Source organism: Lolium perenne, chromosome 4, assembly GCF_019359855.2.
Source record: "Lolium perenne isolate Kyuss_39 chromosome 4, Kyuss_2.0, whole genome shotgun sequence".
NCBI classification, from domain to species: domain Eukaryota; kingdom Viridiplantae; phylum Streptophyta; class Magnoliopsida; order Poales; family Poaceae; genus Lolium; species Lolium perenne.
The window spans coordinates 232,657,658-232,729,512 of record NC_067247.2 but is presented as its reverse complement, the minus strand read 5'-3'; the positions used below and the strand labels follow the sequence as shown (position 1 = coordinate 232,729,512).

Genomic DNA, 71,855 nt, shown 5'->3' with positions numbered 1-71,855 from the left:
GCAATTAAGGTAACGGTTGAGACAAATAGTAGAATCCAATATATATGTGCTAAGTATCACGATATAAACCTATCTTATGTGGTGTATATACTACACATCAGAGCCTGATGTTTAGAGATGTCTTACTCAACTATTATATTCAGGCTTATGATAGTGTGTATTATAAGCACAAAGCTGAATTTTTTTGGATTTTATTGGATTTTCATGGTTTGACTAGATCCATACATGAAGTTTGACTTTGATATGCAAATGCATGTTGCAATATCAAGTCCTTACTTGATGCTATAGATCTAGAGGGTAATGGTATTCGTGTGAGGAAGTGACGAGTTCTAAAGATTCTAAAGACAACATGAAGGTGCATCAGAAAAAGGAAGTAAAGTTGTGGGAAGTAACCACAATACTCCGAAGAAAATATCAACCAAAACTCATGCTTTGCCTCAACAGAGGAGTACTTTAGTACATAAGAAGCATGAAAGTGAGAAATCTTGTGATTATGGTGAAGATTGAAGCAGATCCATAGTGAACATAGAAGAGGGAATGCATGGGAAATCACTTAAGATACTATATTCATAGTGTCAGCTAGTGGTTTTCTTGCAACAATAAACCCTCGGAGAAAGGAAGATGACCTATGAAACCATAGCAGATATAAGAAGACCATAGTTGATATCAGAAGACCACAATTGGTATAGTATAAATGCTGCGAGATAAAGTAGAAGATGTCTCGTCCAGTTGATCAGAACCTATAATAGAATCCATTTTTAGATATCAAATAGCCACAGTTGGTATATTAACCACAGCTGGTATCAGTTAGTATTACAAATAGTCCACGATTTAATTATTTGTACCAAGAAGTTGGGAACAAAATAAAATTTTGTTAGCCAAATAACAATGACCTATAATCATTTACTTGAAGGATTCACATTGGATGTCCACAACTGAGTGGATATACCACGAACATTCTTCATGAGACCTTAGAAGAAGTACAAACAAAAGCTATACTTAGACCAATATTCCAACCATAAGTCCAATGGTTGGAAGAAAAGGAGTTGAAGAACATAAGTAAACTCTAAGGGGTAGAGTAAACATTGAGTTGGAAGTACAAAAAACTCAGTATTTTGAGCAAGATAGATGATGAAGGTCTGAACTGAGAGGAAGTTCAATCTTACTTTCATAAGATTGTTGAACATTACTTTCGGAAGGATGTCAGACCAGAAGCCGAGGATCATACCTCGAGGAAGCAAGAAGTGGACTATAACTTGAGAAAGTGAGTAGTAATTACTCAGAAGTACGAAAGCTCAAGTAAGTCAAGCATAAAGAAGTTGGACGAAGAAATTACCGTAGACCAAATACAGCTCAAGAAGGCCAAAGACTGAAGTAGATCGACCATACCAAAACTAAAGTCTAATTGAAAGATTCCTTTCATGGAACCTAAATAACCAAAAAATAGTTATAGGTATCAATTATAAACCATGATTGGATGGACTAAATGAGTCTAATCCATTCTTAGAGGAATAAACCACCATGATCAATTCCATAGTAAGTACCTTACCAAGTACCATTATTGCAGTTTTGGTAGTAAGGGAAAACAAAGACCTATTTTATCAAATAGGAGAATTTTATCCAATTAGTCCTCAATTAAGACTGTCAGGACAAGAAGAAGTCCCATCATTGATTTTCAATGAGAAAGAAAACAAGACTATAGGGTTGAAAGAAATCAAATAATTAAAGTTAGAAGCCATGGCTCAGAGACAGGTATTATTAGATTCCAGGAAGAAAATCATAGAACTGGTGTAAGAAACTAATGTTCAGAGACAAACCCAAATGGATTCCAGGAAGAATCTGGACAAGGGATGTATTCAATTATATCCAGTAAGATCACCATGGAGTTCGAGAAAAGATTTAGTCTGCATAAGTCAGATCCACACTCCGGAAACGTGAGAGAGATTAAACTTCGAGGACGAAGTTTAGTTTAAGGGGTAGAGACTGTAATATCCCAGGTAATGGGGTTACAAAAATAGAGGAAACAGATGTGTGCATTGCATTCATGCATAGAAAATCTGGGGAATTTTCGCGCTTTAAAGTAAAACAGTCACGAAGAATCGAAGTTTCACTTGACCTTGGTGGAATTGAAGTAGCTCATCAAGTCAAGCGCTATAAACCTCAATGTGACTTTGCTAAAACCTTGTTTTGGGCAGAGATGATTTGATTTAAGGGGTTAGATCAAATGGAACTAATAATCAACACAACAACACTTTACTCAATGATCAACTACTTGATCTTATAACAGATCATAATATGGTAATCATTGCCACAACACATGAACACCAATTCAATTGTAAATCCAGTAACAATAATTGAAGAAACTATTCTTTACTCATCTTCTCCATGTCTTAAACTAATACTTGATCCTACCATGAACCTCATGGTATTCATTCTACTTTAATCTTGGAAACAAGACAAAGAGATCCAACTAAGAAATATATATCCTTCTCTATTCCAAATAGTTAAGAATCAAACCTAGAGAGGTGAGAGTTCTATTATAATTATTAGAGAAGCATTAACAAACCTTGAGTTGAACCTTGGATATACATCCAAGTATTCAAATCATCATCTTTAAGAGAAACCTAGGATATTATTCCAGACCATCCCTAGAGAGAGAACCCAATTATATTAAACCATAGATATTGGTGACCACATCATTCTCTATGGAGCCTAACCTTAGGTTAGTATTAAAGACCTTCCCAAATGAGAGAGACCAATCATACTAATTCCAGCTTGACCTATTTAAGAATCAAGGACAACCTTTGAACTAAAGTATTAGGTCGAAAACCATTTTCCTTGGAGTGGTGAGATAACCTAAAGTCACATGAAATAATACCATATCAATGAATTGATAAAGTAAGGAGGAGATTAATCCAACCAAGTTAGACAAATGGAATCTTAGCCTAGATACCTAAGGAGATATTAGGAGTACATCATAAACCCTAGAATAAACCATTCCTTTATAAGAGAGCCCAAGCTAAGGTGTTACCCTCAAGAATGTTAAAGCCAACACTTGAATGTGAGGGAGAGAACTATCTATATAACCAGATGATAATATCAACATTGTTTAAGTAGAACCCTAACAGTATATCTCAGGCATTCTCCTGAGATATAACTTATTGAGATAACCATAGCCATGTCCATCCTAGAAAGTAAAATAGAAGTACTATACCTTAATTGATCAAGACAACACTTGATCATAGAAGTGAAGACCATTCCATTAGGAATACTTTAGGAATCCAAACCTTAAACATTATAAATTGAGTGATGATCATAAACCCTAAGAACTTGAGGTAAAGATATTAAGAACAAGATGATCATGCCTAATCCATGATCATGCTCTTGAGGTATGTGAGGATAAGTTAAATCTTAATAGGATAAGAGGATACCATTCACCACATGAAATCATAGAGAGGTAACTAGTAAGTAACCCTAGACTTATATCTCAACCTTTACTTGTGAATCACTTGGTGATCATAAGTAGAACTCTAGCACATTTATATTCCATATATTCCTCAATTAAAGGACCTAAGAAAACTTTAGAGTAGAACTCCATACTTTATATGGTGAGAAATCATTGATCCATATATCCAAAGTTAACTATAAAAAGAACCATAATCACTCTAGTTACTTTAATAATAAAATGAGGATAGTAATAAAAGTCAAGTGGTAGTAAATAAAACCAATTCTCAAGTCCTTAGTAACTAAAGGAGCACATGATAGATTAAGCAAATAACCAATTTATCATGCATTGGGGAGAGTAAACCTAACCAATGCAAAATGGTGTCATCTCATATCTACAACCTAGAAATATACCTCAACTATAGTTTGAGTATCATTATGGTGATCACAATATAAATCTAGACCATAATTGAGAATCAAATCAACTGCCATTAGGTAAATATCACTAGAACCCTAGTATGGCAAATTAATAAAATCTTATGCTTCATTTATAACACCTGAGAAAAACCCTAATAAACTGTTGCTCACATAAAATAATGTGCAAGTGAAACAAACTCTCAAATAAGAAACCAAGCCCTCATAATAACCCTTAAAATGCTTTGGGAAGCAATTATACACTTTAAACAATTCAAAAGAGAATTGTATTACAAGGAGGAACAGGGATTCCAAAGAAAACATAAACTCATGACTAAATTGAGATTTAAAAAGGACCCACAAGGATACAAATAAAATCATGCATCACACATTAGTTTTGGGCAATGAAATAAAGCAATGATCATTATTGCTAAGACCTAAATTAAAAATAAGTAGAAACATCTGAAAGCATAATTGAATTAAAATATGAATTCAAAACAGAATTCAAAAATAGGAAATCCAAAACAGAAAATAAATAAAGGAAAGGAAGAGGAAATGGGCTCACCTGACTTACCTAGTCAGTCACCGAGCCCAGTAGGAGTCCAGCACACGGCCTGGCAGCAGCCCAAAACCAGCCCACCTAGCAGCCCGAGATACCCCTTCGATTAAAACAGAGGAGAGGAGCTCGTCCTCATCCTCTCCAACGTGCATGGACGACAGCACGACGGCGTGCCCGTCCTTCTCGCTCGCTGGCGACCTCCCTGAGCTCGGCGTCGTGACGAGGCACTCCCTGGCGCCATATAAAAGCTCGACGACGAACCCTAGCTCGAGTTCTTCCCCCTCTGTCCAATTTTCCCCAAAATCCGAAACCCTAACCGCCCGGCCATTTCCCAATCGCCGCCGTTCGGAGCACCCCCGGACCTCGCCGTGACCACCATCATCTCCGCCGTCCTCGACTTGCTCTACCTGCAAGCGGAATCGGGTTGGGGCGAGCCGTAGCTTCGCCGTCAACCTCATCTTCCCCAACGCCGGCACCGATGATTCCCGGCGAACCAGACCTCCCCTTGCTACGCCGTCAAGCTCTGCGTGCTCCTGGTGAGCCACTGATCTTCCTCGCATGCGTTGCTCGCTCGATTACACCCCGTAGCATACCTCGCACCTTTGGCCCGTGAGTTCTGCCGCTCCGTCTCGCCGCCGGCCAAGCTCCGGCGACCATATGGAGGCGGCGACACCACCAGTAGGTTCCTCTCGTTACTCTCGTTCCAACGCGCCCACACACGGTCTCGCGGGGAGCCGGAATCGCCGGTGACCACCACCACTGCCCGCCGGTCACCGTGCTTCTTGCCACGTCGGCGCTTCGTGGCAGCTGACTCAGCCAGACCCCACCTGTCTGTGTCTGTGAATAGCACAGGCACGGGTGTAGTTATCATTTCCTGTTTTAATTCAAATCCTATTAAATTGCTGCAACTTCAAACAAATTTAGAAAATTCAATTTAAGTCAGGAAAATGTAAATAAGATATTAAAATTCTTAAAAAAGAAAACTCTATCCAATAAAAATATAAAATGAAATTTTTATTTTTAATAAAAATTTAAATATTAAATATTTGTTATTTAAGCCTTTAATTCTAATTCTAAATACAATTAAAATTCAGAAATTAAGAAAAACATTAATAAAATAAATAAAACCAGTAAGCAAATAAAGAAAACATGAAAACTAATTTTCTTTATTTGCTATCTTATTTAATCTTTATTAGAGAGATTTAAACCCTGATTAATAATTACCCTTATTATTAATGGTTTAAAAAGAATAAAATGCCAAATCCAATATTATTTTATTTAAAAGTTACTAATAACTTCAACTTTAAATTGAAGTTATTAACCATAAGACTATATGGTAAATAGCAAACCCTAATTCCATAGTGAATGGTATTACAACCCATCATTTCATGTGTAACCCTAAAACCCTAATACCATTAGGAACCTAGCTCCATTACTTCATATGAACCCTAAATGGTTTCCTAACCTAAACCCAAATTAACATGTGATCATGTTACTTCATTGGTAGTCATAGATTCATATTTAACAACTCAGTGCTTGTTCAAATCCACATAAAATATGGGAACCCTCTCACTACTAAATTAACATTCCATGTGTTCATCTCATCAAACCTAGATGATCAAACAGGAACACTTAAGTCTAAAACCTAGTTCCTATCATCTAAAATATCAACCTTACTCATACCTATATAGCATCACACCAATGTGATGGACTCCAATAGCAACCATGCTAATATTGACATCATATCCCATACACACTAAACCCTATTAGTGTGAGATAATTATTAAACATACCATTTAGGAAACCACCATTCCTTACTTAGTGAATCCAATAGCAAACCCTAGACAACCTCAACCCTAATTGCAATACTTCTTATTACTTAAGAAGTATGTTCTTCAAAAGTTATTCTTTTGAAGAAAATAAGGTATCATCATCAATCCTGTCTAATAGGACCTATAAACCCTAACTATCTATCACTAGTAAGATATAACCAACCTTGGTAGCACCCATGAGTAATTAATGGCTTAAGATGCTTAGGCTTAGTTCAACCCTTACAAGTTCTAGCTGTTGATGAATCCAACTATGTTGTGATCCATCTAATACTTACTCCAGAAACTAGTTGTAACCATAGTAAACCATAAAACTCCACGACCCTAATTATCATACTTGTTCTCTATTAAAGAACATGTTCTTCAAAAGTTATTCTTTTAAAGTATATGATAATTAATCATTAACCATGCCATATAGTACTAAAACTGACCACTGTTCTTTACTTGTTAACATTATGCCAATTATCATTCTTTGTGTGCTCAATTGATTATTATGCTCTATTAATTACCTGTTTATGATACCAAGCAACCAATCCTGAATCAGAACCTTGTTTGTGAACCACTCTAAAAGTGCAACACACTCTAAACAAATCATTACAACTCACTGATCCTAAATCATCAGGGTTAGGTCACGCTTAGAGCGATTGCATCTCATACTTATGCATTATTGCATCCTTGCCAATCTTTTAAATATCGTCCTTACCGGACGATGATACTATTTCAGAATTTGGAGTTATCGCGTATCGAAGACCTTGCCTGCATAATCTTGCAGTCAAGAAAGGCAAGTTCATCACTTGCTCATGTCATTTGTGTATTTCTATCAAATTACTTGCAAAGTATTATGGTTATCACTATTGCATAAAAATCAAAACCACTACTTTCATAACTATGAATATGACTATGTGGTGGGCAATGGAACCATGGATTGTGTTGATATGGTGGAGGTTCCATTGCACGGGTTTATATCCATCTAGGATTAAACAACAAATGTCGCCAGTGATTCTTGTGCCGTAATACCCGTGTTAACCATAAGATCCGGAGTGGGACGGAGTAGTCAAAAGTGTTTCCACCTCTCGTTCATCAACGGATGCGCTTTACCGTAGACACTTGTATCTGTCAGGGCAAGCGGTTGGCTGGGGAAGCCTTAAGTCCCCACGGCATAGTCCGTAGACACTTGTCGCTCGAAGTGCAAGCGGTTGGCTGGGGAAGCCTTAAGTCCCCACGGTATTGCGGTCTATGATGGGTTGCAGCTACCGGCGAAGGAGTTTGGTTCGATCCCAAACTGTCGTCGTGGTCGGGGTCCACCCGTGAGTGGGAATAATGGGACCGGCGAGGACCCAGGGTCGGGGCATGCAACAAAGGGTGGGTGTTCGAGGTAGCGGAGGAACATGATTGGCTAGACCTTATACCGGGCCTCACACCATAGGAAGTGTGGACGAGCTCGCGGCTCGGTTGGCACCAAGGTTAAGATCTCTTATGGGTAAAGCAACACACCTCTGCAGAGTGTAAAGAACCGTGACCTGTCACTCCCTGTTCCGGGATATGGAACTGCGAACGCGGCCGGAAAGGAGCTCCATGAAGTTCTAGTAAACCGGTGAAGGCTGACGGACATAGTTCTTCTGAATAAAAGCAATCTTTTGAAGAAATGATTATGAAAACCTGCATTGGTATTAGACTTTCTGGTCTAATGCCGTAGCTAGTGCATTAAACACCTCTTTCCTATAATGAACTTGTTGAGTACGCTCGTACTCATCCCACTCTTAAATCCCCTGCTTAGATATGGAGGCATCGAAGGAGGATCTACAGTGCAACTCGAAGGCCGAGGAGTCAACAACTACTTCAAGAGACAAGACCATGTCAGAGGAGTCAGATACCACCTCCAACAAGGAGAAAACATAGATTAGCCATAGAAGGGAACTAGCTTCCTAAACCTAGCTCCTATTTAGCTAGAATCTATTCTTAGCCTCTGTAGCTAGTTAAATACTCTACAAATAGAGTTCGTGTTATGTTTAGACTATGAGTCGTTCTTCTGGAGTTATCTGCAGTTTTACCTCATTGTAAAGTAGGAGGCTGTGATGATCTTATGTAACAGAGTCAATGTTGTAATTCTATAGACATGCCGTGGACCCGCATATGTTTCTGTTGTACCACTCTGAGCGATATAATACTAGTGGAACGGTGTTTCATTGGTGTTGTATCAGACTTGCATACTACACCATGCAGTGGTATGCCGGGTCACCACACATGTATATCTCATGGATAGTTGTCAACATAAAGTGATATAACAAGTGTAATATGCAAGTATGTAGGAATCAATGCACAGTTCACACAAGTGTTTGCTTCTTGAGATGGAGAGAAATAGGTGAACTGACTCAACATAAAAATTAGAAGAAAGGCCCTTCGCAGAGGGAAGCATTGATTGCTATATTTGTGCTAGAGCTTTGGTTTTGAAAACATATAGAGAGCATAAAAGTAAAATTTTGAGAGGTGTTTGTTGTTGTCAACGAATGGTAGTGGGTACTCTAACCCCCTTGCCAGACAAACCTTCAAAGAGCGGCTCCCATTTTATTTTTATTTTTGTGTGGCACTCCTTCCAACCTTTCTTTCACAAACCATGGCTAACCGAATCCTCGGGTGCCTGCCAACAATCTCATACCATGAAGGAGTGCCTTTTTATTTTAGTTTTATTATGGTGACACTCCTCCCCACCTTTGCTTTCTCAAGCCATGGCTAACCGAATCCTTCGGGTGCCGTCCAACAATCACATACCATGGAGGAGTGTCTATTTTTGTTAATTAATTTGGGACTGGGAATCCCTTTGCCAGCTCTTTTTGCAAAATTATTGGATAAGCGGATGAAGCCACTAGTCCATTGGTGAAAGTTGCCCAACAAGATTGAAAGATAAACACCACATACTTCCTCACGAGCTATAAAACATTGACACAAATCAGAGGTAATAAATTTTGAATTGTTTAAAGGTAGCACTCAAGCAATTTACTTTGGAATGGCGGAGAAATACCATGTAGTAGGTAGGTATGGTGGACACAAATGGCATAGTGGTTGGCTCAAGGATTTTGGATGCATGAGAAGTATTCCCTCTCAATACAAGGCTTAGGCTAGCAAGGTTGTTTGAAGCAAACACAAGTATGAACCAGTACAGCAAAACTCACATAAGAACATATTGCAAGCATTATAAGACTATACATTGTCTTCCTTATTGTTCAAACACCTTACCAGAAAATATCTAGACTCTAGAGAGACCAATCATGCAAACCAAATTTTAGCAAGCTCTATGTATTTCTTCACTAATAGGTGCAAAGTATATGATGCAAGAGCTTAATCATGAACACAACAATTGCCAAGTATCAAGTTATTCAAGACATCATACCAATTACTACATGTAGCATTTCCCGTTTCCAACCATATAACAATTAACAAAGCAGTTTCAACCTTCGCCATGAAAATTAAAAGCTAAGAACACATGTGTTCATATGAACCAGCGGAGCGTGTCTCTCTCCCACACAAACATTTATTCAAACAAAACAAAAACAAGAAACATACAGACGCTCCAAGTAAAGTACATAAGATGTGACCGAATAAAAATATAGTTTCAAGAGAAGGAACCTGATAATTTGTCGATGAAGAAGGGGATGCCTTGGGCATCCCCAAGCTTAGATGCTTGAGTCTTCTTGAAATATGCAGGGATGAACCACCGGGGCATCCCCAAGCTTAGAGCTTTCAATCTCCTTGATCATATTGTATCATCCTCCTCTCTTGACCCTTGAAAACTTCCTCCACACCAAACTCGAAACAAACTCATTAGAGGATTAGTGCATAATCAAAAATTCACATGTTCAAAGGTGACACAGTCATTCTTAACACTTCTGGACATTGCTCAAAGCTACTGGAAGTTAATGGAACAAAGAAATCCATTCAACATAGCAAAAGAGGCAATGCGAAATAAAAGGCAGAATCTGTCAAAACAGAACAGTCCGTAAAGACGAATTTCTAAGAGGCACCAGACTTGCTCAAATGAAAATGCTCAAATTGAATGAAAATTGCGTACATATCTGAGGATCACTCATGTAAATTGGCATAAGTTTCTGAGTTACCTACAGAGAATTAGGCCCAGATTCGTGACAGCAAGAAATCTGTTTCTGCGCAGTAATCCAAATCTAGTATGAACCTTACTATCAAAGACTTTACTTGGCACAATAATGCAACAAAACTAAGATAAGGAGAGGTTTCTACAGTAGTAACAACTTCCAAGACACAAATTTAAAACAAAATTACTGTAGTAAAATAAACACATGGGTTATCTCCCAAGAAGTTCTTTCTTTATAGCCATTAAGATGGGCTCAGCAGTTTTAATGATGCACTCGCAAGAAATAGTATTTGAAGCAAAAGAGAGCATCAAGAGGCAAATTCAAAACACATTTAAGCCTAACATGCTTCCTATGTATAGGAATCTTGTAAATAAACAAGTTATGTAGGCATAATGCAACAAGCATAGGAAAACTAGACAAGCTCAACTTCAAAATTTTAAGCATATAGAGAGGTGTTTTTGTAACATGAAAATTTATACCACCATATTTTCCTCTCTCATAATAATGTCCAGTAGCATCATGAGCAAACTCAACAATATAACTATCACACAAAGCATTCTTATCATGAGTCTCATGCGTAAAATTATTACTCTCCACATAAGCATAATCAATTTTATTAGTTGTAGTGGGAGCAAATTCAAAAAAGTAGCTATCATTATTATTCTCATCATCAAATAAAGGAGGCATATTGTATTCATAATCAAATTTATCCTCCATAACAGGCGGCACTGATACGCCTCCGACGTATCGATAATTTCTTATGTTCCATGCCACATTATTGATATTATCTACATGTTTTATGCACACTTTATGTCATATTCGTGCATTTTCTGGAACTAACCTATTAACAAGATGCCGAAGTGCCAGTTGTTGTTTTCTGCTGTTTTTGGTTTCAGAAATCCTAGTAAGGAAATATTCTCAGAATTGGACGAAATCAAAGCCCAGGGGCCTATTTTTCCACGAAGCTTCCAGAAGTCCGAAGACGAAACGAAGAGGGGCCACGGGGTGGCCAAACCCTAGGGCGGCGCGGCCCCACCCCTGGCCGCGCCGGCCTGTGGTTTGGGCCCCCCGTGCCGCCTCTTGACTTGCCCTTCCGCCTACTTAAAGCCTCCGTGACGAAACCCCCAGTACCGAGAGCCACGATACGGAAAATCTTCCAGAGACGCCGCCAACGCCGATCCCATCTCGGGGGATCCAGGAGATCGCCTCCGGCACCCTGCCGGAGAGGGGAATCATCTCCCGGAGGACTCTACGCCGCCATGGTCGCCTCCGGTGTGATGTGTGAGTAGTCTACCCCTGTACTATGGGTCCATAGCAGTAGCTAGATGGTTGTCTTCTCCCCATTGTGCTATCATTGTCGGATCTTGTGAGCTGCCTAACATGATCAAGATCATCTATCTGTAATTCTATATGTTGCGTTTGTTGGGATCCGATGAATAGAGAATACTTGTTATGTTGATTATCAAAGTTATATCTATGTGTTGTTTATGATCTTGCATGCTCTCCGTTATTAGTAGATGCTCTGGCCAAGTTGATGCTAGTAACTCCAAGAGGGAGTATTTATGCTCGATAGTGGGTTCATGTCTCCGTGAAAATGGAGGGGTGACAAGAACCTCTAAGGTTATGGATGTGCTGATGCCACTCGGGATAAAACACATGTGCTATGTTCAAGGATGTAGTCACTAGTTACATTACGTAATACTTAATGCAATTGTCTGTTGTTAGCAACTTAATACGGAGGGGTTCGGATGATAACCTGAAGGTGGACTTTTTAGGCATAGATGCATGCTGGATGGCGGTCTATGTACTTTGTCGTAATGCCCAATTAAATCTCACTATACTCATCATGATATGTATGTGCATGGTCATGCTCTCTTTATTTGTCAATTGCCCAACTGTAATTTGTTCACCCAACATGCTGTTTGTCTTATGGGAGAGACACCTCTAGTGAACTGTGGACCCCGGTCCAATTCTCTTTACTGAAATACAATCTACTTCAATACTTGTTCTACTGTTTTCTGCAAACAATCATCTTCCACACAATACGGTTAATCCTTTGTTACAGCAAGCCGGTGAGATTGACAACCTCACTGTTTCGTTGGGGCAAAGTACTTTGGTTGTGTTGTGCAGGTTCCACGTTGGCGCCGGAATCCACGGTGTTGCGCCGCACTACATCCCGCCGCCATCAACCTTCAACGTGCTTCTTGACTCCTGCGGTTCGATAAACCTTGGTTTCTTACTGAGGGAAACTTGCTGTTGTACGCATCACACCTTCCACTTGGGGTTCCCAACGAGCGTGTGCTTTACGCGTCATCAAGCTAAATTTCTGGCGCCGTTGCCGGGGAGATCAAGACACGCTGCAAGGGGAGTCTCCACTTCTCAATCTCTTTACTTTGTTTTTGTCTTGCTTAGTTTTATTTACTACTTTGTTTGCTGCACTAAATCAAAATACAAAAAAATTAGTTGCTAGTTTTACTTTATTTGCTATCTTGTTCGCTATATCAAAAACACAAAAAAATTAGTTTACTTGCATTTACTTTATCTAGTTTGCTTTATTTACTACTACTAAAATGAGTAATCCTGAAGTTGAAGTTCGTACGTTTAAGCAACGAGGGGGAGAATGTTTGAGAGATGCTTGGTATAGAATTAGTGATGCCCATAATAGATGCACTAAGAAACACTCCACCATTATTTTACTCAGGAATTTTTATGTTGGTATCTCTAGCTGGAATAGATATGTTCTTGATAGTCTCGCAAAAGGTGACTTCTTAAGTACTCCTGCATTAGAAGCTAGTTGCATTATTGAGAGTTTATTTGGAATACCCCCTGTTGATAAAGTTAAAACTGAAATCTCTCTTGAAGATGTTATGAAAAAATTGGAAACCATAGAGAAAAATTTTCCAAGTATTGAAGCTAAATTGGAAATGTTACTTGATAAAACTGATGAACTTGATAAATCCTTAGGAGGAATTGATGAAAGAATTAGTGTCCTGGGAACTTGTGTTGTCCATGATGATCAAATCGATAGGATTGATGAACTTGAAAAGGCTATGGGAACCTTGGGTTCAACATTTTCTTCTCTTAAATATAAGGAGAAAGCTTATGTGGGTAAGGAGCAAAAGTTTATGTATGTCTCTAAAGTGCCTAAACCGAAGAAGTATTATTATAGGCCTAAAATTGACAAAGCCCTTAGTACCACTGCGGATGGGGGAGCTCATAATAACGATGCATCACCCTTTGATAATACTTGATACACACTTTCTGCGCCTAGCTGAAAGGCGTTAAAGAAAAGCGCTTATGGGAGACAACCCATGTTTTTACCTACAGTACTTTGTTTTTATTTTGTGTCTTGGAAGTTGTTTACTACTGTAGCAACCTCTCCTTATCTTAGTTTTGTGTTTTGTTGTGCCAAGTTAAGCCGTTGATAGAAAAGTAAGTACTAGATTTGGATTACTGCGCAGTTCCAGATTTCTTTGCTGTCACGAATCTGGGTCCACCTCCCTGTAGGTAGCTCAAAAAATTAAGCCAATTTACGTGCATGATCCTCAGATATGTACGTAACTTTCATTAAATTTGAGCATTTTCATTTGAGCAAGTCTGTTGCCATTTTAAAATTCGTCAATACGAACTGTTCTGTTTTGACAGATTCTGCCTTTTATTTCGCATTGCCTCTTTTGCTATGTTGGATGAATTTCTTTGATCCACTAATGTCCAGTAGCATTATGCAATGTCCAGAAGTGTTAAGAATGATTGTGTCACCTCTGAATATGTTAATTTATATTGTGCACTAACCCTCTAATGAGTTGTTTCGAGTTTGGTGTGGAGGAAGTTTTCAAGGATCAAGAGAGGAATATGATGCAACATGATCAAGGAGAGTGAAAGCTCTAAGCTTGGGGATGCCCCGGTGGTTCACCCCTGCATATATCAAGAAGACTCAAGCGTCTAAGCTTGGGGATGCCCAAGTCATCCCCTTCTTCATCGACAACATTATCAGGTTCCTCCCCTGAAACTATATTTTTATTCCATCACATCTTATGTGCTTTTTCTTGGAGCGTCGGTTTGTTTTTGTTTTTGTTTTGTTTGAATAAAATGGATCCTCGCATTCACTTTATGGGAGAGAGACACGCTCCGCTGTAGCATATGGACAAGTATGTCCTTGGTTTCTACTCATAGTATTCATGGCGAAGTTTCTCCTTTGTTAAATTGTTATATGGTTGGAATTGGAAAATGATACATGTAGTAATTGCTATAAATGTCTTGGGTAATGTGATACTTGGCAATTGTTGTGCTCATGATTAAGCTCTTGCATCATATGCTTTGCACCCATTAATGAAGAAATACATAGAGCATGCTAAAATTTGGTTTGCATATTTGGTTTCTCTAAGGTCTAGATAATTTCTAGTATTGAGTTTGAACAACAAGGAAGACGGTGTAGAGTCTTATAATGTTTTCAATATGTCTTTTATGTGAGTTTTGCTGCACCGGTTCATCCTTGTGTTTGTTTCGAATAAGCCTTGCTAGCCTAAACCTTGTATCGAGAGGGAATACTTCTCATGCATCCAAAATACTTGAGCCAACTACTATGCCATTTGTGTCCACCATACCTACCCACTACATGGTATTTTCCGCCATTCCAAAGTAAATTGCTTGAGTGCTACCTTTAAAATTCCATCATTCACCTTTGCAATATATAGCTCATGGGACAAATAGCTTAAAAACTATTGTGGTATTGAATATGTAATTATGCACTTTATCTCTTATTAAGTTGCTTGTTGTGCGATAACCATGTTCACTGGGGACGCCATCAACTATTCATTGTTGAATTTCATGTGAGTTGCTATGCATGTTCGTCTTGTCTGAAGTAAGAGCGATCTACCACCCTATGGTTAAGCATGCATAATGTTAGAGAAGAACATTGGGCCGCTAACTAAAGCCATGATCCATGGTGGAAGTTTCAGTTTTGGACATATATCCTCAATCTCAAATGAGAAAATTATTAATTGTTGTTACATGCTTATGCATAAAAGAGGAGTCCATTATCTGTTGTCTATGTTGTCCCGGTATGGATGTCTAAGTTGAAGAATAATCAATAGCGAGAAATCCAATGCGAGCTTTCTCCTTAGACCTTTGTACAGGCGGCATAGAGGTACCCCTTTGTGACACTTGGTAAAAACATATGCATTGTGATGATCCGGTAGTCCAAGCTAATTAGGACAAGGTGCGGGCACTATTAGTACACTATGCATGAGGCTTGCAACTTATAAGATATAATTTACATGATGCATATGCTTTATTACTACCGTTGACAAAATTGTTTCATGTTTTCAAAATCAAAGCTCTAGCACAAATATAGCAATCGATGCTTTTCCTCTATGGAGGACCATTCTTTTACTTTCAATGTTGAGTCAGTTCACCTATTTCTCTCCACCTCAAGAAGCAAACACTTGTGTGAACTGTGCATTGATTCCTACATATTTGCTTATTGCACTTATTATATTACTCTATGTTGACAATATCCATGAGATATACATGTTACAAGTTGAAAGCAACCGCTGAAACTTAATCTTCTTTTGTGTTGCTTCAATGCTTTTACTTTGAATTATTGCTTTATGAGTTAACTCTTATGCAAGACTTATTAATGCTTGTCTTGAAGTGCTATTCATGAAAAGTCTTTGCTTTATGATTCACTTGTTTACTCATGTCATATACATTGTTTTGATCGCTGCATTCACTACATATGCTTTACAAATAGTATGATCAAGATTATGATGGCATGTCACTCCGGAAATTATACGTATGTTATCGTTTTACCTGCTCGGGAGGATCCGAACTAAGCTTGGGGATGCTGATACGCCTCCGACGTATCGATAATTTCTTATGTTCCATGCCACATTATTGATGTTATCTACATGTTTTATGCACACTTTATGTCATATTCGTGCATTTTACGGAACTAACCTATTAACAAGATGCCGAAGTGCCGATTCTTTGTTTTCTGCTGTTTTTGGTTTCAGAAATCCTAGTAAGGAAATATTCTCGGAATTGGACGAAATCAAAGCCCAGGGGCCTATTTTTCCACGAAGCTTCCAGAAGTCCGAAGACGAAACGAAGAGGGGCCACGGGGTGGCCAAACCCTAGGGCGGCGCGGCCCCACCCCTGGCCGCGCCGGCCTGTGGTTTGGGCCCCCCGTGCCGCCTCTTGACTTGCCCTTCCGCCTACTTAAAGCCTCCGTGACGAAACCCCGGTGAGAGAGCCACGATACGGAAAACCTTCCAGAGACGCCGCCAACGCCGATCCCATCTCGGGGATCCAGGAGATCGCCTCCGGCACCTGCCGGAGAGGGGAATCATCTCCCGGAGGACTCTACGCCGCCATGGTCGCCTCCGGTGTGATGTGTGAGTAGTCTACCCCTGGACTATGGGTCCATAGCAGTAGCTAGATGGTTGTCTTCTCCCCATTGTGCTATCATTGTCGGATCTTGTGAGCTGCCTAACATGATCAAGATCATCTATCTGTAATTCTATATGTTGCGTTTGTTGGGATCCGATGAATAGAGAATACTTGTTATGTTGATTATCAAAGTTATATCTATGTGTTGTTTATGATCTTGCATGCTCTCCGTTATTAGTAGATGCTCTGGCCAAGTTGATGCTAGTAACTCCAAGAGGGAGTATTTATGCTCGATAGTGGGTTCATGTCTCCGTGAATCTGGAGGGGTGACAAGAACCTCTAAGGTTATGGATGTGCTGTTGCCACTAGGGATAAAACATTAGTGCTATGTTCAAGGATGTAGTCACTAGTTACATTACGCGCAATACTTAATGCAATTGTCTGTTGTTAGCAACTTAATACTGGAGGGGGTTCGGATGATAACCTGAAGGTGGACTTTTTAGGCATAGATGCATGCTGGATGGCGGTCTATGTACTTTGTCGTAATGCCCAATTAAATCTCACTATACTCATCATGATATGTATGTGCATGGTCATGCTCTCTTTATTTGTCAATTGCCCAACTGTAATTTGTTCACCCAACATGCTGTTTGTCTTATGGGAGAGACACCTCTAGTGAACTGTGGACCCCGGTCCAATTCTCTTTACTGAAATACAATCTACTTCAATACTTGTTCTACTGTTTTCTGCAAACAATCATCTTCCACACAATACGGTTAATCCTTTGTTACAGCAAGCCGGTGAGATTGACAACCTCACTGTTTCGTTGGGGCAAAGTACTTTGGTTGTGTTGTGCAGGTTCCACGTTGGCGCCGGAATCCCTGGTGTTGCGCCGCACTACATCCCGCCGCCATCAACCTTCAACGTGCTTCTTGACTCCTACTGGTTCGATAAACCTTGGTTTCTTACTGAGGGAAACTTGCTGCTGTACGCATCACACCTTCCACTTGGGGTTCCCAACGAGCGTGTGCTTTACGCGTCATCAGGCACCAAAAGACTACTATCATTATAATCATCATAAATAGGAGGTAAAGTATCATCAAAGTAAATTTTCTCCTCAATGCTTGGGGGACTAAAAATATCATGCTCATCAAAGCCAGCTTCCCCAAGCTTAGAATTTTCCATATCATTAGCAACAATGGTGTTCAAAGTGTTCATACTAATATGTTCCATGGGTTTTTTAATTTTCGCATCAAACCATCCATGTCTTAACTCAGGAAAAAGAATAAAAAGCTCCATGTTGCTTTCCATTATGCCAAACTAGTGTAAAACAAGAAACAAAAAGATGCAATTGCAGGATCTAAAGGAAATAGCTTTGAGTACTTACAACGGCGCCGGAAAATAGCTTAGTAGCCGAGATTCGGAGTGTGAGTACCTTTTACCTTTCCTCCCCGGCAACGGCGCCAGAAAAGTGCTTGATGTCTACGGGTGCTTCCATTCTTGTAGACAGTGTTGGGCCTCCAAGAGCAGAGGTTTGTAGAACAGCAGCAAGTTTCCCTTAAGTGGATCACCCAAGGTTTATCGAACTCAGGGAGGAAGAGGTCAAATATATCCCTCTCATGCAACCCTGCAACCACAAAGCAAGAAGTCTCTTGTGTCGCCAACACACCTAATACACTTGTCATATGTATAGGTGCACTAGTTCGGCGAAGAGATAGTGAAATACAGGTGGTATCAATATATATGAGTAGTAGTAACGGCACCAGAAAATAGCTTGATGCTACAACTGGCGTGTGGTTGATGGTGGTAATATTGCAGCGATACGGATACGGTAAAACAGTAAACAAGCGATGATTGCAGTATTTAGGAACAAGGCCTAGGGATTATACTTTCACTAGTGGACACTCTCAACATTGATCACATAACAGAATAAATAGATAAATGCTATACTCTACACTCTCTTGTTGGATGATGAACACCACTAATTGCATAGGATTACACGAACCCTCAATGCCGGAGTTAACAAGCTCCACAATATTCGATATTCATGTTTAAATAACCTTAGAGTGCATGATAGATCATTGCAATTACACCAAGTACTAACATAGCATGCACACTGTCACCATCGCACTATGAAGGAGGCATAGATCACATCAATACTATCATAGCAATAATTAACTTCATAATCTACAAGAGATTACAATCATAACCTACGCCAAGTACTACACGATGCACACACTGTCACCATTACACCGTGTAGGAGGAATAGAGTACTTTAATAACATCACTAGAGTAGCACATAGATGAATAGTGATACAAAACTCATATGAATCTCAATCATGTAAGGCAGCTCATGAGATCATTGTATTGAAGTACATAGGAGAGAGATTAACCACATAGCTACCGGTACAGCCCCTTAGCCTCGATGGAGAACTACTCCCTCCTCATGGGAGACAACAGCGTTGATGAAGATGGCGGTGGAGATGGCAGCGGTGTCGATGGAGAAGCCTTCCTGGGGCACTTCCCCGTCCCGGCAGCGTGCCGGAACAGAGACTCCTGTCCCCCAGATCTTGGCTTCGCGATGGCGGCGGCTCTGGAAGGTTTCTCGTACCGTGGTTTTTCCGTATCGAAGATTTAGGTCAGGGACCTTTATATAGGCGAAGAGGCGGAGTCGGAGGGGCGACGAGGCGATGACACAACAGGGGGGCGCGGCCCACCCCCTGGCCGCGCCAGCCTGGTGTGTGGGGCCCCCAGGGCTCCCCTCTGGCGGCTCTTGGGTGTTCTGGAAGCTTCGTCCAATTCTTAAGACTCTGGGCGTTGATTTCGTCCAATTCCGAGAATATTTCCTTACTAGGATTTCTGAAACCAAAAACATTAGAAAACAGGAACTGGCACTTCGGCATCTCGTCAATAGGTTAGTTCCGGAAAACGCATAAAAATGACATAAAGTGTGAACAAAACATGTAGGTATTGTCATAAAACAAGCATGGAACATAAGAAATTATCGATACGTCGGAGACGTATCAGCCGGCCATAGTGATTTATTCCGGACTTTTCTAGAACCTTCTAGAACCTTCCATAAATGCACCGGATCATTTTCAAACTTATAAAATGACTTCCTATATATGAATCTTATTCTCCGGACCATTCCGGAACTCCTCGTGATATCCTGGATCACATCCGAGACTCCGAACAAAACTTTGAACTCCATTCCATATATTCAATATCTACTAATACGACATCAAACCTTAAGTGTGTCACCCTACGGTTCGCGAACTATGTAGACATGGTTGAGACCTCTCTCCAACCAATAACCAATAGCGGGATCTGGAGATCCATAATGGCTCCCACATATTCAACGATGACTTAGTGATCGAATGAACCATTCACATACGATACTGATTCCCTTTGCCACGCGATATTTTACTTGTCCGAGGTTTGATCATCGGTATCTCTATACCTTGTTCAACCTCGTCTCCTGACAAGTACTCTTTACTCGTACTGTGGTATGTGGTCTCTTATGAACCATTCATATGCTTGCAAGCTATTAGACGACATTCCACCGAGAGGGCCCAGAGTATATCTATCCGTTATCGGATGGACAAATCCCACTGTTGATCCATATGCCTCAACTCATACTTTCCGGATACTTAATCCCACATTTATAACCACCCATTTACGCAGTGGCGTTTGATGTAATCAAAGTACCTTTCCGGTATAAGTGATTTACATGATCTCATGGTCGAAAGGACTAGGTAACTATGTATCGAAAGCTTATAGCAAATAACTTAATGACGTGATCTTATGCTACGCTTAATTGGGTGTGTCCGTTACATCATTCATATAATGACATAACCTTGTTATTAATAACATCCAATGTTCATGATCATGAAACTATGATCATCTATTAATCAACAAGCTAGTTAAGAGGCTTACTAGGGACTCATTGTTGTTTACATAACACACATGTATCAATGTTTCGATTAATACAATTATAGCATGGTATATAAACATTTATCATAAACACAAAGATATATAATAACCACTTTTATTATTGCCTCTTGGGCATATCTCCAACAAGGTCCAGTCAAGGGAGAGCGGCACAACAAAAAATAGGACGGTATAGTCGAGCATGTGGTGGAGAGGGGATACTCCTATTAAAGGCGGAGTGGCAGAAAGGATTGGATGCACTAGGCTGGATATCCATTAATTACCTCTGATTTACTTCCTAAAATTCCCATTTTTATTTGTACATGTCAAAATAGGTATTTTAGGAAGTAAATCAGAGGCAACTAAAGGAAAATTACGAGCTAGAAACTTCACCAAGTCAACCAGTGGTACGGTCATCCCCGCATGTACCAGGTGACCGTACCACGTGGCGGTGACTTCGCCTCGTCAAATGAGAGAGCTGCAGAAATACTATTGCGTCGCCACAAGTCAGACTCTCCATCCACGCCGAAGCTTTGTTGCCACCAGGATCATCTCCATCTCCAACCCCACTCGTCTGAACTTTGTAATCTTAATTTCAACGCAATTGGTGGCATTGTAAGACTATTACTATTCATCTACTCAAGATCTTTGATACAATATTTATGATTATTGATCCAATCATGTTTGAGTAGTCCTCACAGGCTGAGGGTTGAGGCTTAGCCTCGCAGCAACAAGTGCATCTTTATATTACCATTGGGATAATGTGTATTATGTTATATGGATCCTTGTACTACTTGTTGTCTTTGTATTCCAATCTTCAGGCTTGTCAGGGACCTAAGTCTCGTGAGGTTGATAATAGTATAAAGGTAACTGGGGGTGGCATTTTGCATACTTCCAAGGGGGTGTTGTGAGAGTTGGCACGGGGTCGAATGTGTAGTTCCTATCTAGGGAGTAAAAAGGACGTCACTGATCTTAAGGCTACTTTCCTTTTACTTAATTATCGATGTCTCCCAACGATGTTGGGCACCGGTGGGATAAAAGATCCATGGTACGTTTTGTATGCAAGTCGTGGTGTCCTTTAGACGCATCAGCCCTTTACAATGTGTATCTTATTATCACATACTTCACATATGTGGTTATTATTGTCTTTATAATCACATGACCATCTTCGCACAGCTACATGTGAAAACCTTGGCACTGGACTATTTGTATACATTGATAAAACAAAGACAAAAGAAAAGGTTTGGTCCGGTGAAACAACAACTAAACAAAGTCTCGCTTGATGTGATATTACACCATTAACATTCTTCATATGGATTCGATAAACCTAGCTGTGGTCTCTTAGAAAAAAAAATTGTACTACAATCTGATAAGCTGGATCGAATGTATCAACCTTTTTTCCGGCGCCTTTGCCGGGAAGAAATTGTTATATCCAGTAAGATCATTAGAGAATTTTGTTAATTATTTTAGTTTCTTTTTAGTTTTTTTCTTGTTAGTAGTTTTCTTGTAATTCTTAATCAGAAATCCAAAAATATTAGTTTACATTTTTCTTCTTAAGTTTACTTACTTGTTGCTATTTGAAAACTCAAAAAAATAGAAGTATGTCAGCGAAAAAACTTGAGAATTTTCTACCCTTAACAATGATTATCTCTGTGCACATACTACTCAACCTACTGTCGCTGCAGAGAACTATGAAATAAAGCCTAACATTTTAAGTTCGGTGCAGCAGACCAATTTGGTGGTTTTTCTTGTGAAGATACATGTATGCATCTGAATAAATTTATTGAAATATGTAAGATGACGTGAATAAAATATGTTAACCCTGTTGCAGTAAAATTACGCTTATTTGCCTTTTCGCTTAGAGGGAAAGCTAAATTCTGGTTGCTAGCAGTCCCTAAGGGGACTATTACTTCATGGGATAAATGTTGTAAAAAAAAATATGACTAAGTATTTCCCACCTGCAAAAACTATGCAACTACGATCTAACATCACATGGTTTAGACACGAAGATCGCAGCCACTAGCGATTCTATGGGAAAGGATGAAGGAGGCCGTGAGAAACCATCCCAAGTTCCCAACGATGGGATGGAAGAATGGTTAGTTTTACATTTATTTTATCAATACCCTGAATCCTATGTCCAAATGTATGTTTGACATTGCAGCTGGAGGCACATTCATGGAAAATGAGATAGAGATAGTCAAGAAGCTACTTAATGGTATGCAAGATAATCATTCTCAACAGCATGTGAAAATATCCTCCACTAAGAAGGTGAACTCCGTCACCCAAGAAAGCAATGAAGACCTCACGACACAGGTAGATGAACTTATTAGTATTACTAAAGGTAAAGAAGAAATTCAAGTTAATGTCATCACCAATGCTACAATTGAAGAAGCAGACTTTATGGCACGTAATTTTAATCACGGCTCAAATTATCAAAAGCGTTATTCTAACCCTGAAGGAGTTTCCAACAACTTTAACAAGTGAGGTAACAATAGTAATCACCAATCACTCGAAGATTCTCTCAAAACTTTTATACAATCTCAAGTTGAGCATAATAATCTTATTCTTAAATTGATTGAGAATCATGAAAATATTTTAGGAAAACTATCAGAACAAGTTGTCAGTATTTTTTAACAGAGGAAATTTTTTGCGTCATTTCATTAAATAAGGAGAAGTGTCATGACATGACAAAGTGTGATACAAAAGTAAAAAAGGATTACTCTCCCAACAGTACAACACTCAAATTTTTGGCACCCGTGGTATTCCAAAGCCTAGTCTCGCACTTTATGATCTCAAGGAGAATAGGCGGTGGAGCGAACTTGTTTTGAAAAACTCTTGAATTCCTTTCTTTCCAAATTGTCCAACTAATGGGCATGGTTAGCGATGTCATTGCTTTCCTATTTGAAGTAACCTTGTAAGTTATGGTGGACTAAGACAATCTTTCACCATGCTCCAAAGGCGCTTGGTGTAGTGGCAATAGGAGAAGAGATGTGCCATCATTTATTGAGTTTGTTTGCAAAGCGCGCAAAGGCCACAATTTGTCCATCATCTCCTCTCAAGATGGTCTGCTATACAAATTATATTTTTGAGTGGTTAGCCAAGATCGTCAAACACGAACTCCACCAACAAATCAAATTAGCTTCATCTCATCCAAAAATCGGACACCTTTGCCCAAGAGATGGGATGGAGAGTAGTTGGTTCGTTCATAACCTGTAACAGTCGGCTACGAAGTTGGTTAATTTTTTTTTTGACAATCAATACCACATATATTCATAATAATAAATAGTACATGGTAGAGATACACGAGCTGTCTCCAGCGATTACAAAATAAAGTCTAAAAGATACTAGCAAATCTTCGAGGTCTTCAAACTCTTTCTTCTTCCAAGACATAATCTTGTATTTTTCTGAAGGCAGCCAAAGATAGATAACAAACCATAGACCTGTAAATACCAACGAAGGTTCTCCCATAATTTTAATTTGAGCCGCAATGCCAAGGCTGCGTGCACGCGCGCAACCATTAAAGTAGTCAATCAACATCGGCAAGAGTACCAACACCAGTATGTCAGGGAATAAAAACCGATCTGCCTTGTCGACGTTGATGGAGAGCCGAGAATACGAATCACCATTGTCGAGGACGTAGCAACCGGGACAAGAACTGCGAGGATAATCCTCCTCGCGGCAACCATGAGAAAAGATCCAAGATCGATCTGGCGAATTAAGATCTGAACACCCATACCTAGATAATTTTAATCTTTCAGCACCACCATTGACGTCGGGAAGGAGATCTCGTCGTCGAACGAAAGGCTGAAGATCACTTATTGCAGATGAGGCCATCTCCATTGCGGGGAAACCAACAAGAAAACGGCGACCAAAAACCTAACATAGACTACTGAAAAGACTACTTTTATTGAAAACTCCACTCATAGATCGGGTTCCCCACTCCTCCCGGCGCCGGCGAAGCCGGCCGGAGGAGGGGAAACCGATCTATGGAGGAGGCTGAGTCGGGGCGGCTAGGGCTTTTTCAAGAGGCGGCGGCTACAGGGACCGCGTATGCTCGGAATAAATTGTTGGAGACGAAGTTGGTTAATTTGAACGTGCATGGCATCTATTTTGGGTACTAAGAGCATCTCTAGTATGGTAGTACCACCTCTCAAAGCGGTCCCCCAAACAGCGTCGATTGAACATTTAGGGAACGCCTCCGCTTCGTGCCGCGCTTAGGGTGCGTCTCTCCCCAGCTGCATTTGTGGGACGCATCCCAAACTATTTTTTAAATTAAAATAATTTTTTGTTTTTATTGCATTTTTATTTAAATAGAGATGAGGAACATTACACAAACTAATACATAGTTTGGAACATGATTGAAATATTGCAAATTAGAAAACCAAAGTACTGTAGGTACGTCGGTTTCGCCTTCTTCACTGCGAAGAAATAACACTTTGGGACACTCTTAGTCACCTAAACTGGAAAATCTAACTAGAGAGTGCCATGTTGTTCTTGGAAAAACATATAGAAACCTACACTAGTGGCTTCAATTGGTCAGCGGCCATCTTCGCTGCAAAGAAAAAACACTCGCCATGTTCAATCATCGTCCTCTTCGTCGTCGGTTTGGTAGTGCCGGCGGCAGGACGTGTCGTCGAACACCTTCACGCTCATCTCATCGTCGCCTTCGTAGCATAAGGTGAGCACGCAGCCGGCTTGAAGGTCGTGGAAGCGTGCGAACTTCTCTCAGCCGGTATGGAGGTACATCTTATCGTGTCCGTCGAAGAGCACATCCACCGGCCGCCGGCAAAAGCCGCGGCGAGCCTCCCGCAACTACAGCGTGGATGGCTCGTTGCCAGCGACGAACTCGCCGAACTTGTCCAGCAGCCTCTAGATGACGAGTGGGTCACCATTGAGGACGATGATCAACTCGAACTTCCACTCCTCGGAAGACGACGGCGGCGTAGGCGACGACAACTATGTAGGCGTTGCTGCTCCAGCGCGACCTCGGCCGTGGCGGCCACGGTCCGCGACCTCGACTCATGAGATGGTGGCGGCTAGGTTGGGGATTGCGACACTAGGGTTTGTGTGAGAGGCGATGCACGAGCACCCCTTTTTATATGCCGAATGGAGGCGAGGGAGCGGTGACGCGCATTAACACTGCCACGGAGAGCTAGACGCGTCCAGACGTGTCGCTGCGCCTCTGTAAAAACTGCACCATCACTACGAGTCATTTACTTTCGTCGAGAGCTAGGCGACGGTTGCGGCGTTCATGTCTCAATGATGCATCAAGCTCACCACTCCCCGCCTCGCTTTTTCACTCTATCCAGCGCGCCGGCAGGGTCTCGAGACACCGGATACTGTATTTGGTCGCACCAGACGAAAAAGCCCAAAAAGCTCTTTGAGGCACGCAACTAGAGAGGTAAAATAGCCGACGCGTCCCAAAATACTTTGGAGGCCGCTTTGGTACGCGACTGGAGATGCTCTAAAATCGAACACATGCATTGTATGAGTGGATCGCATACACTTCAGTGTAGTACAAACTAATAGCAGTTGCGACAACATATACGGAGTAACACTGTTTTCCAGTGTATCCCAATCTAGAAGCATCGTTCATACAACCACGGTGGATACGTACTAATATAAACTTCATTCTTCACACAATTAATAAGCAACCAAAAGTCAGGAACTGCTGGTTAATCTACATGCAGCAGTGGAATTAGTTTCTCTTTCCAAGAAAAAGAGAAGAAAATACTAGTTGCCTTTTCAACATTTAACTACAGAGCCATAATTTAACTACACTTGCAGATTGAATGACACCTTGAATCATATTGCACCTTCAGATGTCTCTGCTTTCTGTGGCTGATACTAGTGTCTTCAATCTGTTCCCCATTCTGTGGGATGACATCCAGATGCAGTGATCCATTTCAAAAGAACTTGAGATTCACCAGAGAAATAACAAAACATGCTGATGTTCTGAACTAAGATCTGGCTAACCTAATAAGACTAGAAGCCAGCATACTTACTGCCAGTAAGAAACGTGGCATCATTCACCTGCTATGCTGTCCTTCATAGAATTACTGAACACACCAGTTGCTGCAAGCACTAAAGATATCAGGAGCACTGATAGGCTGATCAATTCGTTGATTGGCAAATGAAACCAGATCACCCCAACAAAGGTAGATATCATACAGATATTAAAACAATCCAAGAAAACGCTGTCGCTGCTGGCTGCTCTTATTGATTCCAGTTCCTGGTGGAGTCACTGATATCCTGTCTGCATTGGCTAGTGCCCACCTGTTGAAAGCCGGCGAGGACAACAACTCTTTCATGCCCTTTTTTGTCTCTTCTCTGGTGAATGCTTCATATTCCTCTTTCGAGAACTTTCTCCTCTCAGGGGTAGTGTGGTAGGTAGAATAGTAGCTGTCCCTAGCAAGACCTTGTGACAATGTTTTCTCCCCTGAGCCTGGAAAAGTAAAATAAGAAGTAAGAAGTCGCAAACACAAACAATAGTGAACTCAGACATCATACAGCAAAAAGATGGCAAACCTGAAAGAGGTGAATTCTGTCTTGGTGTTCGTTTCAGGTATTGATGAAGCTTGCTAAATCCATCTTGGTGAGTCCCGTTCGTGTTGGAATACCCTTCACCCAAATCTTCACAGCGGAAGGGACGTGTGATTCCCTTGGAAAGTCCACTGCCAAAAGATATTCATTCAGTCCTTTTGGGAAGATATGTCCATTTAAGTTAGTAGTGCCTTTTCAGGTGATGAAAATAGTTTTCTTGTGACAACTGACAACAATGTTAAACAAAAGAAAAAGGTCCATTTCTCAACCCAGATCTCTCCCATGTCATCAAGTTTTCATTTTGCATCCAATTTTTACAGTTTATTTCTTTGGTCTTCAACTTGTGAACACAGTTTTATCTAAATGGTATAGTTTTTTCTTCTAATGTTTCTATATCGTGTTCGAATAAAAAAAAAATGCACAAAAAGATGCTCCTAACAGGTCAATAAGGAATTTCATAGCATGGCAAACCTGCGGGTTGGCAATTGATATTACCACCAAAAAATACTAGGGCTGACCAGATTGAGTTGTGTAGATCAACCACTTCACCCAAAAGACTAATACCACGATGACAGGCGTGCAATATATTTCAACTGTGTACTCCTATAACAGAAAATGTATACCAACAGATACTAGCATTTAACACTATTGAGGAGCAGGAATATCCCAACGTATGCCTCACGCATACTTAACAATTAACATACATTTAATACCATGAATAAAAGGAAAGCTATAATTAGCATGCTGGCATTCAACTAGACAGTACAAGGGTCATGCATTGATAACACGGTACACGGTATCACAATTCATACCTTAATAAATGGCGTACAAATCCTGACATTCCATCAATCCTTGAAACTGTCTTGATGATTATGCAGAAGACTAATGCTGCAAATGCAAGGAGATAGTCCAGAGAACTCTACAGGAATGGAAGAAGCAAAACTACCAGTCAGTTAAGAGATAACTAGTAGAATAGTCAACAACCATCTGTTACAAAAGGTACCTGGAGAATCATGACAGCAGAAATAATCAAGATAGCCCACTCGACAAAATAAGCCACGCCACCATCAACAGATCCTTCTTCCGTTAGAACGAGTTTACGGACACCCCAGTAACCAAACCAGGCTCCAGCTAAGATGACACATACGAGAAGGAATATACCTAGCTGCAATAATATATTTTACAAGTTTTACGTCATTAGAGCAGTGATAAATGAGGCTTGAATAGAAAATCTGTTGAAACATTGATGATCCTATATGGTACTTCCTCTGTCCCAAAATGTAAGACAAAATGTAAGACGTTTTGGTAGGATATGCAAGTCTTATGTTTTGGGACAGAAGCTACAACCTAATGCAGAGAAAGGAATAATAATAATGTAAACATGATAAGACACTTTCTAGGGCCATTTAGTAGAACCAGGCAATAGACAGCAGGAACGAAAAAAGACAAGCATCTGTAGCATATTCGGACTAGATACTCAGCATTCCATTTTATATGCCACAGTAATATATCAAGACAAAACAAAGAAAATGTAAGCCCCAAGAATGAAAAGCCATGGGACAATTTAAAATGTTGTGCCTCGGCAGATGTAAATGTAGGTGGGAATTAAACAAGCACAATGAACCATAATTGATTCCTAAATGGAGAACTTACATACAGGATTATGCATGTCTTCGGCAATTCCAATTTCCACCAGCATTGAACGCAGCAGTCCCGACAAATAGTGCAGAAAATATGTTGTGACGCCAACCTGTTTTTTGAGAATTCATCATGAATTTATGGTCCAAGAGTGTGACATGAAAATCAGAGAAGAAAGCATCCTCAATAGTCAAATGAATACTCACAACTGAAGAATATGCAAAAATAGCAAGTGAACTCTTTCTACCAGTGGGTAAAAGTTTCATCCCCTGAAAATAGATATACAGAAAATAGTCAGATAGTAAGAAATAGAACGAATAACAGCTCAGGGAGCGACTACTGACTAGCAAACCAAGTACCAGAGATAATATACGTGCAACAAAGGGAGATAATATCCACCATACTAAAGGATGGAGAACACATGTTGCAGCATTCTGATGATTATAATCGATAGTTCCACATATACAACTAAAATTATCACAGCGAGCAACATGAAGTAGAGAAGTTAACTTCACTGAACCATTACAAAAACTGACTCCTCTATCAGTGCCAATTACTACATTAATTAACTTGTCCTCCATAGAGAACGGAGTATAGAAGAATAGCTCACCTGAAAGAGTATAATGAGTACCACGAGAAAAATGCCGATGGTCATGGCTCCACCATAGTAGAACACTACAGACTGACTAAGCGTGTGGGCCACCGTCATGAGCACCATCCCTAGCACCAGGAACACCACCCTATGGAGCAAGAACTCTGCAAAGACATACAGAAGCCCGAATTCTCAATCCAATAACTAGGCCAACAGATGTCATTTAAGTGTAAAACAAATAAAATCGCAGCAGAGCAGGAACCAAAAGAAAGGCACACCTTCCTCCGTGGACACCACAACGGACCTCGAAGGGTCCCCAGGCATGCGGAAATCGATGATCCGGTGGTCGTACGGCGAGATGGACTGCGCCCATAGCCCGCTCTTGGGCACCTTGTGCCACTGCGACGCAGCGCACTTGCACGGAGCGACTGTGGCATTCCTACAAACAGCACGCGCACATCCCCAGAAAAAATCAGGCCGAGAAGCAGAAGCACAAAAGAGAAGTAGGGTTTTTCTTTCGTATTTTTGGCTTACCGGTGGAAGCAGAGCTCGAGGGCGTTGGGGCGGGAGGCGTTGGCGCGGACCCGCAGCGCGTGGAAGAAGCGGGACGGGTCACGGAGGCGGGAGGCGTGGCCACGGAGGTGGACGCGCGTGCAGAAGGGGCCAGCCGTGCCGCTCCCTTCGCCATCGACGGGCGCCGCCGGCGGGAGGTGGATGGAGGCCGGCGGGTGCGAAGCGACTGCAAGATGAGGGGGGTTAGGGTTAGGGTTTAGGGAGATTTGCTTGGGAGGGGGGTGCGAAGCATAGTTACCTGTGAGCTCGACGGGGGCGGTGGAGATGGAAAGGGTGCTGGTGGCGCTGGCGAGGAAGACGGCGACGAAGAGGAGGATACGATGCGGCGGCGGCGGCGGCATGGCGGCGGTGGTGAATTTGGGGATTTCGTCGGCGGGAGAAATTAAGGGAGGGAAAGAGCGTAGCTTTGAAACAACGCTGTCTGTCTGTGAGAGTCGGCTAGACTAGTTTGTATTTACGGAGTGTTTTTTTTTTAGATTAAAAGTCTAGCTTGGTCGCTAAGCTATTGATCAAGGGGCTGTGGCTTTGCGGCCGTCTCGCCATCTCGGGCATCCGCAAAGAAGGAGAAACCAACTTCTTTGTTTTTTTTAAAGCAAAATTTGCTGAGGCACACGGTCAGCTCACACTACAAAACTGACCCCAAATTCTCAAAGGCGTACTAACTCCGTTTAAAAGTATGTGTCTTAGTTTTGATTAGATATACTGTATTAGATGTATTTTTGTTATGGAAAACGCTTCGTTCCCGTCGGAGGTTTCGTAGCGTCGCAGCCTCCGGGTGCGCAGCCGTCGGATGGAGCGGATCGGCATCGCTGGCTCCGCGTACCGCACAGGTCCACCAACAGACGGACCCACCTTATCCTATCAAGAGGGCTTCTGTCCACTCGTTTTCCTCCAAGCCATAAACGGTGTTGTACTTCCCTACCTCATCTCTTCTATCGTCTTCTTCCTCTGGCCGAGCTTCGACCTCCCGCTCGCGCCTCGCGTTACCTCTCGCCACCGACCTCGTCGGGATCCCCCGCTCCAACTCCACCTCGTCGGCCGTCACCCGACCTCTGGCGCGCCAACGGACCTCCACCGCGCCACCCCTTCCTCCATGATTTTTCTGCTGCTGCAAGCACGCCGCCGCTAGACGTTGCTGCAAACTCCGGTCGATGCTGCTGCAAACACATGCCACCGCTGCTACAAACGCTGGTCGCCAGTGCTACATACTTTTCCGCCGCTTGGCTTCTTTGCTGCAAACGTGAAGTGCGCGAGCTGCGAACGGGCGGTCGCTTAAGCTACAAATGCCGGCCACCGCTGAAGGTTGCCGGTGCTGCATGGTCAGCTGCCGCTGCTTGCTGCAAACGTTAGCTGAAACGCCAGCCGCCGTTGCTTCATTAGTCGGCCGTCCATGCTACAAGTGTGCATCGTGGTGCTGCAACCAACGACGGCGGAAGCTCCGTCGGCAACGGTGATGGCGGTGCTGCGACCGGCGAAGACGGAGGCTGCGACCGGCGGTGGCGGAGGCTGCGACAGCGGTGGCGGAGGCTGCAACGGCGACGGCGAAAGCTGGGACGGCGGCGGCGAAGGCTTCCCTAGTTCCCTGGGACCGGCGACTGTTGACGACGTTTCCGCGGCGGGTGGTGGTGCTGCCGGCGGTAGACAGCGATGCTGCCAGCGGCGAACGGTGATGCATCACCGGCGGCGAGAGGAGATGCTACCGGCGGTGGACGTCCATGCTACCGCCGTCGGGCAGAGATGCTGCTAGCCGGAGTCTCCATGCTACAGGCGCCGGCGTATGCTATTTTATGCCGCGATGGAGGAGAAGAGGGGCCATGGTGCTTCGGATGTGAGCAGAGAAAGACGCAAGACGCAGTCTCTTGTCCTTGTTTCCTTTCCTACGGACACGTGGCGGCCGCTCGACCCGGAGGTTCAGAAGGCCCTAGCCTCCGGAGGATTGTCAGCACTTCCCTTTTGTTATAGATACCTATACCTTCATATCTACAAAAAGTTGAGACACTTATTTTCAAACGGAGAAAGTACAATGCTTGAGCACATTTAAAAAAAAAAGATATTGTACTCTTTTTACTCTATTTTGGCATTTCCAAGCCTTATATCTCACTATTCATGGCACAACAAAAAAATTCACGAGAACCCGCAGATGGAAAGAAAGAGAAATTAACTTCTTCGTTTTTTTTCAGCCTACTAGGTCATCTGAAAAACCGAGACAGAGTGAAAGGATGTATGCCATGGTCCATGGATACACGGAAGCTCCATTCGAGTGGATTTGGGCCATCTGACAAGGTGCAGTCTGAACTACAACTTAAGCAAAGTACTGTAGAATTGACCATCAAATCAATCACCAATGATCAGATTTAATCAGCTAGTTTTTCGTTCCTTTTCACCCAATGATGTACATTGCGTTTAAGAATATAAGAGCATCTCCAGTCGCGTCCCCCAAACCGTTCCCCAAACGGTGCCGGATTGAGCGTTTGGAGGACGTGTTTCGTTCGTACCGCGTTTGGGGGACGTCGCTCCCCAGCTGCGTCCCCCAAACGCCACCCCAAATATTAAAATATTTTTTTTGTTTTTTGCATTTTTTTAATAAAGAGAAGAAATATTCCACAAACTATTACATAATTTGGAACGTGGTTTACATGAAGATATAGTTTGGAATATGGTTTTCCACAAACTAATACATAGTTTGAACCATGGTTGACACGAATATAAAACAATGCAAAAAAAATTAAACTTAACTAGGCCGAGCATCCAAGGTTTCGTGTGTTCGTTGCTAAGAAAGAACACTCGAGGGCACACCCAGTCACCCAAACTGGAAAATCCAGCTAGTGAGGGTGCTCCTGTTGGTTCTTCCGATGAAGAACATCCATAAACCTTCGTGCATTTTTTTCGCTGCGAAGAAACAATACTCTTCAGTCGTCGTCGTCCTCCTCGGCGCTGTCGTCGTGGTAGTTCCGGCGTCAACGCGTCTCGTCGAACACCTTGACGCTCATGTCCCTGTCGCCAAAGTAGGAGAAGACGAGCACGAAGCCGGCTTCCAGGCGGTGGTAGCGCGCGAACTTCTCCAGCCGATGTGGAGGTACATCTTGCCGCGCGCGCCGTAGATCACGTCGACGATCCACCGGCAGCACCGGCAGCAGCGGCAGCCATCCTCCCGCAGATGCAGCGAGCCCGGGCGCTCGTAGTCGGCGACGAAGTCGGTGAAGGTGTCCGGCAGCCTCTGGATGCCGTGTGGGTCGCCTTTGAGGATGATGATGAATTCGAACAGCACGGGCCCCTCCTCATCATGCATGTTCGACGATGAGGAGGACGACGACGTCGCAGGCGACGACGAGCGTGCAGCTCTGCCACGGCCGCGAGCTCGGCCTTCGCCTCTACCAGTCATGGCGTAGACTCTTTAGATGGTGGCGACTAGGGTTGGGGAGAGAGACGCTAGGGTTTGTGTGTGAGAGGAACGATGAGACGCGACCCTTTTTTATAGGCCGGAGGGAGGCGGGGAGCAGTGGCGCTCATTAACGCCGGCACGCAGACTGCGCCTCTACGGGAACTGCACCGTCGCTGCTCGCCAATAACTTCCGTCGCGAGGTAGGCGACGGTTAGGTTAAAATTCAATGTGCCGCTGACGGGTCAGTCCCGCCACTCCCCGCCTCGCTTTTCAGTGCATCCGGCGTCCCCGGTGCGTCCCCTCTGGGGCTGGGACGGGTTCGGGGCGCCGGACACCATATCAGGCGCGCCGAAAAAAAACGACTTTAAGGGACGCGACTGGGAACGTTTTTTTGTCTGACACGACCTAAATCGCTTTGAGGGACGGGACTGGAGATGCTCTAAGTCTGGACAAATAGGACGAAAATGATCCATGTCCAGTTCAAGCTCTCGCTAAACAACGCTGCAAAAGAGTTCGAATTCAGGAACAAGGACCTCACCATCGATCATTCATCTCTGGGTAAGTGAGACCGCCCGATTTGGACAGGAATAGAAGATAAGCATAGCAGTGACAAGAAAAACAAATAAAACCCTGGCTACAGGTACTATTTATGCCCACAGAGCACAATAACACAGGAATGACATGCAGTCCAGGTTAAGGTTCAGGCTGACGATCTACACCAGCTGGTTGCCTACAGTGTCTAAGGGTATGGCCAATGCATAGCCTCAGGGGTATTGTCTCGTAGCTTTATCTTGGTTCGGGTGATTCAAAGTAGGTTCGGATAAGGAGGCAGCCTCTTCATCAGGAGGCAGCCTCTTCAGCTATAGTGAAAACTAAGTGAAAATGTGAGAGAGAAAGAGAAAAATCAAATCAGCTTTTGAGACAAAGACATATTAGTGGGACCATAACATGACATGCATATGTCAAAAGTTGTATCCAATCCTAGTTGGACAACTGCCTCCATTGCTCAATAAGTTGATAACCGTAATGGTAACTGGACACAAATTGTAACAGCTGTTCTCTCTCAAATTTTTGTCACTGTCGACACGACTAAAAAAAAATGGTCATCATGCAGCCCAGATTGCAAATGAAGAGGAGAGCATTCATCCAGGAAGCACCATCAACAGAATTAACATTCAGGGAAACAGGATCAAAAAGAGGACATTGTTTTCATATAGCTCAAGAGACTGCAACCTCCAAGCATCCATCCAGGGAACATTGATCTTCATACTGACTTTTCAGCTGCACCTGTAAAAAGAACAGCAATTGTGAGACACACGAACGGCCATTGCCAGAACCATATCTTTGCAGAGCTGTAAAGGATATGGCACACCACATCTTTGCAGAGTAATAGCCAGAAACACAACCAAAAGTATGCATCGCTTGATGCACAGGCTGGGGATATACCCCATTTCGAAGAAAATAAATAGCCAGAAACACAACCAGCAGCATAACCAACCAAAAGTAATATGTATTACTGATCCAGATACACGACAGGATGTCTACAACACCTAGAATCATCTCAAACAAGGGGAAACAAACGCAAATCATCTCATCTTCCAACTCTGAGCTATCTCCTGTCTGATCTCAAAATAAATGGAAGGATCCTGCTTGCTTTTTAAATACTAGCAAACAACTTATTGTTACGCAAGAGGGGAGCAGGTTTTCAGAGCATACAACTTTTTGTTACACAAGAGGGAAGCAGGTTTTCAGAGCATACAGCTTATTGTTACACAAGAAGGAAGCAGGTTTTCAGAGCTTAGAACTTTTTGTCACACAAGAGGGAAGCAGGTAAACAAGGACGGAAGAATCTCTAATTGTTGCTTCCGTCCTTGGTCCAAATCCATTCAAAACAGAATTTACTGACTCCGAAATTCCTATTGATGCAAGTGTAATGGAAAATGGAAAACCAGAACGTGATGTATAGACGACATCTCCAGTATTTGAAATATAACATCAGGAGTGGTTCTTTCAGACCAAGAACAAACTATCTGGGGGGAAAGTTTTTGTAAATTACAAGTTGTCGAGAGGAGCAATATAATAGATGGGTGCAGTCAATGCAAATTTTCATAGCCATAACGGCAAAGTGATGGCAGAAGCAAAAGAAACCTGTTTATTCATACCTGAGGTTGCGTAAACAATGATTATCCTACAATCTTGCCATAGACGACTTGACGGCACGCAAGATCCTGGAGTAGTGATAGAACAAGATGGATTTATCGCCCTTCAAGCCATCGCGGTGGTGTCGGTTGCTCCCGGCAAGATTGTTACAAGGGCTGCCCCCAATCACCAAGTCGAAGCCACCAAATGTACTAACAAATGATGCAATTCTATCATTACTGAGAGATTTCACGTCAGCAATCTCAATCAATGTGCCTGTCTGAGTCTGATCCCACCAACCCCTCAAAACCCTCCTACTATCTTCGCTTATCTCAACAGAAACGACAGTTCTCATGTGGATCCCAAGCCTGTGCAGAGCTACCTCTGCTCCTCCAATACCGCTGAACAAGGACAACACATTAACACCATTGGGAAACATGTTTCTGAGCACTGACAAGTGGTAAGCGACTATATCAACTTGGAATGCGTTGCCGAGAGCTTTGTATCTCTCTGCCCTGCCAAGTACCCTAGTATGGTCTCTCGGGTAACCAAGTAGATCTTCATACTCCTGAGGCTCCAACGGAGCAGCCTTGTTCTTTCCAACCCAGACAAGATTCCATTTTCTGCACTCTTTCATGACATATTTCTGAATACTTCTAGCCGGTGGATTGTCTGAGCTTGCAAGAGCACATTGAATCCGGTCTGACAGCTTTGCACTTCCCACACAAGTCTGCAGGCAGTTGAGCTGCCTCCTTGGATCCCAGGAAGGCCACCACTTCTTATAATGAGGGAAGGCCTCAAATATGGTCTTTGGAGGGAGGGGCCGGAGAGGTGATCTGTTATCAATTGGCAAATTATGGATATATGCTCTTTTCCTGGCAGCTGCACACAAGTGCTTAGAGTCCACAAATTCTGGTTGAATGTCATGCAGAAATCTTGAAATTTCTGGCCATGCACCTTTTGGAGCTAGGGCCACATTTTCATAGTAGAAAAAAGGTGGTCCCCTAGCTTGTTCAGGAATCATTCTGATCACTGATCGCATATAACCAGGCAGGTTAAATCCAACCATAGGCTTTGGAATAGGCATTTCTTCATCATGGCTACCATCCAAGGGGGCTCGATTGCCTTGTGCTCCACCTCTATACCGCTTCATCTTATTCTTGGTCTGTTCCATCAATTTTTTTTTCCTTCTCTCTCCAGTGGAATAGAAGCATCCATTCATAACCTGCCCAACATACAAAGCTTACAGTGTCCTTACATCAAATTAAAAGAGCGAAGCAGTTTTCTTATTCAAATGTAATCGGATCAAAAAAACTACCTCATGACCTCCTGCGTACTGTGATGCCGAGATAGAATCAATTAATAAAGAGAGAGCAGCATCCACACCTAGAAAAATGTACGCAAAAATATACAACATAAAGGTCCCTTTCGAAGAAAGTGTGATCACATCTATTTCGAAAAAAGTGGTACACCATGTTGGGCTGTGTATGTGTTGTGTGTGTGTAAGTGGTCCATAGGCCCACATGTTTGTGTATATACATGTACGTGTACCTAACAGTGAATAATGAATTAAATCCAGAAATTTCCACACAAGTCATACCACATCTTGTAATAGCCACATTGGCTTCATCTTCAGGAAATCCCATGCCCAGTAATGTTTTCAACTTCATGTCCTTCTCTGACATCTCTTGTAGAAAATCCTGCACAAAGCACAACAAAACCCGAGATTAGAAAACACTTGCTACATCTTACAGATTTTTTAATGCCAACTAACTGACTGCTGATGAAAAATACAACTGCATAGTGATCAGCGACATCTACATGAACAGAGAAAAGAAAGGGGACAGCAGCTAATCAATGATCAAGAGATGAATAGCACTGACTACCCAAGAAAAAGAGAGAGAAAAACTATTCAAGAATCAAATTAATGAGATCATTTAGGAAGTCAGTTTTTTGCTCTGGTGATATTTGAGAAGAACATTAATACAAGAACTGTTATATGCATGAATACAAATTCTTGTCATCTTACACTCGAAACAACATAAAGGTAATATAGGTACTTTTGGTCATGCTGGAGTAAACTGAAATTACATGTCCAAATTTGCTGTTTCATAATTAAAACGACACTGTGCTGGATGCGTAGCAGCGATGAAACACGGCTATACCGTCTCTTCATCCCGATTTCAGAACTGATGGATGATGAGGAAACTGGGTGCATCTGCATGATAAGACTGATGACAACATTCCCATGCCACCCTATTTCAGGTTCATTTCCTTGCTAGCATTCAAGATATTTTTTGCTGAGCATGTGTAATAGAGATCAAACGCTCCATACTATTTCCATACTTGTTGAATTCAGTCATTACATATATCTAGACATGAATAGGAATATAGGATTGAACCATACAATATTTTCTTCACTCATTCTATTTGCATAACTTGTGGGTCTGATCTATGAATACACTTGTAAGAAAATGGGACATCACATATGTTTCACTCTGAGATTTCTGAATTAGTGACTCCATGTATGCATTTCTATAAGAACATGTATGGATCGAATCCTTCATTTTTCTTGGCTCTAACAGGTAGATATTTATTTTTCTTGAGGCTAGTCCTGGAGGGAAGTTTGATGCAACTAGTGTGGTATGTGCTGTCCTTTTTCAGTAATATCATCATTTTCTGTAACTGAAAGTCAAAAAAAATCTTGAACCTTTTTTATAGATAATGTCATTTAAGCCTTGAATCCCACGTTTTTATAAGTCAAGATAAGAATCTTGAACTATGTCATTTAAGACTGAAAGACCTTTCTTCGTCCTAGCTTGCATCCTATTTCGTGACCCCCCTTTGATTTTGCGGAAATGTGATCAGACGGGTCGCAGCACAACCTTTACTTCAGTGCATGATATAATTATTTAGGTCCAGCTACATTCTTGCTTGTTTCTTTAGTATTCAGCGCTTTAAGTTCAGCCTCTGTTCTTCTAAACTCTTCTGAGTTCAGTCAGATTGTACATTATATCTTGGAGTACACAAAAAATCAAAGAGCATATCTCTACACATTAAAGCGCCTGCAGTATGTGTAGCCACTTCTATTGGCTAAAGCACCTGTAATATGATTTTCTCGTAGCGTCATAACACCGCAAGTCCTGAATCTTGTAAATATTCAAATGCATAGTAACTGAAGAGAAAACAAGCGTGTCTAATAGATCTGAATTCTCTGATTTATGAAAAATACAGACAAGTAGGACAATAATACACTCATTTTCTACTACTTTCCAGTTCGCATGATTACTCCCAGAGTATTGGTATACTCACTTCGTAAAACATTACACTCGTACATGATAAACTTAAACATGATGAGAACTCTGAGTAAAACAAATCAAGTACTGAAACTTCGCAATGCAATTCTACACTGACGAAAGGCTGGGAGCAAAATAAACAAAGCTCAAACAGTACTAAATTGGGTGCTCAAGTATGCATGGCACTCGTTAAGAAGGAACCATAGGAGAAGTTATCAAGGAATGCAGTGCAAAGATTTCACATATGTGCATACATATATGGTAACAAAATTCTCAGCTAACGAACTAAAGATAATGTATCATCTACCTCATCACCAGAACTATCAGAGTTGTGCTCTCTAGCACCAGCATCATCATCGACATCCCAGTTTTCAAAGTCAAAATCATCATCATCTTCAACACTCAGCGGGGTGCAGCCAGAGGCAGAGCAATTACCCACTGCAGCGTCTTCACCTACTACCTGCATTTCACATGACCAATTGGAATACACAATAATTTCCACCACAAAACAAGGGCATCATATAATAAACTCAGTAGTAGAGCACGGAGAATACCTTATATGTGAGAAGCAGCTCGAGCAATGCATTTTCATTACTATGCCCTGAAAGCAAAATCCTCGATTGGAGCAAAATGTGCAAACACAAACAAGACAAATGAAATGAAACTAATTACCTTTAGTATTACCAATCTGCTTAATACCCTTCATGACCATCTCTTTTGGGAAACCCATTCCCACATATACCTCGACTAAAGAAATAGATGTTGCTTGCCCGTTGACCCACCCATTAGAATCCTTTAGACAATTGCACGAACAAATATCACACTATGATCATTATAATGATAAGCCGCTCCTGTGATGAAATACACATTTTTTTATATCTGTTACTACCTGACGTACCAGCATCGACGGGCCAGGAGCATCCAATTTCCTCAATTTCGGAGCCCATGAGGACTCAGCCTCGCTATCACTTCCCCACTCAAACTTATCACTGTCATCGCTATCGCTAACCCAGTCCTGTGACATGAGTTAGCACACGTCGGTCAATATTGAAAGCAAACCACCAGAAAAGCAATTATAAAGAAGAAAATAACACAAGGTAAGAATTTTATTGCGTTATAAGACCACAACAACCACAAGATATCTCAATTAAAATCTCTAGCACGAAATTAGCACAGCAAGATTCAATTACATAGTTATTAGAATACATCAAAAAGGAAGAAGAAAACAGCCACTTTTTTATATTGCAAACTCCCCTCCACCCATGCCACAACAATACATCAAGCTAATGCCCGATAAACAGTTATTGATACAATTAGAAACAGTTCAAATTCCTATTTACGTGGATTATGAGGATGCATAAGTAACAGATTATGCATAACATAGCTACAAAATGATTTGGGAGGAAAGCGATCAGGTTGGTAAATCTAAAAGTTGGTCAGATTTACCAGGTTTTCCCACTGTCACCTGGAATAAGATTAACCAAACATGCAGTACTGCAGTATGGCAGTGATGCTTGTAGCATGAGCTCAAGTGCCAGAGAAGCAAGAATTTCTTCACCAAATAGGTGGGTGGGTTACTGTAACATAAACTAAAACAAAAAAATCCTTACTCCGCAGTATCAATGTGTCAACATGAACAACATATGAATCAAAACAACATACCACAGTTGAAATCCCGAAACGGAAATTATCATGGCCTCATTCAACTACTCTAGGGTCCAGAATGCACTAAAGAATTAGAACATATATTAGATTGAATGGACCATCAATAAATATATACAAATGAGAGTGTCCTATGTATAAGGTGTTCAGCTAGTGCTGCAATTTCACCAATACAGGTCAGTATTTTGACAAACTACTGCGGCATCCGAGCTAACCATCCAAGGAAACACGAAGTCTGTGGATGCTATACGGCAAAATTAACACAGGCGGGTCCAATTCCAGGATATGGAACGCATCCACCAAGGGGAAAAAGATGGATCTTTTCAATCACAGAAACCACAAAAACCCTATAAGCAAAACCGAGTGGCGCACCGACTGATAAAGTGATAAATCAAGTCAGCCATTGATAGAGACGAGGACTTCCCTCTCATCGGAATGGAGAGATCGTATGAGCAGAGGGGGGGGGGGGGGGGGGGGGGCAGTTCGTACAGTTTCGAGTAAATGGGAACTTTTTCGCAGGAAAAAAGAGGAAAATTTAATTGTTGTGCAGAGGAATCGCAAAAGAAATAATCTGGGATGCAATCCTCGCACGCGAAATATTCCTACCACCATTCTACCTTGTATCAAAATCGCTTAAATCTGAGAAGCGCTAAAATGGACAGCAGAGAGGCAAAGATAGAGAGCCTACCACCATTGTTGGTCAGAAGGACACACCCCCTCAATCTATCTCCCTGCCGTGAGGAGGAGGAGGAGGAGGACGAGGGGGAGGGCAGCTCGAGGGGCAGCGGGAGAAGAGGCAGGGGAGAGCGCGAGGGCGACGGCGTGCTACTCACCCGCTCGTTGGTCTACACGGGACTGCGGCACTGCGCTGCAGAAGAGGGTGCTGCGCCTGGTGCGGGGCTGCTGAGTTTGGGTTTAAGATCAAGCCAGTGGAAATGATTGCCAGCCGTGCTGCTCTTTTTTCTTAAGCTGCGGGACGGGATACTCGAGGACCTGTTTGGTAGACTGGGCGTTCTTGGCTCGCATCGACCTAGCATTTTCAGGCTGTTTAGTTTTCTGTGCTCAGTCGCTCGTGCGGACGCTTCGCCTCGGCATGGCCGGAGAAGCTGAAATTCCAGCGCAGTAAAGGTAGGGGTAACCTCCTTCTTCGTTTACCCTCTCCATTAGTTCCCTCCCAAATTTTTCTTTTCCCCAATTTTCGCACCGGCGAGCGAACCAGATCTGGTAGCGCGCATCTCCCTTCGGTCTCCGGCGCCGGATCAGGGTCCTCTTTTCCAGCCGCGGCGGAGCCTGCGCACATCTGCTGCGGCTGTCCATCGTCCGCCATGACAGAGGTAAGGGAAAACTCCTCTGCTCCACTGTAGTGTTGGATTCATGTTGGTAGAACAAGTTGGGTTCGATAAGACCGTTTGTAATGCATAGATATTGTTTGAGTAGACCGACCAGCTCCAGCTTGTGCATCACGCTGCAGCACTCATTGTTTGCATACAAGCCTGGATCCTGATGTTGCACAAGAGAGCAGTTAGGCATGCTGCTTTTACTCGTGTGATTTATGGTCTTATGGTACAACGAGATCAGGAGAGGATTGCCAACCTAAACCACATCTACAACTACAATGACGTTGAGACTATCCAGATGCTACAGATGAGAAGAGCCCCTTTCTATGCACTTGTGAAAACGTTCAGGACTAGAGGACCGCTGACTGATAGCATCCACACCTCTGTCGAAAAACAATTTGCAATGTTTTTTCATGTCGTGGTTCATAACCAGAGGTTCAGAGTCATCCATAGCACATTCAGGCGGTCCACGGGGACTATCTCTCGGTACTTCCAGCAGGTGTTGTACGCAATTGGGGAGCTCAGAGGTGAAATGATCATGTCGGCATCAATGAACACACCACCCAAGATCAAGAACAGCTATAGGTGGTTCCCCTATTTCAGGGTGAGTACAAAATCATATTCCTTCTACCTATCAGATGTGTGGTACTGTCAGAAACACGACTGTGTGCTAATTTTTTTACATGATTGCACTGGGCTATTGATGGTACTAATGTCACTGCAAAGGTACCGAGATCAATGTATGCAACATTCCGCGGGAGGAAGCACTACACTAGCCAGAACGTGCTAGCAGTTGTGGATTTCGATTTGAGGTTCACCTACGTGCTTGCTAGGTGGGAGGGTTCAGCTCATGATGTGATCATCCTGGTCGACAACTTGTCAAGTCCTGATGGGTTGCAAATCCCTGAGGGTAAGTCCTACCTTGGAGATGCTGGATATGTATGCCGACCTGGTATTCTACCTCCCTTTAGGAAAACAAGGTACCACCTCAACAAGTTCTCTGTGAAGCACCGACCTCAGAATGCGAAAGAGTTGTTCAATCTGAGACACTCAAGCCTTAGAGTCACCATTGGGAGGGCCTTTGCTGCATTGAAGAACAGGTTCAAGCTCCTTGACCATAAACCGTTCCACACTTTTGACACTCAAGTAAATCTGGTCCTTTCTTGCCGCATTCTTCACAACTGGATCCTAGGTTAGGGCGGGGATGAGTTCTTCGAAGAGGTTGTCACTTTTGATGAAGTAGAGACCGACCATGGCGTGGACGCAGGCGACAATGATGCCTGGAAGTAGAAGAGGCAAGAGTGAGCATACGCAATGTGGGAAGCCAGAGGTAACACCACCATCTGAGAAGAAGTGAAGAAGTGAAGAAGAAGTGAAGAAGAAGATGAAGAAGAAGAAGAAGAAGTGAAGAAGAAGAAGAAGAAAACCCCCTATGATCCCCTATTTCTCGAACCCCTATTAGATCCCCGTATGTTGAACGATCCCGTTATGATAAACTGCCATTCGTAGTAGCTAGGGAGCATCGTGTTATGAACTACCATCCGTACTAGCTAGGGCTGATTTCGTGAACTGCTAGCTTCGTAAGTTTGCAACTGTCATGAACTGTGATTTATGTGTCATGGGAGGTGAGAGCATGGTAAGGCTACCCGTTGTAGAGAAGAGGTAACCTTAGACATGCCTGGATGGTACCAAACAGGCCTAATCTCATCTCCATCGAGATTTCAGGTTGGCTGCAGGCAAACAAACAGAAAGGCCTTTTCGGCCCAGCCGATGCAGCCCGACCTACCAAACAACAGGCCAATTCCGACCCGTGGCTCGTTCTGGACGCGCAGGTGTGCTTGCACCACTGCGCCAGTGAGCCAGGATTTGGGCACATGCTACCAAACACACCCCTACTGTTGAGCTGCAAAGTCTAGGGCCTCGTTTAGTTTCGTTGGTCCCATTTCTGCACCACTACGCTAGGGAGAAGAAACCCCTAAGGGCATCTCCAAAGGGGCGACATATTTCAGACGTCCAAATTACCCGCTCGCGTCCGTTTGCATCGCCTAGCGGACGCAAAACTGACTGTTTTTGTCCGCGCGTCCGTTTTTGCCTGAGGGTGGCTCCAACGGGGCGACGCATTTTTTTCTACTTGTTTTTTTTCCTCTCCTCAATTTATAAACATAGTTCCAAACATTACATATTGGGAACATGGTTTTACACAAACTAATACATAATTGGAAACATGGTTTACACAAACTAATACATAGTTTGAACCATGGTTGACACAAATTAAAACATTGGAAAATGACGAAACCTAACTAGTGTTGGTTCCGTATGTTCGCTGCCAAGAAAGAACACTCTCGGACACACTCAATCACCCAAACTGGAAAATCTAGCTGGTAATTATAGCCATGTTGGTCCTTTCGAGGAAGAACATCCAAAAACCGCCACTAGTGGCTTCCATTGGCTCGTGGACATATTCGCTGCAAAGAAAGAACACTCTAACAATTTTAACTGTCGGTGTTCGAGCCGGACTCGCTGGTGTGGTAGTGTCCGCGGCATGCTGTGTCATCGAACACCTTGACGATAATCTCGCCATCCCCCTCGTAGAGGAAGGTGAGCTGGCAGCCGGGTTCGAGCCCGAGGTCGCGAGCGAACTTGTCCCACCCCGTGTGCAGGTACATCTTGCTCTGCTCGTCGAACAAGACCTCGACAGGCACCGGCAGAAGTTGCAGCTAGCCTCCCGTAGCTGGAACTGGGTCGGCTCGATGCCATCGACGAACTCGGCGAACTTATCCGGGAGCCGCTGGATGCCGAGTGGGTCATCGTCGATGCGGAGGAGGAACTCGAAACAGGGCTCCTCCTGCGAACACGAGGACGGCGCAGGCGATGGCGACCGTGGGGCCGTAGCTGCTCCACCTCGGCGGCCCCGGCCACGGGGGCGCCCAGGCCCGCGGCCTCGATCTCCTGGTCGTCCATCTGGACACGCCATGGACTTCCTCGCGAGCCTGGCTGCGTTGCAGGAAGAGCTAGGCGGCGCTACTGTGGATCTTGGCGGCTAGGGTTTGTGTGGAGGAGTGGATGAAGAAGAAGAGTGTGCACCCTCTTTATATAGGTCGGTGGCAGCCGACGACCACGGTACGCGTGGCATCGCCATTACTATGTTGGCGGAGGTGGGCGGCGATCGCTCGGCAGGCGAGGCATCACCATTAACGTGGTATTAACTTGTCGAAGCGACGCACCTAACAAGGTATTAACTTGTCAATGCCTACAAGTTGTAGACTTGGGTTTCGCGGAAGTAGAGGGCAAGTAGATCTCGAAGGTTTCGGCCGAAAAGGTGCTCGACTGCTAAAAACTAGGGTTGAGTTGAGAATAATATCGGTGCTTTCTTTGTCCCTTGACTCCCTCTTATATAGGAGGCGGAGCCGAGGGTTTCGTATTACACAAGTTACAATTGCCGGGAGACTCTTTGAATCCGTCCCGTAAAGTTACAAATCTCTATCCCTAATCTATCTCTTCTGCCATAGTCGACGTCTTTATGGGCTTCTGGGCTTCATAAACTTCAGGTAATGGGCTTTCATTAAACACCGGGTACTATCTTCGACAGGCCCGTCTGGGATGCCTATGTCAGTAGCCCCCGAGATTTTGTTTGAATCGCAGAGTCGAGTAAAATCTCCATCATATAATTTATTCGTAAACTCTTCGATTTGTTTACAAATAATTTATTCGAGACATATATATCTTGCACAGGGATAATGGTAGATGGGGCTGGTTCATCTGACGGATCAGGTACCCGTTAACTGCTCTCGTGGCAAACCCGCAAAAACCTACTTCAAGATCAAGTCCCTAGACATGATCCCGGGATACTGGCGTAATTCGACATGTGCCGTTTTAGGACTTACTCATGAATCGAATTCCAGTCATGTTTATAAAATCCATAGCGCGTCCGCTAGGAATGTTTATTCGCATCTGTTGATACAGAAAAAAGTAGCAGAGCGCATTCAGGTGCGATACCACGCCACTCAGGATAGAACCTGGGGTCTTACCTTCGTAAAGTTTTACGACATCCAGAGGTTTTATCGCGGCGGACGCGCTCCAGGAATATATTGTCGAGTACCTTTGTCAGCTGTTGGAATAGCCAATTTCGTCGAGTCAATCAACGATAATATCTTGACGCTCCCGACGGGAGTACATGCAGAGTTATGTGTAACTCGAAAATGTAAGGCGACAACCATACTCCTTGAATTTTATCGACTATTCTTCTCATCACAATTTATCGGGTGCGCGACCAGCGCTGCCGATGTGAGTAGCTCCCGAGGCTACAGTCAAGTATTTATTCTTGGTTGTAGGCTCAATTAAATTAAAAAATAACTCCTTTCTGTTCCTCCTTTCATTTTATCGGGTGCGCGACCAGCGCTCCCGATGGGAGTAGCCCCCGAGGCTACAGTCAAGTATTTATACTTGGCTGTAGGCTCACTTCTTATCTCCTTTAAACCATCATTTATTTATGTCCTTTATGCCCTCCTCTTATCAGAAGTAGTCATTCAACTTCGGATAAGAGTAGCCCCCGAGAATTTGAACAAATACTTGTATTTGATCAAAGGCTCTCGAAGTTATATTATTGGAATCCTCGACAGTTCTTCTGCCGTTATTTTGAAATACCTATTTGAGATTTTCCAATGACGACGTTGATGCTGACGATAGCCACGAACTCTGTATTGGGAAGGTGCGAGTCCTGTCATGTCTCTGATATGTGGGTCCAAACCTCTGCGCTTTTGACACGTCTTGGGAGTGGGGGACACACGTCCTCCGCTTTTTCCGGCACGCGCACTGTAACGCCTGTCCAGTAACTTCACAGTGAATATACGTTTTTACCCCTGTAGACACGTGTAGGGCATAGGATCCATTTTTATTTTCATCCAACGACGCGACGGTTCGGTGGCTTGCCATAAGTATCTCCCTTCATCCTCATTCATCCCCTTCGCCGCGCCGCTCATCTTTCCTTTCTCTCTCCAAAATCACCATTGATGCTCCAATCTCGTGCGCTCTTGCTCTCCTCCAAAGCTCGCTTTGATGCCACCGCGCACGAAGCTCACCAGGCACACCGCTCCAGGAACCAACCCGTCGATGGAGCCTACGGAGATTTCCGGGTGGGAGAGATCTAAGATCTCTAACCAAGATCTGAAGACCCTCAAGACATTGGGGCTGCTGAAGGAGGAAGCACTAGTCTTCCCTAGCGATGAAAGTTTCCCTACGTCGTGCATTGGATATCGGGTAACCTTCGTCGACCACCTCATTCACGGCCTTTCCACCACCATCCACGAGTTTCTTCGTGGACTTCTCTTTGTCTACGAGATTCAGCTACATCAGCTGACCCCCAACTCCATCCTTCATATCTCGATTTTTATCACACTATGCGAATGCTTTCTCGGGACCCATCCTCATTGGGGCCTGTGGAAACGCATCTTTTATCTCCGGCGCAACAGCTCTCACATTGTCGCCTACAATGTGGGCGGCGTTGTCACCTGCATCCGTCCCGACGTTGACTACTTCGACATTAAATTCCCTGACTCCGTTCAAGGATGGCGCTGGAGATGGTTATACGTCCAAGAGGAGCACGTCGACTCGCAGGAATACAACATCGCTCCTTTTGACGGTGCCGCGAAAATCCTTCGGCGCCGGTCATGGGACGCCGAAGCTACCGAGGAAGAGAAAACGGTGACCAATGCTCTGATGAAGCGCATCCACGATCTTCAGAACACCCGCGGTAAAGAACTATCGGGTGTTCAGATCACTGCTCACTTCCTTAGGATTAGGGTGCAGCCTTTGCAGGCTCGCAAAAACCCCCTCTGGATGTATGTTGGCGAAGAAGATGTCGACCACATATCCAAGGACCTTTCTGTGAAGGACTTGGAGAAGCTTGTTCGACGTTATTCGTCGCTGAGCAAGAACTGGCGGTTCCAATCTCTTGTCGCGTGGAACCGTACAGCAGCAACCACGCCCTCCCCGAAGTAAGTAACTTCTCTCTCGGGTTGTATTTCTATTTTTCGACTGCTGTCTTGCTTACTTACTTTTCCCTTGGTGTTGATTTTCCTTCTTCAGAACCATCGAGTCCTATCTTCTCTTTCTCCCCGACCTGAGGGTGGAGAGGTAGATGAGCGAACATTCGTTACCGACGATTCGCAGGAACCATCTCATCCTGAGAGTGAAGTCGCAGGATCTCACAATTCTGCGGCTTCCTCCGAAAAAGAGACTGACTCAGTACGCTCTCCTCCCTCCGCAGTTTCTCCAAAGAACAAAAGAAAAAGGGATGAAGTCGAAGACTCCGGCACCTCCAAACCCAGTGGATCACCTGCCGAGGAAACTTCTCCTGAGGAGGAGGGTGGCTTCTGTCCTTATGACGACGCCATTATTAGCTCGTAAGTTACGCTGTCTCTTACTCTTGCATGTTTCTTGTGAATATTCTTACGTTTCTTTGTTGACAGTGGCGAAGAAGAAGAAGAGCCTGCGGCTAATCTGACGGCCCCAACGAGCATGTCAAATACCTTGGTTCTTTTTGAAGCACACCGTGCTGCTGAAGAACCTTCGCCTCCTCGCCATCAAGATGTGGAAACGTCGACTCCTATCGCCAGCCCCCGAGCTCCTTCGCCAAAAAGGCCAAGGATTGGACTTGGCGAGAGCCACGACTTTTTGGCTGGAAGTTCAACGACTCCTCCCTTGGATGATGTAAGTATTCTTGCGGCTATTTTTAAGGATGTCAGTCTCATGTTTTTTTACCATTTGTCGAGCTTTTCCCTTATGAACCTATCTCCCGACTTTCTTTTTGTAGCCTCTGATAAAACATTTCATCAATCTCGGTACCCAATTTATTGGGTATCGTGATACTGTCGAAGATTTGAAAGGTAAACCTTGCTTTCTGCGGATGAGATATTTTTACTTTCCTCGGTTAGACTGTGTTGTATTTTGACTTCAAATTCCTGCATCGTCTTCTTCCGCCAGAGGCTCTCGACAAAGCCAACAAACGCGCTGATGATCTTGCTATTAAGTTTGAGCAAAGCGAAAAGGCTCGCAAGAAAGCTGAGCAAGACGCTACTTCTGTTGGAGATCTTCGCAAGAGGCTTCATCATGCTGAGAATGCTTTAAGCGAGAAGATGACTCAACAGATTGCGCGTGAAGAGGCCATCATAGGTCGCTTAGAGTCTCAGAACCGGCGCTTTGTTAGTAAGTTTCTTGATCTTATTTTCTAAGCTTCTTCTAAGATTGTCTCTCTGCATATTTTTTACGAACCCGAATCTTATTCCAGCAGGAAAAATGGGTGAAGATTTTACCCTTCACGAAGCTGAGGAGGATCGTCTTCTCGACACCCTCTCAATCCTCGAGCTTCATGGGGATCTAGCGCGCAGCAGTATTGCTGATGCGCGGGCCGCGTTCACGCGCCTCTTCCCCTACTTCTTCCCCAAGCAAACACAACCAAATACTTTCTCTGAGGTTGCCAGGTGCTTCCTACCCCAGGAGGATCTTAGATTGGCTTTTCGGCAGGAAAATTTGAAGGTTGGAGTCGAAGGAACCATAGCCCTGGTTGCCGAAAGTCACCAAAATGTCGACTGGGCGAAAGCTGGCGAAACGAAGGGAATAAACAAGGAGAAGTGGAAGTCCTTGGTGAAGGATGCCAAGCCGCACTCTAAGAAGATTCTCTCCTTCCTGGGATACAAACCAGCTACTTCCTCCAGTACCGCCAAGCCGGAGGTCAAGTAGACCAACTTATCCCTCGTTCTTTTCTTTTTCTCTTTTGGTAGTTGTCGATATCTTTATGATGTACGACTACCTTTGTCGACTCACTAGGAGCCGACCTTTTGTAATGGATCCTCACTTATGTAAATATCCTGACTTATGAATGAAAAAGAAGGAATCCTTGTTTGGTAATTGATGTCGACTTTTTCTTTCTTCCAGTTGGTGTTTGATAATTACTCTAAGACTGCTGGACCATCATCTGCTTCTCCTGCTACGTCTCGCTCTAAACGGATAGCTGTCGACGTTTTCTTGGACAATTCTTCATGTGTTAACTCAGATCAACTAGAATTAGCTGAACTTCGACAGCAACTCCAAGCCATGAAGAAACAATCCATTATTGTCATGGATCAATCCCGCAAATCGTCTGAGCGGGAGAAGATAGCTCTTCAGCAGGCTCAAGAAGACTTAGAATTGAAAGAAGCTGCTGTTGTCGAGGCCTTACAGGCTACCTCTCGAGAAAATTATATGCTTGAACTACTGACTGACACAAGTCTGGATATGGCGGGTAAGTTTTGCCCTTTGTGTTCTTATTTTACTTATCCATGTATACTTTTGCAAACCTCATTGTATCTTTTGATATGGTTAGGCTCATTCTTGGATGCTACTGCCGAGGATCAGCGTGTTGATGCGAGGTCTGAGGTTCTCATTCGACTTGCTCTGCAGAACAACGCCAGCTTTTGGTCCAGTCCAGACCGGACCCGACAAATTATACGATTCCAGGACGGTGCTGCTCAGGTGTGGGAATATCTTGAATTCTGCACGAAGACGCTGGCCATGGTTTACAACGCCATGTTTCTTCGGAATCTTCAACCCAAAACACTTCCTGAGTTAATGGACAAGTTCAAGAGCGTTCGTCGTATACACGGATTTGTGAAAGCTCAATTGATGGCTGGTGCCAGATTTTCTTTGATTATGCTGCAGATCTGCTACCCAAAGTTGGATATGTCCAACATCGTTGATCTCTGCCACGCCAGATTGAGGAAAAGAAGGAGGAACGTCGACAGGATCAATGACACGGTAACACCCGTAGCTGAGAAAATGATTGAAGATCTTCTTCGGATGGATGCTGCTTTCTTTACCGAAAACCATTATGCCGATTCCATGGGTGCATCTGCGGAAGGTGAAAGGGAGGACATAGATGACCTGATCAAAGATGATTGATGGTCTTTATCTTCTGTCGAGTTTTTCCTTAAATAAAAGAGATATCTTGTATAGTTGCGAGAACCATATATAGTCGGATCAATTTTTACTTATTTTTCCTCTTTTCTCTAGCCCCCGAGTGTTTCGGTAGGTGTATGTATTTTTATTGCTTGCAAGGTGTTTGGACCAAGGCGAATGATTTGTGAGTTATATATTGTAAAGGTCGAGTCTATATTGTTGAATCTGCGGGTTGCAAGCCCCCGAGCCTGACGAAAAAAGATGTACATCACCAATATTTTTACTATATTGCAGCATCGCGAGCCCACCTCATTAAAAACCTTTCAGCCCCACTCGGTGCCCTGAAAGGAAAAAAGTGCGTCTAAAAACTCGCGAGCTTTTCAGTACATTGTAAGTTTACATATGTAACTATATTTCGGCTTCTATGCGTAAAAACGCCCGAGCTGCGCCACGTTCCAGGGGTTAGATTCCTCCTTCCCCGTCTTCTTGTCCTTCAGCCTGTATGCGCCTCCTGGAATTACTGGGGTGACGATATATGGTCCTATCCATGGAGACTCAAATTTCTCGTGACTGTCCTGAGTGAGCCGAATAACCAAGTCGCAACTTGAAAGGATCTTGGTCGCAAATGTCGACTGTGATAATTCTTCAAGTTTTGTTGGTACGTGGTGACTCTTGATAACACCTCGTCTCTAGCTTCGTCGATTGCATCGACATCATCTTCTAGCGCCTTTCTCTAAGTTTCCTCATCATATTCCGCTACTCTCGGAGAATCATGTTCTATTTCTATTGGGAGCACTGCCTCGGCTCCATGAACTAAGAAGAACGGGGTTTCTTGTATCGTTGTGTTCGGTGTAGTTCGTATGCCCCATAATACGCTAGGTAACTCCTCTGGCCATGTTGATAAGGGGGATCTCAGCAGATCCTCCTCGGGTGTTGCCCGATCTATTGTATCGTTGTGTTCGATCTAGTATAATAGATAAACGCAACGCCGAACCCTCGGAGGGATGATACACGTGAACACACGCAATGGGAAAAACCCTAATGTTTAGTAAAACTTGTCTATCCCTAACCCTAGCCGCACCTCCATCTTGTTTTGGACCGCCGGCTTATGTCATGGTTGTCATCTTAAGCCATTGTCCTAGGGAAGCCAGTAGGGCAACTCATGTTCTTGCTAGTAAATCGGATCGGAGTGGCCTTAGTCCATTGTAGTATTTGTGTGGCAAGAGGGAGTAACCTCCTGATTTTGTTTTTTTTTTCCTTTTAAGACTTTATAATCTTGCACGATGTATTACGCCATGATGGCTTTCAAATAATAAAATGTTAACATGCCAAATGGTGATCGTGACTATGCATGTGGCGCGTACAGTTAAGTGATGGAGAGTGGATTGTAGGGATGGAATGGTGGAACTGCATATATGGAACATGGGGGCATGTGAACCCACTTTTTGAAAAGTTTCGTTTGTGATGTCAAAACATGTTTTAAAAATCGAAACACAAAATGATTTCCCAGATGATCTCAAATATATACCCTGGACATGAGTTTCGTGACGAAAAAAGTTTTCATTTTGTCTCGGCAAAAAAGTGAAATTTTGCAGGGCTATATAGCAGTATATATGTGACGTATTTTGTTTTTTTTAGATTCTGAAATAAAAAAGCGGTTTCTCCGCGAAAACTTTCTACGCACACATGGAACATGCATACGTACCCCAGATATTTTTATTTCAGAATTTTTTAACATTTGAAAAATGCATTTCCAACTAGGGTTCACATGCACCCAGGTTCAAACCGGACTTTTCCTGGAATGGTGATCGTATAACCTTCCAAGAAAAATATCATGATTGCTATGTATCATGCACTCTAATTCGATTGAGCTAAATACATGGGCCATCCCAATAATTGTTCTCTAGGTGCGTTTTAGTTCCACTTTTACAAAATGAGGTGGAGTAGTCCTAATAGTTGTCAATCCGTGTAAAATTAGTTCCAATCAGTCTGATTAGCCGAATAGAACAAGTGGCAGCCACCTTTTACTTTTTTTTAAGGTAATCACAATATATATTAAGCAGACAGGCCACCTTATTAAAAACCTCCCAGTTCCCTTAGGTACCCGGCAGCCATATTTTACAAGTGAACGGCTCAGGAAATTTGCATATCAGTGCCTTTCTAGGATCACAAAAGTATGTGGTATTCGTATTTCTAATTCCTAAATTGATGCATTACCTGTACTTTTATTTTGCACACAGCGGCACCAGGCTGTACAACACATAACACGTAGTCATTTTACCTTCTGTGTATCCCCTACCGTGGCAGTAACCACTATACACTAAGCTTGGGACGGTAATATACGCTAGCAAATTTCTTCGTAATGGAGTCAACACAGGCCATCCGTATTCTTTCAGGTGTTGCCGGGTTGTCGAGGGGGAACCAGTCAAGATGACCCTCCTCGGCCCTGGCTGCGGCGACCGCGTCTTTTATCGCAAACAAGATGGCGGAGGCAAGGAAGAACGGCGGCTCTCCTACAGCCTTGGATGAATGGATGGCCCTTGGATTTGGAACGCCCTGCAGTGAAGAGAATAACGTGTGGGGTTAATCAAGAGACGCCAACTAAATGAAAAGAGATGGACGCTTTGAAAACAATGCAATTCAGAAGAACATTGTGAAAGATAGCTAGGAAGTTGATATGCAAATGATATTCTTTTGTTACGTATGCAAGATTCCGCGTTTGCCACTTTCTTGATCCTGTGCAATAATGTATGTGGGAAGTACTGTCCAGTTCCCACTATAAAGATCAAGCAAACTGTGGATACCTACATCTACACTTCACATTATTTCTTCCATATGCCTATGGTTGCTACAGTGGTAGAAAACCATCCTGTCAGATATCATTGGCTTTCTTTTTCATGAAAGACATCAATTCTTCTCAGATTCAAGTTCAATTATAAATTAGTTATGTAGCAAGGTTACACTTACACTTAAACACAGAAAGGTAACACAAGGCAGAATAGCAGCAGTTAAGTGCTACGATTAATATAAGACAGCTGATTCGCCATTAACAGGATAAAAAAACGGATGGATAAAATGGGTCAGATGTCTGATTTCATATTAAAATGATTTTCACGGTAGTTTTAGTGAGCTTATTTTTGCGACATCTGGTGAGCATGTTACCATGTGTAAAAAACAAATCACGGAATTTGAACTAATGCAGCAAGCACCCCTGATTTGTAGCGTCTCACTTCTATAGTTGCAGTAAAAAAAAACAGCACTTTCTCCATTGTAGTAATATTTGAATCAAACTTCCTTTTTTCAATGAGAATCCAACTTCTTCGACCAGGTCTATATAGAAATGGAAAAAGGGGGAAACTTACCTTCAACAGTGAAACCTTGAAATTGAGAGGTATATCATTTACAGAGGGTATTTTGTAAGAGCCAGGACCACAAGTGAAAAGGTGTCCAGGGCGGATCCACTTGTGGTTGTCATCCCCCCACTTTAGCTCTTCCATGGCAGCCCAACCCAGACCTTGGATGAAAGCTCCTTCAATCTGCAATAAGCCATGCAAGTTAAAGAACAGCAAAAGAAAATATATGGAAGAAGGATATCACTACTACTCCAGATTCCTATTCTATCATATCCTGTAAACATACCTGGCCAATATCAATTGCTGGATTAATTGAATAGCCAAGATCCATGACTATATCAGCTGTCCTTGTGTGGAAATCCCCCGTTAGGGTGTCAATCTCAACTTCTGCAAATGCGGCTCCATAGGTGAAGTAATTAAATGGACTTCCCTTGCCAGCAATCCAATCAAACCCAATATCAGGGGTGATATAAAACCCATGAGCAGAAAGATCTACCCGTTCCATGTAGCATGCTTCAGCTAACTGGAAAATAGAGCACCAGACCAAAATTAATTGAACTGCTAATATTTTTACAGCTGGAATACAACATTTTTAATTAATTTTATGTGAACATACACCTAGGTTAGGTGGGAATAGTAGGAAGCATCATCAAGCAAGCTGTAGCAATCAAATCAGAAGACGCAATAAGTTTGATCACAGCTCGCTACTATCCAAGGTAGAACTTAGAAGGTATACAGAAGATACAGAAGCAAATGTAGCGACAGAGACAGTTGTAAGCTATGGGTATGGATGCTAAAAAGCTTGAGCTCAGAGAAGCTATTTTAGCTCCTACAAATCAGCCTGACCTTGAGCATGAACTCAAAATTGTGAACCTACAAAGCTTGAACAGCTGGATAAGGCTCTCCTAGATGTATATCCGTATAATTTGACAACTTGTCAAGTTGAGCTGAAGCCTTTATCAAAAGCTACATTTTCATAATAATTGCAAGATAGATTTCGATACCACGCTCCCTTTGGCGAGTTTTTACCAAACGTGTTCTCAAAAGGGGTGAGCTTGAGCTCGACCCATTGTCAGCCCTAGTAGCGAGCTGTCAAATGTGAGTAGAGAGCAAAGATTACATCGCTGCCACTTCTCCAGATGAAGGAGAAATTCAGTACCTACATCATCTGAAGTTGCCACCTCATGGCAGTAAGTGTTATTCACTGCCACTTCTCCACAAAGTTGTCACCTCACAAAATGTGTAGTATGCTAGGGAAGCACACAACGCTCTCTACCAAAGACGATTCATACCTTTAAGTTTGATGAGAGAGCATATATTTGGGTATTTGGTTCAGGAAACAACGGCAGTTGCCTTGCCAAGTAGGTGCTTGGCCATCAAGGTGAAGGATTGAGGGTTTCAGGGCATTTCGTAGAGGGGAAAGGATGATTTTAAGTGGTTAGTGGAGTTACAATGTCAAGGACCTCTTTAAACTATTCTTTTAAGAGTTAAAAAAATCAATAGATGTCAAGACAAATGTTTGATCAAGGAACATAAGACAACCAATACCACTTCCAACCAATTTCTTACTAATGTTGATTCCTGCTGTGGGCCTTTTGGGCCTATTGACACTTGAGACTAACTAGCGACACAAGATGACAAGTGATAAAACACAGGATAATCATTAGCCCCATTCAACAGTACTGGCTTTCAAGAACCCCATAGCAAGCATTTTCATACTTGATGGTATTTGACGTTAAAACTATTATATGTGCTTGCAGTCCATTACACTGGCTTGATGGTTTTACTAGTCCAACGATTAGTCCACTGATTGTGCTGGTTACCCTGTTCTGGTCCCAACACCAAATCTGTAGACTGTGGTATCATTGAAGATAATGCATTGTACAGCTGAAAAGGGCCGTGAACTAATGGGTTGCTGCAATAGCATCACCAGCTAGTGAGCACGACAAAGTCTCAACACAACCTAATGCAATTTTATCATATTAGGGGTTGTCCTGAAAATAAAGTAATGTATGTTTACAGTTCACCAATTCTTCAAACATATTAGGTGGTTATCTTAAAAAGAAAGTAATGTATGGTTACAATTCACCAATTCTTCAAACAAGAATCAATTATGTGAGCCCCCAACTACTCAAGACAAAGAATACAATATTGATAATATTACCTCCGCAAAGGACTTGTGGTTCCCCCTACTAGCAATTGGTTCCATCCGAGCCTTTATTTGCTGACAAGCATCCAGAACTGCAGCACCATATAAATCTGAACTGGCAGAGGCTGCTGTTGGTGAAGAATTTGGAACCTAAGCATATGAAATGTGTGACCATCACATCATTGGTAACAGAAATAGTACAATACACAAATAAATCCAAAAACAATTCTATCTTAGCATATATATAGGGGGATTTCTGCCCACCCTACTAGCAATGGGTTCCAAATCTTACCTTATCTGTACTTGTCTCTGAGATAAATACACAGCTTAGAGGGATATCTAGTGACGAGGCAGCAACTTGGGCTATCTTTGTGTGTAAACCCTGTCCCATCTCAACCCCACCATGTGTTACCAGGACAGTACCATCAGTGTAAACTTGCACAAGAGCACCAGCCTGCAATTCATCCATGAAAACGTACGTTAGATTAAATAACAATGCATAAGCAAAAAAAAAGTAAGCCGCAGCTAAAGTTTTTACTTTTTTTTTTACCTCAAAACTGTAGGGGAGGCCCCAACAGTAAATTTTATTAAAATAGAACAATATGCATAAGATTGAGGGAGGGAATGTACAAAAGGGCTTAGCCCAGGGCATAGCACAAAAGAACTACAGACCGTTTAGCCAGGTTATAAGGGGGAATTTGAGGTTGTCCTTCATTCTGTAAGAAAGAAGGAAGAGGTCCCTTTTGAAAGAAAAGGTCCAAACTCTAATAGAAGGTGTTTCATTTTCAAAATGTGACCCTTCTATGCTTCCAAATATTCCAGCATGCTGTAGCAAAGGCTTCAAAGAAAAAAGGTCTTCCAAAGTTGCGTCTAGACGCTGTAAGCATGCTAAAGTTTTTACTTGTTCAGTATTTCCCAATGGAACTCCTATGATTTTAACAAAGACACGAAATATCGTCATGGTACTGGAGTATACACGAGCGAAACATGGCACTCATCACATTACTGAAATTTCATCCACAATCAGCGAGCAAAGTATATAATCCTGCAAATTCTTCCTCTGGTACCAGCGCCAGTGACATGGTACAGACTGCTGGTGAAATGGTATAACTGGGTGTTTTGGGATACGTATGCGATGACCAAGACACCACCCCCCACACACAGGTGACGCCTGTTTAGACGCCTGTTTAGTCCATTCCCCGTTTAGCTATCAGGCGCAGGACCACCAGGGACCAAAATTTGAATGAATTTGAGCTATAAGTTTGTCATAATTGTGCTGGGACTCAGTTTATCATATCCCTAAGTAGAAAAAATTAAACTTGTTCATACAAAAGATGCTAACATGATATACTAAAATCGTTTGCCAACCCTCCCCAAACATTCATGAAAAAAAAAATAACGCAAGTATTACATTCAACTAAGCCCAATAAACATTTAACCAGAAAAACATGATAATATGCTCTCACAGCAGCCATTGTATGTATATGGAATTTGCAACTGAAAAGACTGAAGTGTATAGTTTAACCAAACATGAAATGGCCAAAAGTGCACAAAGCTAGCAGAACTTTGCACATAAAGTTAGTGAGGGGCAGCTGTTCACCTGATTCATAAACTTTGTAGTGAAGGATATGCCAAATTTTGTGGGAACCATAGCAATGCCTCGCTTTCTCCAACGATTATTATTGTTAAAAACTTCTACTGATTTACGAGCCTCCACAAAATTACAAGATGCCTTTAGTTCATCCCAAACCGAATGTAGTGTACAATTCTGGAGCAACTGGCCATAATAAAGCACAGTGCCCTCACTATGGAAATTAAGTTCCTGTAAAGAGTATATCAGTTAAACAACGATGGGGTGACAAGACTAACACCATCCACAAAGATGTGCACACTTACTCTTATCTCTTCTGGATTCCGCTTGAGTTCTGTAGCCATGTGTTGAATCCAATTTTCTGCAATCAACATACCTTGTGGACCACCAAAACCTCTAAAAGCAGTATTGCTTGGGAAATTTGTAAAGCATACTTTCCCACTGACTCTGATATTTGGTATATCATAGACATTTTCCGAATGAAACATAGCACGCTCCAAGACAGCAAGGGACAGATCTAGTGAGTTACCGCCATTGCTATAAATTTCGAGGTCTAAGGCCAGTATCTTCCCGCCATTGGTAAATCCAACCTAAAGATCAATTATACTTCAGGTCACATACGGAGAAAATGGAAGTTCAGTATTAGTCATATCTTAGCTAAGTATCCACAAATGACTTCAACATCACATGACAGTAGTCCATTGTATTCACTGGTTATTATTTAGTATTCTTTTCTCAAACATGCACCCAAGTGCATGTCATTTTGTGTTAGGAGAAAGCGTCGAGATGACACAGGTACAATGCAGAAAACTGACCAGAAATAAACCACCAGGCTAGCAAAAGAAGAGCAGAGAAAGGAAAAAACAAGCGTACCCCTAGCTAAGCCTTTATAAGTTGTCACGTCAGGAGGATTGTCAGTTGGCATTCATATCTATCTGTCAAATCTTAAAACATGGTCCATATGTAGTTGCTACGTCCTCCAGAATAAATCAACCTAGCTAGCATTTCCAAGTTTGCTGTGATTATTTGCTATGAACTAAGACGATTCTGTCATCAGACACACGGCAGTACCGATCTGACTGAAAAAGAATGTATTTTTTATGCTATGTACCTTATATTTCCCCAGGAAACTGTGCCTCTGTCCAGTTGTTATCATGTCAACGTCCCTGTCCAAAACAATCTTCACAGGCCTTCTTAGACAATAGGAAGGTACAGATGCCGCAGCAGCAAATATTGCTGATCTAGTTTCTTTTCCACCAAATCCGCCACCAATACGCTTAGTCTTGCAAACAACTTTTGATAGTGGAAGACCGAGAGCATTGGCGACATACTTCTGATGCTTTTGGGGAGCCTTAAGATAAAGAGCATCTAGTCAAATAAGAGTAAGACAAATACTACCGACCAATGTTAAATTAAGCATATACCCTTTTATGTTCAATAAATTTATGTTTATATAGTTCTATGTTGGGTTTCATATCTAGCCTACCCCAACTTGCTTGGGAAAAGGGCTTTGATGTTGTGGTTGTTTTTGTTATAGTTCAGTAGAACTCCACATTCATCATATTAAATAATGTCATACTTAGTCTCTTGCATTTATTTTACCTGTTCAGCGACATCTATGCGCACACTGGCACTCATGTTCTTTCAAGAAAATTCCAAAAAAAAAAAACTACTGGATAATTTGCAAAAAAAAAAACTCTCAGTACTCAGTACCACTTAATTCAGCTAGGTAGTTTCCCGGTGATTTAGTCCAATGGAAGCTGGCAGATTTGAGGCCTACATAATATATCTAGCAACAGCATGTCGTGGTTCACATTGGAAGAACATTAAGCTGAAAGCTGCCAAAACAGGCTCTCAACCTTTGGATGCACTTCTCTATGATGAAAAAACACCGTGAGCCTTGATTACATGTGATACAGATGAAATATAACAATTACTGGAACTGAGTCATTAGATGATTAGGGATCATCTAATACACAAATTTCTTAGAAATGAAGCCTACTGTTAAAATGAAAGGCAGAGTATATTTTTAAAATGGACCACACCAAATGCTGGGCTATCCCTTACAACAAGCAGAAGCACCAGGTGCATGGGTCCCACCACGTTTACCCCTGCCTCTTAACCTGACTCATGTTTGAAGAGTAGCAAGTGACATGTTCACCTTCCCAGCATATTGCTGTCCAGTATCGGATTGCTTTGCACTATTTCCAGGTAAGAGACTGAGTGTCGCTCCTACTTTTCTAGATTAAGTCTGTGAAGAGGATATATTACTGCTATTACTTGAAGAGCATGAAAGAAATTAACGACCCATGCCTTTCACACTATTAATTCAGAAACTAAAGAACAGAGCATACTTGAGTAGATGAGATCATATGAATTTCATTTCCAGAATCAACTGGCCAGACAAGAGTGCATTGAGGTTCCATGTAGAAGTGCTCTTGACCTCCAACTCGAATTTCTCCTTCTATAATTTTATCGCATGTATTGGACACGAAACATTGTTCAACATCCCCTTTTGAAAGGCATCTCGTTGTATTTGGATGAAAGCTATCAGCTTTGATAGCTTCCTCTATTGAGAGTATTGCCGGCAGGTCAGAATACTCAATATTTACTTTATTTGCAGCAGTTTTTGCATTATCATGGGTATCTGCCACAACAATTCCAATGATCTGCCAATGAGAGGACAAAGGTGTGACTGAAAAAATAACAAAGATGCGAGATTTCCCACCTACCAAGTCATATCAAAACCTGTATGCTTAAAAGTTTAAATATCATGTCCAGCAACTATACCTGGCCAACACAAGTAACAATATCAGCTGCAAAAACCTCCTCGTCATGGATAACTGGCCCAATATGGTTAGCACCAGGCAGATCTTTTGAAAGGAAGAGACCAGCAAACCCAGGGGAACATTTGGCAACTGAATCATCGATTGACAAGATGCGAGCGTGAGCCTTCTTACTCAGTACCAGAGCAGCATGCAAGGTATTCGGGGGTGTCGGTGTGTCATCAACATATTCCGCCTCGCCAGTGACCTAGCATATTGGAAGATCTAGCAAGTCAGTAAAACAAAATATATGGAAAATATATAATAAAATATTGGGTTGTTAGTTTTTTTTTTTGCTGTTTCTTTTCTTGCTTCTTTCTCGAACATGCACCCATATGTGTGTAGTTTTATAATAAAGAAAGGCCAAGATGACGCAAACCCTACAACTTCACACCACAAGAAATCAAAATCGAACAAAAGGAAAACCAAGCTAAACTACCAAAACTATAGAGAAAAAACAAACAGACCTAACTGTACAGCCACACCACTGTACGGTTCTTTGTTTTTTTATTAGCTCCATCTGGAAGTTGGTTGTATTTTCACGTCATTCAGGCAAACTTAATATTAGACAACGCCAGGAGGTAACTAACTGATAAACCAGAAACAACTGGTTGTAGTGTTTGGTAACCCAGTTTTGGATTGCCTCATCTTGCCCACTTTGTGGTGCCTTTGGAGGCTTTGAAACAATTGCATCTTTGAGAATGAGTGCCCAATTGTTGAGGATCTGGTGATGCAGGTTACCGATCCGTGCCCCTGATGCCTGATGTGTATCACCCTGTACATAGTGCAGCGTAGCTTCCTCTATTTTGTTTTTACTTTCTTTATGCTTTTTTTTTCTACTGTTGTGGGCTGTAACTTGCGCCATACAGATAGACTTATCATTGGTTTGGATCAGATTCAAATTATCAAAAACCCCAAATAGCAAAATGAGCTCGATGCTGCCTTAGTATCGATGCTCGAGAGTGACAGCATTGATGAATTTGAGATCTATTAAGCAGAAAAATAATAAGATCAGGAAGAATCTGACATTAGTTCAATCCAAGGTCCAAACTGAACTTGATGACTTCTTCACAAGCTCCCAGCAGAGGCTACCGAAAGCGATGTTTACACGTGAGGACTGAAAGATGCATTGGTTTTTGGATAGATATGCCAGGTTCCCTATAAAGATGGTGTTTTGAAACAGAAAGTTCTAGGAAGAGATGAGCAACCTCGTAAGACAAAACGGGTAAGTCAAGGAGGGATGCAAAGAAATGCAAAAACAGAGGACAGTGATTCTTTAAGTATTAACTTTCCCCAGGGTGAGTACATACTTATGTTAAGCTTGGTATGCACTACTCTCTCGGTCCTTCCGTCTATAAATAGGTGGCGTATAAACTTAGATAAAAAGTCAATGTTTTTAAAGTTTGATCAAGAATATATACCAAACTATGAAGATCTGTAATACCAAATCAATATCAATAGATTCATCATAAGATATAATTTCATAATATACATATTTAATATTATAATTTAGATATTTTCTTCAATATATTTGGTCAAAGTTTGAAAACATTGACTTTTGGACAAAGTTTATACGTCACCTCCTATGGGACAGAGGGCTCGAAGTTCTGTGTTGCAACATAGGAGTGATACTTTTCATGGGAGGTGAAAATAATAGACATACTACATCCGCCACCAGGTACTGCAGGTACCCATTGTCAACACTTATTGTGTAAAATGCTAGACGATTAAAAATACCTGAAGCATAGCTGACGCATGAACCATTGGTTGTCCAACGGCAGTTCCTTGCCCCACTAATTCATAACCTTGAGTACCAATAGTAACTGGCCTAGTGTAAGACTGTATAGCTGACATGTTAGCTGCATCCAGCCCCTCCTTAGACAATCCTTTGATGTTCATCTCATGTGTAACATAAAGGAAAAATTTGAAAAAGAAACTCAAAGTAAGTGAACTGCGAAATTCAACCATTCCACCTGGTGCATTCTCTGCTAGTGGAATGTCCTCTTTTAACAAATTGAAGGTCTCATTTAACAATCCGTGGTCCAACTTCTTTCCAACAAGGAATTTTTCAGTCTTTGCAGCTGTAAGTGGAACTGCAGCTACCCCTCCGTAGACAATAGAGACATCAGATACTACACAGTTTCCTTCAGCTTCTGTTATATGGACACGCATTCCTGCATTCACCAAAGCAATGTCATCCTCCCTTCTGTGTGCTTGCTTAAATTCTTTGACATATTCAAATGGTCTTGTCCATGGTAGAACAACAGAGAGCAACACTTCATCAGCCTTTAAATCAACTTTGCGGTAACCAAGAAAGAAATCTTTTGCAACTGTGGTCCTAATATTATTGTTAACATCAATTATCTGGAATTTTGCCCCTGTAGCCATCCAAAGTGGATTTAGGTCTGATATTGGACTAGCAGTACAAATATTACCACCAACAGAAGCAACATTCCTGATTTGTGTTCCCGCGAACCATTTTAGCTGCCCTAGTATTGCCTGACAAGACGAAGTTTCATGAGAACCACGCTCTGCTACAACCCTTTTGAGGAACTTTTGGAGCTGTGCAAGTCTAACTGCAGAACCAATTTGCAATCCATCTTCTTCCACTCTGAGGGTATTAAGCTCTGGAACATGGGTAACTGAGATCATGACCTTATATTGAGCATTCTTGAACTTAGTTTCAACTCCTACTTCAGAGTTACCAATGATAAGTTTTGCATCTGGGTAGCATGATTTCAAATGCAGTAGCTGCTCCAGTTTAACAGGTCTATACCACCTGATCCCATTAGATCCATTCAATTTAAGTGGCATAACTTTTCTCAACTGAAGTTCTGAGGGGAAAATGAGCTCCTTTTCACTGTACGCATTTCCATCAACTTCATTATATGAACAAGGTAAGTAGGATTTTACGGACGAGGATACTGAAGATTCATAAGCACCAACATCTGTCTCATTTCTGCATGAACATGGCTTCCCAGTTGAAGGGCAGATAGCTTGGCCATTGGCATTTTCTGAAGGTGAACCGGTGTACAATGAATCATCCGTTTTCGCAAAAACACGGAAGGCATCTATTATTGGTCTGTAGCCAGTACACCGACACAAATTTCCTGCAAGGCTTTCTTCGATCTGCTCTTCTGTAGGCGGATGCTTACTTGATCTTAGCAGTGCATACATGGACATCACAAAACCAGGAGTGCAAAATCCACATTGTGAACCATGTGCCACGGCTAAACGTTCCTGTAAAGAATGTAGAGCATCACGAGAAAGGAAAATATGTAAAAAAATGACTGATTAAAGTATTGCCACTAAAAGTAAAACTTTTATTTTTTTTCAGCATACAGTAGGCCGTCAATAAAACGACACACTTGGCATGTGACAGCTTTTTTTCGAGACCGCAGAAGACTTGCGTCTCGGTTAGGTAGAAGAGAGAGAAAGTACAAGTCCACATTTTGAATAATTGGATATAAAATAATAAACTCTGAGACAGTAAACACTAAATACATGTAGTTAATGGGCAGGGATTTTGCTAGTCTACTTGACATCTTTGGAGAATGGGGACAGTTGACCTAGTTGTGTAATATGACCTATTTACACTAAAAACATAACCTGTCAAAGTAATTGTTTTTCTACAGGTTAAATGCCTTTTTTATATACTGAGAAAAAAGTAGTGTTATCATTTGACCTATTTAATATCCTCATCATGCCAATTGGGTTGCTTTAGTCATGCCCGTTAAGTTATGGTATTTTTGCAGTGTCGCAGCTTTTTTTCAAAATGAGCGAATCTGCACACTTAAACGCGACTATATACATGCTTATCTAGACCAAATCTAACCAAAGCCGCGGCACTTAATTTGGAACGGAGGTAGTATTTGGCATGTTTACCAACCTTACATTAAATAGTATATCAACTGTTAAACGTGTAAAGGTGTGTCAATTTATTATTGTGCTTGTATCGAGGTGAATGGATTAGTATCAAATATCTGAATCAGACCTGATGCAAGACCACAACCGACCTACTGCGGTATACATGAACATGCTTTACTGCTGCTAAGCAATCTTAACCTTTTTCAGTACGCTTTTAAGCAATAGAATACTGTATTATCATAAGAGAATTCAATATATTCCATATTCAGGTCCTCTCGTGGATCCGATCCACCTCAGGTCCTCCCACGGTGGAGGGTGATTTCGCAGAGTGGTGGTCGCTGGCTGTGCGGACCGCCCCTCGCCAGCTGCGCAAAGGAACTTCGTCGATTATCATGCTTACGGCGTGGTGGATATGGAAACACCGGAATGCGGTGGTATTCGACAACGCACGGTCTTCGGTGACGTCCCTATTCAACGACATTAGGTCTGACGCGCGGCAATGGGCGGACGCGGGAGCCCGTGCTGTCCGCCAGCTCCTCCCCTAGACTAGTTTTTCTTGGGCTGAGTTGTATGGCGGGGTGTGCCCTTTCAGGGGCTTGTACATATAACTTTCTTTTCTATCAATGCATCGAAACGCAAGGTTTTTGCGTTTTCGCGAAGAAAAAAAAAATCCATATTCACCAGTCAGCATGGAAATACAATAAAAGAGCACTACTATCGTCCACCTTAGTTAGGATCATATTGCCAACAGAAGTAGCTGACATGGATACCTAAAAGTCATACAAAAACAGTGCATTACCTGGACTGGGTGCAAACCTCGCTGGCGGTCTCCAATTCCCTCAACTGTGATTATATGCATTCCTTCCAATGAATAAAGTGGAGCCAAGCATGCGTTTATTGCAAAATGCCTAAATAAAGTAAATATTTTTTGGTTCAGAATGGAGCTCAAGTTCAAGAAATAGGCAATAACCAAAAAAAGATGCATAACAACTAATGCATATGATTTTCATTCGGCTCTTAAGAATGGCTCATTAGCAATGCACCTCACTATACACAGGTTAATAAATGCACACAAGCTGAAATGGAATGGTTCCATCCCCCATACCCATAGAATGGAATGGTGCGAAGAACGGAAACCATTCCAGATTTTGTTTGGTTAGAGGGATGGGATGGAATGAATATGGTTCAAGTCATCTCTTGTATAGAACTGGTGAGGTTGCCTTACCTCCAGCATTTGCATATGTATACATTTCAACAATAACTCATTTGCACCTTCAGCAACATTTGATTTTATTAAAATCTAGCAACAATAACTCAAACTAGATAAGTGATAGCAGGACTTGTCGAAGGAATATGATTCTCACTGTGATTTCTTCGTAGGTTGATCATAGCATGACACCATGACAGTGCAGGCTCCACAACCGCCTTCACCACATCCAAGCTTTGTTCCTCGAAGACCAATATCTACAATACGTGGTTATAGAGAAATCAGATCGCAGTTTGCAAACCACCATATGTAAATGATACAAGTAGTATGTGTTCTGGCAAGTGCCGCGGCCTATGACCCTGAAGCATTGTCTTGAAACTTCTCAGAAGAAGGTTGTCGCTGACAATGATGATGCTTGTACAGAGCAGTGCTATGGGATCAGGAGGCAGCTGGCGTTTTGGTTTCTGCTCTGTGAGTATGAGTTATGTTCTGCCTTTTCCTTGGTGGTTGTTATCTAGCGAGTGTGCTGACAAATCTATGTAATGTCATGCAACGCTGGTGATCCCAGTAGGATCTATGTTGCTTTGCTACAAGAGCAAGGAGTATGCAATATATTCTCTTAAAAAGGTTCAGCGCCTTTCTACAGTAAGAGCGTACTCCAAAATCAACTGTCTTGAGACTTTGAGAGAATAATATTTTTTGATTCCGTGTCCAAATGTAAGATTATTTGTACAAAAGTAACCATAATGCAATTGCATAAATGGATCAAAAAACATTCTTATAAAACATACCCCCCATCAAGTTTTCTTTTTGTTCTAAAAAAAAAATCAAGTTTTCTTTTCTATTGCTAAAGTGACACACCTGACACCCCGAAACGACCTCACATCAATTTCACGATTCAGGAATGACACGCCAGACATGGATCGTATATAAGCATACATGCAAGTGTAGAGACTAGAAAGAAGAAAGGATGAAGGGGAGCGACCTCTGAGGTACTGGAGGAGGGTGAGGTGGGCGAGGCCATCGGGGAGCAGGCGGCGGACGCCGTTGACGTAGATGACCGCCTCGTCGGACCAGTCCGCCGCCGCTGCCGCCCCCTCCTCCGCCGCCTTGGTGAGCGAACCCATGAGCAATGACCTGGCGCCGGAAGAGAGATGGAGGATCCCGATTTGGATCGAACTGCTGTGAAGTGAGGGCGGTTGGCTCCGGTCGCGTGACTCCTCTCCCCTCCTCTCCTCTGGGAATTGTTTTTAGAGACGGGTGGAACTGGATATGCGTGGAGTGACGTGGCGAGGATGATTCTGCTTGTGAAGGCGGTGGTAGTACGTAGTAGCGCAGCTCACCTGCCTCTCAGACCGACTTGATGAAGAGACCCGCGGTAGCTCAACATCCCAAATGAGCCATGGATCTTCTTTTTGGGTTTTGCTTCGGTGCTCTTCCTTCTCCAAATTTGGGCACCAATGGCAATTCTTTTAATTTTTCGTGAGAGGATGACACCGAAGCACACCTTTTTGCTCGTCTTCGTCCTCTTTTTGAGGTTGCATAGGCATCCTCAAGCATATGTTTTTATCGTTTTTTTTTCTTTTTTTGGCACTCTCAACATGATTACTTGCATTCAAAGCATTACCACCAAGATAAATAGTTTAAACTTTTAACATGTCTAAAAAGTAACTCTTCGATATCATTGGAAACTATTTTTTATTTTTATCTTTTCAATTTTTATGGGTTTATATTTTATAAGTTAGTTAGTGAAAGTAAATTTATATGAAATGTGAAACAAGAATAGAACCTTAGCGATACGCTCACCGGCAACGGTGTTGGAAAACATCTTGATAATCCCTAAGTGCAGAAAATCGTAGTATTATAATTCAATAAGTATTTAAGTTGAACCCAGGAGAATCTATTATTTAAATCCCTATAGCCCACTTATGTGGCCCTTTATGCAAAGCGATGTGCTAGGTGTGTAAGGTTATTTTTACTAATAACTAGAAAACTGTAAAGTGTTGAAAGTAAATAAAGAAAGTAAACTATGGCAAGTAAAGTAATGGAAATTCAATTCGGCTTCGGGTGCATATGCTCTCTTGACCAAAAAGTTATAATTTGAAATGTCGAAATTTTTTGATAAAAAATTCTACACGGACATCTCCATAATATATGTGTGTTTGTCAAGTTTCGCGATGAACCAATAATTTTTGTGGTCTATGTAAAAAAGTAAAATTTGTCTTCTGAAAAGCCATATTTTTAGCATTGAATTTTTTCTTTTTTACACAAGCCACACGACAAGTCGATTTTTCATGAAATGACTTTGTGAGCGCGTAGCACGTGTATATGTATGTGTGAAATTTGCGTTTCGACTTTTTTGAAATTTCAAAATAAAGTAAAGTAAAGACTATAAAGTTAAAAGCAAGTAAAATAAAAATAAGTAACTCAAGGGAGAAGTTGTTTAGGCAAATTGTTATTTTATTTGTTTGGTTGTCTCAATTAGTGAAGTGCATGGATAGTCCTTTTGTTGTTTCTTCTAGAGAGGAGCCATACATAGATGCAGCCATAAACATGAGCAATCACCCCTACTGATTGATCCCAATGTCGTATCCAAGAAAACAAGGGAGTTATTAAGATATAAAGTCCAACCACCGTTGTATCCTCATAGTTATATGTCATGTTAATTAACCATTAATTAATATAGCATGTATATTCAAGACTTGGAACACGGTTTTTGACAATCTCCGCCTATCCTCCTCCTATCATCCTGCAACGGTGACAACCTTATAGATCTCCCAACATATATGTGCACTCATATATCAGTATATAAAATCATCATAGAATTAGCATATATTTGTATGCGACCATCAACAAACTGTTTCATAATTGCCATAAACAAGCCACTACTCAAACAAAAACATAGAGACGCAACAGATCACGGGAAAAACAATAGATTGCTTCACACATCATGTTTGCGATGATTTTACACTAGGGGATGATGGAGAGGTGCCTCCCAAGGGGGAGAGGCGGCTACAACGAGGAGGAGGTGGGGCCGATGGTAGGGAGGCGGCGGTGGCTTCCTATGGGCGGCAGCTACCCTTGGGGCAGGGACCCCTTGCCGTCTTCTTCTTCCTTGAACTTGGTGATGGTGTGGAGGAGTTCCCCCCCCTCCTTGGTGGCCGCCAAGAGGGAGGATTTTTGTCACAATAGATAGGGGCCCTCCAAAAGTAGGGTTTTCCCTCGATATAGAGGTGGAGATGCAATCTAGGCCATGGGATTGATGCCCCTTTGATCCAAGGGCTCTTGAGCACCTCTAGAACCTTCCTAGAACTCCTCTCTATCCTTTATGAGCCCATAAAGCCATGGCTTAGCCGAAAGCATCATATGTCGTAGGAGTTGGATTCAATCACGTCATAATCTTTCGGATTCCCAAAACTACTTTTGTACTCCACAGTAATTGGCTGGTATGTGGGATTCCGGAGTCCGTTTGAGACGAATTTTATGTCTAGAATGATTAGCAGAAAATTTCAACAATTTTTATGTTTTGACTTTTTCCACTGGACGTCGTCTTTAGGGATCTTGGCAATCTTTAAAAAAAAATTGTAGGACAGATTTCAGGAAACTTCAGATTTCATAAGGAGTGGTTCCCTTCTATATTTATGTGTTTCCTACACAAGAAAGTGTAAAGCAAGAAATTTTGCACTTTTGCAATTATTAGTAAATTAGTACCAATAAATATAATAAAATTGCAAAATAATAATGATTTAAACACAATAAATTATAAATTTTATGCATGCATTTTAAATGCATCAACTTCTAACAAACGGAGTGAGCCTCGTCGTAGGGAGGCTTAGGGCGAAAGGAGCGAAGCCTGAAGTGCACATACATGGTGCCCTAGGGGGTGTCCGGGGTGCAGAGGTGTCTATAAATATATCTTGTAAGCCTCCAGTTAGGGCTTATTCACTTTTTTAGAAATCCCAGAGTGTTGTGTAAACACTTTCAATATAGCGGAGTTTTTTCAAAAGAATATATAGAAGTTTTGTTAAATAAAAAGATTTAGTGAAGTTTTGATGGCTAACACTCATGGGTTTTTTCTCTTTTGTTGGAGAGGTTTCTCCGGCATACTCGAAATGGAGGCCGAGCTACACGTAACCCTTTATTTTCAAGCACGCAAAATTTGTATTTCAAAGTTTCCAAAAAATCTAAAACAAAATTCTAGGGGTAGCCAACGATGTATACTACAAACGCGCAAAATCTCAATACGAGCAACTTTTTATTTTAGGCTACACAAAAATGATAAAATCTGACAAATTTTATACTCCCTCTATTCCAAAATATAAGGCACGGATTTTTTGCACCATCTTTAATGCAAAACTTTGGCCAGTAATTGACTAATATATACCAAAATAGATGGATTGGGAATGTACAAATGATATCGTTGCATATTTCTCGCAATTCCTTTTCGATTCATATATATTTATAGAATTTTTACGCAAATATTATAAGCATAAATCATAGTCAAAGTTGTAAGTCGTCGACCAACGTAATTTAAGGGCATTTTAGGATGGAATGAGTAGTGAATAGTGCACATTTCAACATTATATAAGTTGTCAGATTTTGCTATTTTGTGTAGCCTACAAAATATGTAGTTCATATTGAAATTTATATGTTTGTAGTATACATCATCGGCTACCTCTAAAATTTTGTTTCAACTTTTTTGAAACTTTAAAATATAAATTTCCGTGTGAGATTAATTACCGAAAACAACATGACAGATGCACAAGCATACTTAACCACATACATCAGATTGAGCACATGCATCAGATCTGAACATGGAGCAAGTAGCAGTGCAAGGTAGGAGAGAAAAAACACGTACATCGCGACCGAGAAGGTCGCACCAGCACCACCACCACCACCATGGGAGTTGTTGATGTCGTCCATGGTGTAGTCGGATCTGCCGATGAAGCAGTCGAACCGGCGAAGAAGAGCACGAACAGCAGCGAGCAGTCGCGTCGAGACGCTCCCCAAAAACCTTATCGCCCGTCTCCCGGTGCAGGATCTCAACGGACGGAGTTTCGAAGGTCTGCTCTCCCGGACGGCTGTGCACGCAGTCGCCGGGATGGGGAAGACTAGAGAGTAGCGTAGCAAAAGGAACTTCGTGAGAGAGACGGACTAGAGAGTTCTGAGAGTTATGTTCTTTAGATCTGAACTGTCTCCTTGTATAGCCTGGGAGGAGAGCCGACCCGACCGCGTTGCCACGCGTAGGAAGCCAGGGACACGCGGCGAGCATGCACATGCAGGTCGACACGTACCCAACTCAGTTGGTGCACCAAGCAAAAATTTAGGCTTCCTTGAGTGTGTCTCGAACTCGAATTCGAGTCACGAAATACAACTTGACGTGACGTGTCGAGCCGAGGCGGGGCGGGCGGAGGAGGAGGAGTTCGCGAGGGCTCCTTCTATTCTCACTCACTTGGAAGGATTAGAACAGCAGCCCTTATATACCACTCCAACTCTCTTCCAACTAGCAATGTGGGACTAAACTTTGTCCCCAAAGGCTGTCACAAGCTGCCAACTTGATGGGCCTTGAGATTTCAGAAATTGTAGACTACATGGGCTACCTTATTGGGCTGCAGCCCATCTACATTCAATAGTGTAGCCAATGAATTATCCCATAAACGTGCAAAATTTCAATTTCAAATACAAAATATTTTGGACTACACAAAAATGACAAACGTGTGAATCTGGGTATGCATATTTCAAATCTCCAAATTTCAACAGATTTTATGTTTTTTGTGTAGCCTACAATATAAAGAATTTCATATTAAAATTTTACACGCTTGTAGGTTACATCATTTACTATGTCCAGATTTATTTCTTGAATTTTTTTAAAACAAATATGTATGATTTTCTATTTTTTTAAACAGCAGGTGGTGCCTAAGAGCCAAAGACATTTTTCGTAAATCTACACACTATCTAGTATATAGAAACATTCAAATTTTGATAAATCTAAGGTATAAATTTTATAACATGGAGGGATTATTTTAGATTTTGTTACTCCAATTGAGCGGCCATATCTGTTTAAGCCTTTTTTTTGCAGGTAATATGCGAAATAAGTA

The 71,855-nt window shown here is 42.2% G+C and overlaps 4 protein-coding genes across 5 annotated transcripts; 1 reads left to right on the top strand and 3 right to left on the bottom strand.

The window, feature by feature from the left end:
• Positions 1-26,263: 26,263 nt before the first annotated feature.
• On the bottom strand, positions 26,264-30,467 carry LOC127326193 (uncharacterized). The gene is made up of 10 exons (XM_051353058.2): positions 30,257-30,467; positions 29,980-30,184; positions 29,724-29,884; positions 29,464-29,609; positions 29,060-29,122; positions 28,873-28,965; positions 28,219-28,380; positions 28,028-28,134; positions 27,201-27,346; positions 26,264-27,117 (listed from the first exon to the last, which is right to left on the bottom strand). Exons 1-10 carry the CDS (start codon positions 30,357-30,359, stop codon positions 26,849-26,851), a joined length of 1,455 nt encoding a protein of 484 aa, XP_051209018.1. The 5' UTR covers positions 30,360-30,467; the 3' UTR covers positions 26,264-26,848.
• A 3,893-nt stretch (positions 30,468-34,360) lies between these two features.
• LOC127326194 (DNA (cytosine-5)-methyltransferase DRM2) lies at positions 34,361-41,426 on the bottom strand. Of its 2 annotated transcripts, none has more exons than XM_051353059.2 (9): positions 41,186-41,426; positions 39,725-39,850; positions 39,508-39,628; positions 39,390-39,436; positions 39,143-39,295; positions 37,140-37,239; positions 36,858-36,925; positions 35,563-36,764; positions 34,361-34,687 (listed from the first exon to the last, which is right to left on the bottom strand). In XM_051353059.2, exons 1-8 carry the CDS (start codon positions 41,189-41,191, stop codon positions 35,589-35,591), a joined length of 1,797 nt encoding a protein of 598 aa, XP_051209019.1. In that variant the 5' UTR covers positions 41,192-41,426; the 3' UTR covers positions 34,361-34,687; positions 35,563-35,588. The 2 variants fall into 2 exon arrangements, with proteins under 2 accessions (XP_051209019.1, XP_051209020.1); XM_051353060.2 differs by having other exon boundaries at positions 39,734-39,850.
• A 574-nt stretch (positions 41,427-42,000) lies between these two features.
• LOC139839301 (uncharacterized) lies at positions 42,001-43,124 on the top strand. Its single transcript, XM_071829344.1, has 3 exons — positions 42,001-42,438; positions 42,561-42,980; positions 43,032-43,124. Exons 1-3 carry the CDS (start codon positions 42,001-42,003, stop codon positions 43,122-43,124), a joined length of 951 nt encoding a protein of 316 aa, XP_071685445.1.
• Positions 43,125-52,838: 9,714 nt separating this feature from the next.
• LOC127326103 (xanthine dehydrogenase) lies at positions 52,839-67,144 on the bottom strand. The gene is made up of 14 exons (XM_051352960.2): positions 66,743-67,144; positions 65,915-66,014; positions 65,350-65,458; positions 62,421-63,923; positions 60,649-60,891; positions 60,213-60,527; positions 58,970-59,209; positions 58,164-58,448; positions 57,868-58,089; positions 56,560-56,721; positions 56,283-56,417; positions 54,405-54,641; positions 54,128-54,301; positions 52,839-53,321 (listed from the first exon to the last, which is right to left on the bottom strand). The coding sequence occupies exons 1-14, from the start codon at positions 66,882-66,884 to the stop codon at positions 53,079-53,081; spliced, it is 4,110 nt and encodes a 1,369-aa protein (XP_051208920.1). The 5' UTR covers positions 66,885-67,144; the 3' UTR covers positions 52,839-53,078.
• Between the last annotated feature and the right edge of the window lie 4,711 nt (positions 67,145-71,855).

Bases quoted from the DNA above. Each gene is read 5' to 3' on its own strand.
- LOC127326103 (XM_051352960.2), bottom strand. From the start codon at position 66,884: ATGGGTTCGCTCACCAAGGCGGCGGAGGAGGGGGCGGCAGCGGCGGCG. The intron at 54,642-56,282 runs GTAATATTATCA...TCTATTTTCCAG, and splicing joins ACCACAAGTCCTTTGCGGAG to TTAGCTGAAGCATGCTACAT. The intron at 54,302-54,404 runs GTATGTTTACAG...GGCTTATTGCAG, and splicing joins CAGCAATTGATATTGGCCAG to ATTGAAGGAGCTTTCATCCA.
- LOC139839301 (XM_071829344.1), top strand. From the start codon at position 42,001: ATGTTGCACAAGAGAGCAGTTAGGCATGCTGCTTTTACTCGTGTGATT. The intron at 42,439-42,560 runs GTGAGTACAAAA...GTCACTGCAAAG, and splicing joins GGTGGTTCCCCTATTTCAGG to GTACCGAGATCAATGTATGC. The intron at 42,981-43,031 runs GTAAATCTGGTC...ATCCTAGGTTAG, and splicing joins TCCACACTTTTGACACTCAA to GGCGGGGATGAGTTCTTCGA.
- LOC127326194 (XM_051353059.2), bottom strand. The intron at 37,240-39,142 runs GTAGATGATACA...TGCTTTGTGCAG, and splicing joins CTGATAGTTCTGGTGATGAG to GATTTTCTACAAGAGATGTC. The intron at 36,765-36,857 runs GTAGTTTTTTTG...TATGTTGGGCAG, and splicing joins AGTACGCAGGAGGTCATGAG to GTTATGAATGGATGCTTCTA.
- LOC127326193 (XM_051353058.2), bottom strand. From the start codon at position 30,359: ATGCCGCCGCCGCCGCCGCATCGTATCCTCCTCTTCGTCGCCGTCTTC. The intron at 29,610-29,723 runs GTGTGCCTTTCT...ATGTCTTTGCAG, and splicing joins TGTGGTGTCCACGGAGGAAG to AGTTCTTGCTCCATAGGGTG. The intron at 27,118-27,200 runs GTTTGCCATCTT...TTACTTTTCCAG, and splicing joins ACAGAATTCACCTCTTTCAG to GCTCAGGGGAGAAAACATTG.